Source organism: Solanum lycopersicum, chromosome 7 (assembly GCF_036512215.1).
Source record: "Solanum lycopersicum chromosome 7, SLM_r2.1".
NCBI lineage: Eukaryota > Viridiplantae > Streptophyta > Magnoliopsida > Solanales > Solanaceae > Solanum > Solanum lycopersicum.
The window spans coordinates 4,396,219-4,458,634 of record NC_090806.1 but is presented as its reverse complement, the minus strand read 5'-3'; the positions used below and the strand labels follow the sequence as shown (position 1 = coordinate 4,458,634).

Below are 62,416 nucleotides of genomic sequence, written 5' to 3'. Positions count from 1 at the left end.
ATCACACACACGCAAGCAAAAAATTCTAATTAATAGTTTTTGTTTTTACTTTTTATCCTTAGTGGACATTTTATTAATTAAGGGTTCAAATACGTCATCAAACTATTAAAATAACTTATTTACACCATTTGTTAAAAAAATTGACTCGTTTATGTCACTGTCATTCGTGACACATTTCGAGCCAATTTTTTCTATTATTAATAATATTAAAATCTAAAAAGAATAAGTACTTACTTTCTCTGATCTATTTTTTTAACCCCTGACATCCACGTAGATCCGTCCCTATATGTGAGCCACTTCTTTAATAAGGAATATATCGATTCTAAATCATAAAGTCGAAGGTATATTTATCCTTTTTTTTCCGTTATATTAATTGTTTGACTTTGTGATTTTTTTTTTATTACTTATGTCATTTTTTAATATGTACACTTCTAAAATTTTATGCAGAGTTCAATTTCAATAGTGGAGTACACACAGCAACTAGGGTAAATAAAAATGCATTTGATAGTTGCAATGCTGCAAATCCAATAGATAATGAAACAAATGGTCCAGCAAAATTCACACTTAGTACTACTGGAGATTATTATTTCATTTGTACTATCCATTGCAACCAAGGCCAAAAATTAACGGTCAACGTCACGTTGACCGGATCCCCGTCCGGGAGCCCTACTCCCGGTTCATCTCCGACATCACCCGGTGGTGAGACATCGTCTCCTCCGTCTCCATCGGGATCCGCGTCGACTAGGGTTGTTGCTTCATGTGTCATGTTAGTGCCCATTGTATTAGCACTAACACTTTTGGCTTAGTGTTTTGATATTGGAAATGACTTTTTTTTTTTTTTTTTAAGTATGTTTGAAGTTAGTTTTATAAATAAACAGTTATGTGCCTGGATTGAAGTGTTGAATCTGATAATAAACGATTGATGTGTTTGATGAACATATATTTATACAGTTATACCACTATTATCAACATTTCACATCGGTTCACTTTTCAAAAAAAAAATATTGGTTTTAAACCTCTTCTTATATCCACTATCGTCCACTTCTTACACCTTATTTTTTATAATAATTAATTTAACAATAAAGCTTGACAAAACAAACTATTAACCGGTCATAAAATCTAACAACATGGAGCGTATATATATAATTATTTTTTTGGATTGTCAATAATGATGTTCACTATATAACAAAAATGATCATCAACGGCAATTAAGAAGTATTTTTAGCGGCAATTGATACTCTTTGTATATGTCCCTAAAGCCTTCAGCAACATTGGTTGTAATAACACTTAATTAGTGTCGGTGAAGACTTTAGCACTCTTTATTAGTATCAATATTTAAAGCCGTTAAAAATTATTTTTATTATAGTGGTTCTTGTAATAAAAAAAAATAAAATAAAAATCGAAACATCTATTTTGGACTAACTTTGTCCGATTGGGTGGGTTGTTGATATTATTATAATTATATTTTAGAAAGAAAAAGAATATGCTGTTATTTAAATACAATAAATTCAGCTTTATTAGTAAAAAGGATACAACGATACAAAAAAAATAAAACAGAAAAAAGAATCATTACAAAAACTATAAAATTAAATACTATAGTATTACTCTCTAATTCAACAACCTAACTAAGGCAAATGACAAGAAAGTGAGTGGCAAAGTTGCAAGAACCAAAGATGGAGCTGAGGCACTTGGTGCTGGTGGTGAATTGACCGGCGAATCGCTCGATGGCACGGTGGGGCTGGATGGTGTAGCCGCGGTGGAAGGCGTGGGGGCGGTCACGTCCGAACCGGTGACATTGATGGCTAGTTTTTGACCTAATGAACAATGTCTAGGGAATGTACACATATAGTAATGTTCACCAGAATTTGTGAGTCTAATTCTGGCTGGACCATTGCTAATTGTGTTTATTGGAGAAGTTGTGTTACATGAGTCATAAGATGCCTTGCTAACCATTGCAACATTATGTGTCCCATTCACAAAATTGAAAACTACATTTCAAAAAAAATAAATAGAATTATAAATCGAGCAATCATGTATCACGATGAGTCAATTTCTATCATAATTGATAACCTGATAAAAACCGTAAACCAAAATAATAGAGTTGAGTTTTAGTACTTACCAAGAGTATCTCCAACTTTGAATGATTTGTTATTAGCCCATCTTTGATAAGAATTTGGGCCACTAGTAGGAACACTCCAGCCCAAGTTATCTCCAATAATATAAGTTTGGGCTACACTAGCCGGTGAAGGTGCCGTTGCCGGAGCGACCGACACGGATGGGGCTGGAGCCATCACCGGGGTGGCGGTGGGTGGAGTGGCGGGGGATGGCTGAGGAGCGGGAGAGGCGGAGCCGGAGACGTTGATAGCCAATTTCTGGCCCAATGTACAATGGCTTGGAAAAGTACAAAGATAGTAATGTGATCCAATAGAGCTCAATGTAATATTTGTTGGGCCATTTGTTGAAATTGAAATTGGGCTTGAAGTATTGCATGAATCAAAAGCCCCTTTTGATACTTCAGCCACACTATGTGATCCACTTCTAAAGTTAAATACTACATTAAAAAAAATTGTTACATTAAAAAAACCGCAAAAATTATTGATTTTTATTTTTTAATATATATATTTATTCTAAATTTACCGACTCTAGATCGCAAATTTGGCATGATTGTTAGGTGGTATGGACTAGTATTATTTAACTATATACATAAAAGTTGAATGGAATGTAGTGTGTCTAAATATATATATATATATATATATATATATATATATATATATATATATATATATATATATATATATATATATATATATATATATATATGTGTGTGTGTGTGTGTGTGTGTGTGTCATAAATTACATATAAAATAATAAATGCTACTATTAATTAAATAAAAAAATACAAGTGGGAAGGAATCTAGGTGATAATAAAAAAGCAAAAGGTGTTATAACTTTTTAAGATGGGAGAATTTGTAATGTTGAATATAAATCAGGGTAAGATGACCAATTAAAATATAGTAACTAACATGATATCATATATTAAAATTCATTTAATAATATTTTCTCTGTTCTAATTTATATGACTCATTTTCTTTTTTGTCTGTTCTAAAAAGAATAACATCTTTTAATATTTAGTATAAAATGATTTATAGTTATACAATTTAGAAGTGCTTTTATTTTTTAAATTCAGTGTCAAGTCAAACTACATCAGATAAATTGAGAGAAACTAAGTAGAATACGAACCTAGAATGTCACCAACGACAAAGGTTTTCCCGGCGGCCCATGTGGAATAAGAGGCGGCGCTACCATTAGGAATGGTCCAAGCCAAAGTATCACCAACAACATGAGTTTGTTGTGCCATTGTAACATGTTGTAATAAAGCAAATAAAATTGCACCAAAAACAACAAAAATAGTCAATTTTCTTGCCATTTTGCACTATATGTGTTCTTTAAGATCAATTCACCCCTATCTTTTATTTTTTATTTGTGTTTCTCTCTTTGATAGAGTAGAAAAAGAGTTGAGTTGTGTTGATGTATTGTGGTGGCAATGAAGTTTCTATTTTATAGAGGCACAAGAAATTCTTTTCCCTTTTCCTTTTTTTTTTTTTTTTTGATTTGGTAAGGGGGTGACTTGTTCAAACTTAGGATAAAATTGATTAAATGAGGAGAACAATAATATACTAAAGTAAATTAATTAATGTTGCTGATGAAAAATGTTTAAGTTTGAATCAGTGTTTTCAAAAACATTTTGTGGGGCGAGTTTTGAGACGGAGCATATCAAAAACGTTTTAAGGCACAAATTGAAGACATAGATTCACAGAGCATAAAAACTATAATTTAGGGCCTAAGCTCCAAGCGTAAAAACGTACTCTCTCAGAGTTAATTTTTGGTTTTTTGAACCTTGTTTGCTTTAAATTATAATTTTTATTATTGGCGTATTCATATTTCTCAAATAGGAATTGTAATATTTTTTTTCTTTATTATTGGTTATTAATACCTTTCTCATATTAAAATTATAATATTTTTTTTCTATATATTACAAGTTATTTACTGAAATTTATCAGTAAAATAATTGAAAGTTTTACTTTAAATTATTTTTTAGTAAAGAAATTATAAAATTGAATATACACAAGTCTGCGCCTGTAGATCCATATATAAGACTAAAATTTACGCTTTGTGTCTCAAAATTTACGTCTTGTCCATACTGCATAAAACGTCTCACTTCACGCAACACCTTTTTAAAACATTGGTTAAAACTCATATGTGCTAGGTGCAAGAGAATGGTTGTTAGCTAGTGAAGTTGCTGATATATAATAGAGCAACTTCATTAGGCACTATATGCAAGTAAACTTCTATAACTTAAAACATTATCTCAAGTGACATTTAATTAATTTGGAGCCACCCATTCTCTCACACTTGTTATAACACAAATTTAAAAATTGCTTTTTTTTTAAAAAAAAAATATGTTTTCACGAAGAATAAGTGAATCTCTTATTTATTTTTTAGTGTTCAATAAGTAAGCAGAGAAATATTATCTCAAGAGCATTTATATGTTATCTAGTAAAACACTATGCAGACAAATAGAAATGAGGAGTGGAGGTTCGTGAGTGGTTGGGGATGAGATGGTTAAGGGGTGAGGGTTGGGTGAGTGAAGAGGAGACCATTCGTTTTCGTTTTCCCTATTACTGTTAAGAAAGTTATTTTTCTCATTTTTAAGCAGCTTGTTTTACTAGAGAAATATTTTCCAAATATTTCGATCAAACAAACAAACGAAAATTAAAAAAATATTTTCTAAAAAAAATAAATACTTTTCTTTCGTACCAAGCACACCCTATAAAGGTACAACTACTCCAACTTCCCTAAGTATGGTGCATTCTTTGAACTCAACAAACATGAAAACGTTAATTGAATATGTTATTTTCGAACTCTTTATCTCTCAATTTATCTATCGTAATTCTCAAAATACGAAATAAAACACTTTAATTAAAGGTGGGAGATACCTAATTAGCCCACCGGCCATACCTTTTGAAGGCATGACATATGTGATGTTGTTTGTGTATTTGGTATATCTGAACATGCAAGTTTAACAAGCATTATTAGAATTTGGAAGTGTGCGCGTATCTGTTATTTCTCATCAGTACAAGTAATCAAGTAATTTAATTTATTAAAATTTTAGATAAATAAAAAGATATTTAATAATTTTATTTTAATTGGAATTTAGTTTTTAGAAATTTGATGATTTTTAACCTATTTTTAATACCATTAAATAATACACTTGATGTTGATTGCCGATGCAGGTCTTTTTTATCTCTCTCTCAATCTCCAGTTTTGCATAGGCCAAAAACATAGAGTCCGAAGTCCAAAGGGTATAAAATATTAACAAAAATTTCAAAACGGTATATAAATTTTATATTATTCAAAACGACAAAATCGCTGGAACGACAGCGATTTCCTCCGTCGGGAAAAGCAAAATCGCTGCGTAGCAAAAAGTGATTTATTTTTTTTTGAAAATTGCTGCCTAAGCAGCGATTTTCATTTTCTTTTTTTAAAAAAATGAAAATCTAGGTAGCGAATGCGGCAGAAGAAATCGTTGTTGTTCCAGCGATTTTGCCATTTTGATTAGTATAAAATTTTACATATCGTCTTAAAATTTTTATTAATATTTTATACACTTTAGACTCCGAACTCCAAAAGACATGTATATCCGATGTTTTTACTCTTCTCGCTCTCAGATGTAAAATTTCACAAACTTAATTAGAATGAAAAATAAAATTGTTTACCGTTTGAATAACCTCTTCTTATCTATAGATTATTCGATACGTTTAATTGACACGACCCTCAAAAAATACAAAACAATAGGAAAAATCCAAATTTTTTTTATAAAAAAATAATGAGTATAGTCAATAATTGGTGCAAAAAAAGTCCAAAAGGGGGTGGGTGAAGTTGTAGGGCGTAACGCGGCAGCCCAAAAAGGGCTAATGGTTCATTTAATTTTCTAGAACACACGCCCATTTCACATCTAATAGGTCAACTTCATGACCAAAAATAATTTTTAAATTATTCACCTATATGTTTCATATTTGTTATACTCTAATTGGTTAATAGTTAGTCAAAGTCACATATTAATACTGTGATTTGCAAGAAATTGAAATTGTAATCTAGTGTTTTAACAATTCACACCAACAATTCTTTCATAATTCAAATACTCGATTGTTTTTTGTCATGTTTTTGCTTTGCGACAGTCAATTTTTTTGTAATTTTAAAATATAATTTACTACCAAATTGACATCTATGTACACTTCAGTATCCTCTTCAGACAGTACTTTGTGAGATTTTCCCGAGTATGTTATGTTGTTGACATGAATTTTTTTTAAAAAAACTTGTACTACTTATTGAATATTCAAATTTTTAATGTAATATATTGAGTTGATCTAATTTAATATGACAACTAATTTGGATTGAAATAGATTTTTGTGAAAATATTAACTGAACTGAATCAAACATACTTATAGTTAGTGTTTGATCATAAATTTTTATATATTACAGTTAAATCAGAAATAGGTGGTACTTGAATTAAAGTTTCAAACATGTGTATGCTCATGGCTTTTAGAAAACATATTTTTTTTTCTTAAAGTAAAATAAAATTAAAAAAACTAAATTCCAATCCCAATCAATTTCAAAATTCAACTTAGTATAACTCGGTTTACTATATAGTATATTATTATCCTCATCATTTAATCAATTTAATCCTAAGTTTGAACAAGTCACCCTTACCCCATCAAAAAAAGGAAAAAGAAAAAGAAAAATAGAACTCTTTATTGTTTCTCTATAAATAGAAACTTCATTGCCAACACAATACATCAACTCTTTTTCTACTCTATCAAAGAGAGAAAAACACACAAAAAAATATAGGGGTGACCTTGATCTTGAAGAACATATAGTGCAAAATGGCTAGAAAGTTGAGTTCTTTAGTTGTTTTTGGCTCAATTTTATTTGCTTTATTACAACATGTTGCTATGGCACAACAAACTCATGTTGTTGGTGATACTTTGGGTTGGACCGTTCCTAATGGTGGCGCCGCCTCTTATTCCACATGGGCCGCCGGGAAATCCTTTGTCGTTGGTGACATTCTAGGTTCGTATTCTACTCTGTTTCTCTCAATTTATCTGTAGTTTGACTTGACACTGAATTTAAGAAATAAAGGCACTTCTATTCCACATGGGCCACCAGGAAATCCTTTGTCATCGGTGATATTCTTGGTTAGTATATATAAACATCGACAATATAGAGATTATATATATTACTTCTTCTATCTCGATTTAATCTGTTGTAATTTGATTTGTTAAAGAGTTTTAAGAAAAGGAAAAAAAAACTTTTGGAACTTGTCTAAAATAATTTGCAAATGTTTTTGTAGCTAAAATAGACGTTTTAAAATTAAATTGTTGGTAAATATAAAAATGCATCGTTCTTTCTTGAAGAAACTAAAAAAAAAGTGAATTATAAATTGAGATCAAAGCGTACTAAATAGTGAATTTTAATTTGTGATATCATGTAAGTCACTAGATTCACGGGATACTTGAATCTATTACGAATTTAACTTATATACATCATCAATGAAAAAAATATAATCTTATTATTAGGTCATTTTTACCCTAATTCATGTTCAAGAATTTTTTTTTTTACATCTTATAAAAAGACCTATTAAATGATCTGATTGTGTAGATACTTTTGCCATCACTTTTAAAATTTAAACTAAACTAAATTTCCACTTTGTATTACTTTTTGTTAATTATGTTTAGTTTACTCTAATAAAGTGTTAATGGTAATGGGTGATAACACCTTTTTCTTTTTTTTATTATCACCTAGATCCCTTCCCACTTGTATTGTTTTTATTCAATTAATAGTAGCATATATTATGTTATATTATATGTAGTGCCAAATACTTACAAAGTTATGACAGCTATATATATTTTTTAGACACACTACATTCCATTCAACTTTTATGTATATAGTTAAATAATACTAGTCCATACCACCTAACAATCATGCCAAATTCGCGATCTAGAGTCGGTGAATTTAGAATAAATATATATATTAAAAAATAAAAATCAATATTTTTTGCGGTTTTTTTAATGTAACAATTTTTTTAATGTAGTATTTAACTTTAGAAGTGGATCACATAGTGTGGCTGAAGTATCAAAAGGAGCTTTTGATTCATGCAATACTTCAAGCCCAATTTCAATTTCAACAAATGGCCCAACAAATATTACATTGAGCTCTATTGGATCACATTACTATCTTTGTACTTTTCCAAGCCATTGTACATTGGGCCAGAAATTGGCTATCAACGTCTCCGGCTCCGCCTCTCCCGCTCCTCAGCCAGCCCCCGCCACTCCACCCACCGCCACCCCGGTGATGGCTCCAGCCCCATCCGTGTCGGTCGCTCCGGCAACGGCACCTTCACCGGCTAGTGTAGCCCAAACTTATATTGTTGGAGATAATTTGGGCTGGAGTGTTCCTACTAGTGGCCCAAATTCTTATCAAAGATGGGCTAATAACAAATCATTCAAAGTTGGAGATACTCTTGGTAAGTACTAAAACTCGAACTCTATTATTTTCGTTTACGATTTTTATCAGGTTATCAATTATGATAGAAATCGACTCATCGTGATACATGATTGCTCGATTTATAATTCTATTTATTTTTTTTTGAAATGTAGTTTTCAATTTTGTGAATGGGACACATAATGTTGCAATGGTTAGCAAGGCATCTTATGACTCATGTAACACAACTTCTCCAATAAACACAATTAGCAATGGTCCAGCCAGAATTAGACTCACAAATTCTGGTGAACATTACTATATGTGTACATTCCCTAGACATTGTTCATTAGGTCAAAAACTAGCCATCAATGTCACCGGTTCGGACGTGACCGCCCCCACGCCTTCCACCGCGGCTACACCATCCAGCCCCACCGTGCCATCGAGCGATTCGCCGGTCAATTCACCACCAGCACCAAGTGCCTCAGCTCCTTCTTTGGTTCTTGCAACTTTGCCACTCACTTTCTTGTCATTTGCCTTAGTTAGGTTGTTGAATTAGAGAGTAATACTATAATGTTTGATTTTAAGACTTATGTACCAATAAAGTTGATTTTTTTTTATTTTTTTTTGTGAAGTCTAGCTCGATATTTTATTTTATTTTTGGTGTTGATTTTTGTTGTAATCATGATATTTTTCAAATTTTTCAATATTCTTCTAGCCTTGTTTATTTGAAATTTTGTGACAAAACATCAAATTTTGTTTTACTAGTGTGTATTTGTCATGCATGACTACTTTCGTATGTCATCAGAATTATTTTAATAGGGAAAAGTTTGAAATTGGCTATGAATAACTTTTGTCCATAAAAGATAAAAAAAATTTAAATTCATAATTTCTTATAACTACGGATTACTGATGAAATTAATACAAATAAATTTATATTAGTCTGTAGTATGAACTATGTAACGATGGATTAGTGTTTTAGCAATAAATTTCTTAACGTAATTCTTCTTCTTTTTTATTGTTGTTGTATCATGTACGAAGAATTCTTTTCCATCGATTGAACTAGGCATAATACATAAATTTGCTTTTTAACTTGACTTTAACTAATATTTATGTCTTCCAATTTTATGAATAAGTAGACACATGTGGCCTACGTAGCATAATACACGTGTGATGCCATATAAAACACAAAATTTCCATGTAGGACGAATGTATCTATTTGTTCGATCCAAGTTTAAGTATTTACCTGTGCACACCGAAAGTTCATAGTTGTCCACTGAAACCAAGTTAGGGGTCATGTTTATGTATTATGTCATTGAACTATTAAGTATCTTGACGTGTCATTCTTACATATTTTTTATTTCTAAAGTGAAAATTCATTTTAAATATTTTGAATTGTCAATTATTCTGACTTGTAATATTTTTTTATGTAGTTTACAAATATACAAATTTCATTTAAAGTTTTTTAAGATTTGATATGCAAATATTCGATTAAATTTAAATCATTTGACTTTAAAAAATAAAACATGCCATGTAAATTGAGACAAAAATAATAATATTTTCTAGAATCAAGTTTGACTATTTTTTCCATCTTTAAGTGGATTAACTAAATTTAATATTTTAACATTTATATTTAAAAAACATATAATAATAATAATAATAATAATAATATAAGTTGCAATTCTTTTGTATTAATATGTAATTTAAGGTTGAGATTTTGGGACCTTAAATTTGCAAACTAAACTAGTCGTGATTAGCTCAATTATTTGCAGGTAGGTAAACAAATATTTTTTTCGGTTTATTTAATTCTCAATGTCATAGTTTGTTACATGTCTATTTCTTTTTGTCTATGGAATATTTTTTAAAAAAAATAAAATAAAAGAATCTACAATTATTCAAACATAATTTCTTTCAAGACTTACTGTTTAAATCTTTCAAAAATAAAATCCAGAAGGATAATCAATTCTAGGGGTGTGTATTCGGTAATTCAATTCGGTTTCAATTTTTTTTTTTCGATTTTCTATTCTTGTACAACGTGAACGGACCATCGAACCAAAATAATTCGGTTCGATTCGGTTTTTATTATTTCGGTTCGGTTTATATTATTTTGGTTCGGTTTTGTTATTTCGATTTTTTTAATGAGCCTGCTTAGTTGGGCTTTTTAAAATTTAAAAATTTACAAATTTTTTTGTTTGATTTTTCAGCTTAATGGACTAAACATAGTTACTTCAAAAAGTGTCTTTTACTTTTAAATTTTTTATTTTAAATTATAATATTTATTATTTAACATTAATAATTAATATAATATAAATATATATTATAATATAATATATTTCGATAAATCGAAATACCGAATAACACAAAATTATATACCGAAAACCAAATCGAAATACCAAAAAATATAAAAACATATACCGGATACCGAACCGAAAACCAAAAAAACAAAACCGAAATATCAAAAAAATTCAGTGCGATACGGTATTTTGATTTTCCAGTGTTTATGCCCGGCCCTAATCAATTCTTTTTAATTAATTTAGAATATATGTGACACTTACTATTTAACTTTGACTTATATTACCCTCCATTAATTGATAATTGTATATTAGACTTATTATTTAACGAGTTAACTAATATTTCTTTTAATTATTACAATATTGCTTTATGTGTTTTACTTCTTCCATATAAGTTACGGGTTATTATATTGAAGTAAAATTTATCTTTACGTATCTAAAGAATAGCAATTTTGTGTTGCCTGATAATTAAAAAATGAAAAATCACTAGGGGACAAACATTTAATATGAAGGTATTAATTTTTTTAGACTAATTAAAGTATAAAAAGGTCTTTGTTGGGTAATTAAATAAAATTAAATTACCTAACACGTCAAAGAGAGGCATAATATAATAGATTAATTAGTCTTAAATTATTAATCAGGAAAAAATCATGTCATTAGGTCAAGGTCAATGATCATAATCTTGTGATTATGGTTTGGTGTAGGTTGTGGTCAAGATACTTGTTCCAATTAATTAAAGAATAGACCAATTCCTTAATTCTAATCTTATATTCACTAATTTTTATTTTTTTAATTAAAAAAAAAGGTTGTTAGAAATAGTAATAAAACATAAATAATTGATAATATGATATTAAGAATATTTATAGCAATATTTTTGTATATCAAAGTCTTCCCTAGAAAAAGAAAAAAAAACATTCTTAAGTGATGTGCCTAAATAAAACTCCGATTAAAGTTATAATATAAAATTTATTGCACTAATATCATATACTTTTGAGTTTACAACATTATATCTACTTTAAGGAAGAAATTTGTTTTGACAAGGGTATTATAATTTGATAAATGACTATGTAAAAAATATAATGTATATGTAAATATTTTTTTTATCTTAAAAACTAGAGAGTTATTTTCGATAGACATCACAGACAAAAAGTTGATAGCTATTGTGTATCATCAAGCATGTACTACTCTAAAAATGTAAAATAAATGTTGGGTCCGTGCTCAGCATGAGCTATGCCCCTGTAGTATATATATATATTTGTGAGTAGACTTTTCATATACACTTCATATTCATTTTTCAAATAATATATATACAGACTATAGACATATTTATCTGTACATGTAGACTTTAGATACACGTATTATGTACATTTTTATCGAAACAAAATTGTACTATATAACCATATATCAACGTTAATATATACTAAATTTTTAGGGCTATATCGTAGGGAAATTATGTATAATAGCAAATTATTAATTCAAATTAAATGTTATAACCACAGTTTGATTTAATTTTAATCCGTAGAAAACTGTTGACATTTGCCTCTCCCCTGAAATTCCCGATCGTCATTCTCCCTTGGCCAGTCTCTCCCTTGCCTCTCTCACTTTATACAAACTCAAATGTATAACTGTATTTCAGTTTTGTATAAAGTGAGAGAAAATTGTATATACACCGGGAAATACATATATCTTCGTCCTATACACTTATAATTATACAATACAAATCTTTCCCTTCCCATTTCTCTTTTTTCTTTCTCTCTTTCTCTCTTTATACAAACACAAATTATACAAAATGCAATGTATAATTTGTGTTTGTATAAAGCGAGAGAGAGATCTGATATACAAACGTTTTGTTTCGATTCAATTGTATACAGGTTCAGAATTTATGTAGATATACAAACATATAAAATAGAATTGAGAGGATATACAAATATATAAAATAGAATTGCGAGTTGCCAGAGATTTATACAAACAAGAGGCTGCATTTGATGCCCCTAGCGATTTATATAATCTGATGTTCCAAATCAAACGTTTGCTATGAAATACAATTATACAAACTATATAGCTTTAACATATAAATATCATTTTTATGTTTGCTAAATGTAAAAGTTATTCTATCCTATCTATAAAATGGGCCTAAAGTATATTTTTGATCCACTAGTCCAAAGCTAGGTTGTTAATATTTTAGAAAGTGATACCATATCATTTTCCCATATATCATATACAAGATATACACAAGTATACCCAAAAGTGTCTTAGACCGCAAATTATTTCAAAAACCTTTTTATTCATTTTAATTTGTTTTTTGTCAAGTCACATAGTGTTACATAAATTGATACGAATGAAGTACTTCATCCATTCATGTTTATTTGTCGTGTTGCCCTTTTCGAAAGTTTATTTGACTAATTTTTAAAGTTAAATTAGATTACATTTATTTTAATATTTTAAACAAAAAATTAAGATATTTAAAAACAATGTGAAAAACACTATATATTGAAATTTTTTGTGTATCAATATTATGAATTAAAATACATCGTAAAATATTAGCCAATGTTTTTATAATTTAACTCTAAAAAGGACACTATGACAATTAAAAGTTGACGGAAATTAGGGGTGTACATGACCGGGTTGGTTCAGATTTTTCAAATATCAAACCAAACCATTTGTCGGGTTTTTGAATTTATAAACCAAACCAAACCAATAAAATTCGGGTTTTTTCAACTTCGAGTTTTTTTGGGTTTCTTTGAATTTTTTGGATTTTCGGGTTTTTTCGATAAAGTATTCATACAAACATATAATGTACTTGTACTTCAAATATTTCTTTAGTCCTACCAAAATGGAACTATCTAAGTTATTTCTCAAGAAAATAACAAAAAATATATGATATAATTAATGACACTAAAATATCCAAATAATAATAATAATAATAATAATAATAATAATAATAATAATAATAAAATCGCGTAAAAACAAATATTGCAAATTAATAAGACATAATGAAATTGATCATAATTTAAAGTATTAAATCATGTTAAAATAAGTTTAGTAAGTATTAGTTACATGACTAAATATTAAAAGAAAGTAAAATTAGATCATGTATTTTAATTATCTAAATCCATTTAAAATTAAAAACCAAATATTTAATAGAGTCATTCTTAGTGTTGAATTGATTTTCTTTTGCATTAATATTAATTTAATTTTTATTTAAATTTTATTATAATTACCAACATGTATAACTATAATCTTATTAGATTATTAAGAATTCTAACTTCCAAACATGAAATAATTATATTAAAAGATAAAAACTATTAAAAAGTATAAGAGATGTTTAAAAATTATATCAAAATAAGTATTTTTACATATAAAATAAAATTTTAAAATTATATATATAATGTCGGGTTGGTTTGGTCTCGGGTTGGTTTTTCTTAGTTGAAACCAACCCAACCCAAATATAGTCGAGTTTTTTTTCCAACACCAAATTAAGTCAAACCAAAGCCACTAGTTGAAATTTTTTTCGATTTGACTCGATTTGCGGTTTGATTCGATTTTCGGTTCGATTTTGTACACCCCTAACGAAAATAATGTATTAATAAAAGAAACGTATTTTATTTTGCACTATCTACACATAGGGTGCCATTTCCTAGCTAACTAGAGCTCACGCTATTCCTTAATTAGTAAATAGATATTGGCCATACCTAATAATTAAATTAATGTCAATCAATAATCAACTTTTCAATATGAGTAATTAGTGTTAATTAGCATCTAATTTCAATAATCCTAAGGATTAGGAATTTCCTAAATTTCCACTTTGCTATATATCTCATTTAATATACTTGATTAGACATGTAATTTTAAATGTTTTGGTTTATTATATCAAACAATCAAATATTTATAATCTATTTGGTCAAATTTTTAGAAAGGCTAAACATGTTTATTTTCTTAAACAAACTACTTATTTTAGATAATTGAGGTATTTGATTCTAAAAAAATTTGTGTTTATTTAAAGAATTTAATCTCACACACACTTGTTCAAGGTTTGGATTAATTCCTTTTAGGATAAAATGGAACATTAATTATTTTGCAATACTGAAGTACATTATTTTTGTGAAAGCTGAAGTCGAGCGAGCGACGATGACGATGGCACGAGGGAGTTTCTCTTCAATTTAAAAGTTAGAAGAAATGTTTTTATTTGAAAGCACGAAAAATATTCTCTTCACCAATGAACTTTATTTTACCTCCAACTTATTCATCTCCATTTCTCAAATTACATTACACCTTATCTTTAAAACTTAACCTATAAAGAAACTCAACACTTACGTTATTTCATGATCTTAAATCAAACGTTTATTAAAAATAACTTAGTTTTTCTTGCTTTTTTACTGTAACTTTTTTATTATTATTATTTAATGATAAAATAACAATATTTTTATTGTTTTGTATTTCTTGGGAGCACATACACATGAAAATTTAATTTTTTTTATTATTGCAAACTTTGAACAAGCGACATGAGCCTAATTACCTAAATATACATTATGTACACGTTTTTATCATTAATTTAAAGCTTTGAAAACGTGATTAACATGTTAAATCTTTAAATTGCAACAATTTGTGATGAATGAAAAACTTCATTATTCCATAGGCTAATTAATGCATTATGGGAGATAATGATCTAATTATTTAGAAGTAAATTGGGAGTTCCATTTACATACTCTCCAAATTTAGGTGATCCTTTTTTTAAATAATATTTTTTAAATTTTTTTTTATATATTTCAATAATTAGTAGTAAAAATTTGATTTTAATATACTAATTTTATCTTCGATAAGATAATTTTAACTAAAGATTTTTAATTAGTTTATTTTAAATCATAAAGTTTTAAATAGTCTTTTTTTACTTAAACTTTGTGTTCAATTAAATAGCCTTACATAATTATTTATTGCGATTCTCTTTTATACAACCTTTAAGAAAATAATTAGGTATTTTTTTTTTAAAAAAAAAACCTATTTTACTTCTTGAAAAATATGTGTTATTTTACCTTTTTTACCATTTTACCCTTTTATAACAAACACACACTATACCTTCCATTTGGGCATGGTTTTTTTTTCTAAAAAAAAATTGATTATTTTTTTTATCATGAAATTTGATAAGATTTTGAAAAAAGTAACTTGGCACAAACCTTGGATGAAATTTCACTTGCACTCACAAACATTCAAAAAAAATTTAAAAGAGTAAAATACATATCCAAATAAAATTTCGAGTCTAAAACATATTTTTAACATATGCTTCAAAAATTCCTCTCATGTTTTCTTAAGTTTCTACTTACCCTATTTGGATTAGCTCTTAGCTTTTGAGTTATAAGTCAAAAATCTTGTAAACAAACGGCTTATAATCACTTTTTAATTTACACAAAACACTCAAATTTACACGATTACTCAAAAAAACAAAACACTTAAACTAAGTCAATCCAAACAGACTCGATCCTAATATTAGCCAAATCTCTAACTTCAATAATGCAATCCAAAACCAAAAAAAGGTGCAATCCAACAAGGGGGTGAATTACTATATATATCTACAAAAAGTGAAAAAAAACTTTATGTCTTGTTTGTCCAAAGAAAGTTAAAAGTACATACATTTAAGGTAATCAAGAAGCTAATTATTTAACCAAATGGTCAAACTTACCACTTCTTTTCACCAAAAAGGCAAAAATTCTTTTTTGATGTACAAACTTAACTACTTTTTTCATATTTCAGCAACAGAAGCCTCTTTTTTTTTTTTTTTTTTGGCTCTCATCAAAAAGCTTCAATTTCTCTGTTCAGCAAAAAGGACATTTAGGAATATAGACATAGCATTAAATATTTGACAAATCATCACAATTTAGGACTTGAAAGAGACATGACATTCAGGTAGCTTTAAATGATAGACTTTGTATATCATTATGAGTTATTAAGATATATGATCTAATAAAGCCATTTTAAAAGGCAACTAATCATTGATTAGAAGATGATTTAGTCAAGATGCCTAAAAGTGTATAGCAATTTGATTTTGTTTGGAAGCAGCTTCAGTATTACCATATCCCTAAAACTTTACATTACATTAAATAGACGTTAGCCATAACTCAAACCCCGAAAACTAGTTCATGAGGTGAGACACGTTCAAAGTTCTATATAAGAAATCCTTGAGGGCTAGTGACTACTATTCTCCACTTAAACTCGTAATGTGATAATAACCTTCGAGCATCACTCTTACAACTTGACTAAAGCCCTAGAGGCGTAAGACTACGCAAGAATTTACTATCAAGTTTCTACTTCGGAACTTCTTCTTCATAATCGGAGTATTTAGGCCAGTTTTGCACACCTCGACTAATTCCAAAGAGTTACTTACTACTACCTGCCACTAACTCAAGTACTGGATAACTTTGTACAATAAATGCTTGGACAGGAAATTTGAGAAATAACTTACCTTTTCTTTCCATTTTTCTATCAGTAAAATACAATTTGAGAAACATTTTTACCTTCTTTCTTCACAGAAATCAAAGAGGCTAAAACTTTGATCAGCACCAAGGCTCTTCAGGACAAACCAACATTTTTGGATGTATTTGGCAGTTCCTATGGAACAAAGCTTCCACCTTTATCATATACAGCAGCAGAGGCCTTTTCTGTAAGCAGTGCATATCCAAGGAAATAGCTACCAAAAACTTAGTTTTCCTGTTCAACAAAAATGCTTGAGAAAACAAGCAGCAACATCATTGATGGTAATTGTCACAATTCACAAGATATGCACTTATTATCTATGTTGCACAGACTCATGTTGATGGATATGCGTCGGAACCTCCAAAAGCAACAAGTGCAATAACATTTTTGAAGAGTCCGAGCAAACACAACTTATAATAGGACCTTTTGACTTGAAATGCATTCATATAGCTTCATATAAAAATTTACAAATCATCATCAGCTTAGTTCATCGAAGAAGATGCTTATAAGGCATCTAATCATGATCAACAAATGATTGAACCTACAGAAGCCGAATTCTTCAAACTGCATAACATTTTGGATCTGAAGTTTGATAAATAAGGAACGAGATATCCAAAAATTAGTACGCAGTTCATAACCTATGGTGTGTTCATAGTGGCGCAATTTAGACAACACACAACATGATATGTTTTTTAATTACTTGGCAAAAACAGCTGCTTAAAAGAAATGTTTCCCCGACTCTCTTACTAGTCAAGCTTATGCTCTTCACAAATTTTGTATATTTTTCACAGTAACGTTACTCCAAGCCTGTGAACAGGTTTTAGGGGAAAACATTCAAGGCTAGTCAAAGATGTTCAATAATAATCTGAGTCGAACTAAACTTTAACAGATCATATAAAACTAACATTAATATCACCTTTCAACTGTGGCAATCAGCCAATTCCAATTAGACTTAAGAATCAGAAATTGCATTACCAGTTTGTTAATAGAAAACACATCTGCATTATATTACTGTCAATATAACTTGAAGTGTAGTTGGAAATCATGTAATACGAGATGGATATGATTCCATTTTTGTAATGACTAAAATTGATTAATTGATGAAATGAAAAACTTGCCTGGCATCAAGCGCTCCCCAGCACTGAATATATATCAAGTGCAGGCAAAATATTGGCAATGCGGTCCAGATCTCTTTCCACAGGTGCAATGCGAATACAAGGCAAAATGAAGCACAAAAGATCGATTCTTAGAACATATAGGCAATACCTTACACAAAAGATAATGTCTGGTCTGTATGTGGAACAAACCAGGGAATGAAATTGATCAACAAACGTGAGGCCAAAATTAAGTGCACACTCAAGCGCATACGTTCACAGATACATATCACTAATATGGAGATAGTACAAAGCAGCCTCTCTAGAATAAAACATGCTACTCCTCATAGTCATAATTAACATGCCATGTTAGTTAACACTTGCAATTTCCAGGGAACAAAGAAGCAATTCAAAAGGAAATTGTGACAGCTGCTTCAATATGAGCAGATTTAATGAAAAGCAGGTTCGCAAACTACTTCAACGAGCATTCATGTTAAGGAAATGGTAGGAGGGACTATGGCACTTTTTTCTTTTCCCACGAAGATGGTTTCCGATACACATCATCATCCACCAACCTACTGTTTTGACAATTTCGGATCCAAGCCCATTCCGCTTCACTCACTATGATACTTTCGTAAAAAAGAAATTTTGAAATAAAGAGAATAAATTAGTAAAATTTGCACGACAGTAACAGTGGCAAATAAGTTCAAAGCATGATGGCCAAGTCAAATAATGGTGGATAAACAAACCCACAGTGTTTATGCCTAACCTTAGACCAGGCAATCCAAGGTCTTAGCATATACTGTTCCATGATATCACCAAACTTCATTTACATACTCAACCAACTGAGCAAATGCTTGAAGCTTATAGGGCAGTTAGTGTACCAATATACCACTTTTGAGAATATTGTATATTGAGCCATTCATCCCAGCTAATTGCTGGACTTTTTGTTAGTTTTAAATTCCTCTTTTATACATTTTTATGTGCTATTTCAACAATGAAAAGGATCATATTTAAGCAATAAGTGGACGATAAAATGCAAAGGAGGCATCCTAAACTTCTCTTTTCTCAAAATTTTATCATACAACAAAATGGACCTGTCTACAAACTACAAACCTGGCCTTTTCATTTGACCAGGAAAACGGTTCAAAGTTCGCTCATCTTGCCACAAAAATTGTCCAAGTTCCATATTGTTATGGACTGGCATCTTACGTTTCCTAAGTAGTGTTGCTGCAGTCTGGTCTTCACCCTCTAAATTCGCCCGACCTGCTTGCAACCCGGAGTGACTGTTGGCAGACTCCGCAAAAAAGAAAGGGTACTCCTTGTCTTTGCTGGTAGACACAGCCTCGAAGCCATATCTTTCCTGAAAACCATCACTTGGCCTAACGGGCATCTTATGCTTCATAAATAGTGTTTCCGTATTGAGACCATAACCCTCCAAATTTCCATGAGCTCTGTGCAATCGTGATGGCAACCCTGATGGACTATTGGCAGACTCTGCAGGAAAGAAAGTAAACTCTTTCCCTTTACTGGTTGACAAAAGCTTGAACTGGTCCCCTTCATTCGAATTGCCACTTGGCCTAAAATCACCAATGCAACTAATTTGACCCTGTTGCAACTGCAAGCCAGAGTTTGCAGAGAGTCCTAACCTTAAGGACAAATCACAATCCAATTCAGGCATCCTTCTTGTCTTGTCCCTAAAATCTGCTTGACAAGATTTTTCTTGAACATCATCTCTCCTGCTAGGAAACAAGCTTGGGAAGCAGCTGATTTTAGCAGGCTCAACAATGGATGGATATATAGGTTTACCAACAATTACATTATGCTGAGGTTCTCGGAGGACCAGCGGAGAAACTTCAGGCTGAAGATCAGTACCATAGAACAGGGGATATACTGAACCCACATCCAATGAACTACTACTTTCCGGAATAACAATGGCTTTTGCACTTGAGGAAGCACCTAGATTGTTGATGCAAGGCATTACAGGCCTGTCAAATTCTGAAGCTAATCTGGATGTATTGACATTTGTAGGTCTCAAGAACAGTGGTTGGTTTGTAGAGCGAATAGGTAACGATGAGTTAGAGTTCAGCTCATTGGCACTTCTACTAAAAACTTTAGGAGGTATACAATGAGGTTCCTGAGTTCTTGGGCTGAGGTAACTCCTTGGATTGCTGTTCCGCTGGCTCCTAGACGCTCTCTCCGGTATACATCCCAGATTAAGAGCAGCTGAGGACCAAAGTTTCATGTTAAACAAGACATAATCAGTTTGAAATCTATTTGTATCATGAGATAGCTCTTTCTGAGTAATTGAACTAAAACAAATGGAGCAGTACAAATGAGCAGCAAGGTAAAAGAAAGTTTTAAACTTTAGTACCTTCAACACAAGGAGGCAAGAGTTGTCCAATCTCTGTTGTCTCATCTCTCCTAATGATGGTATCAATGGCATCATTTACCCTATCCCAAAGTGTTTCAGGATCCATATATTCAGCCTAATATACAAAAGGGACCCAAAAAAAAAAATCTTGAAATTATTTTTCTTCCATATAATCCAAATTCAACATACCCCAAGTTAAAGAAAAAAAGCAAAATACCTCAGAATTAGCTTTGGAGTACATAATTTCCTCAGCTTTCAAGACAACAACAGGAAGCTTCTGTTGCCATTCTCTGTTCTTTTTTGTAACAACACTATGCCTTTCTCTTACAACCCTGATCAAACAGATGGTGAGCACTTTACAGATAACAAAATTCAATAAAACACAAAGTATACAAATTGCCCCCAAAAAGTACCTGAAAATTTGTTGTATGATAGAACCTCTCATGGGTTGGTGCCTATCACTATGCCAAGCTCTTCTAACACACTCATAAGGTCTGGGTCCTGGTCTAGGCATCTTCTTTCCTTTTACCCACAAATAAAAATATCAACTTAAACACTGTACTTTAAGCAAAATGCAAGATTGGTTAGACAGAGTGACAGAAATATCAAGAAAGATTGAAACTTCAAAGAGAAAAAAGCAATTCTTTTTTTCTTTACATGAGTGTTTTGGAGGGGGGGTATGAAGTGAAAATCAAGAATTAGCTCTCTCTTAGCTTTAGGTATTTGTTTAGGCTTCTCTCAACTTCTCCAACTCCCACCCCACCCCCCACCCCCCCTTCAAGTTTTCTTAACTTTTTTTGGGGGAGAAAAGGGGGGAGAGATGCTTGTTTTTGTATTTTCCTTTTTTTTTTTTTTTGTTTGGGTTTCGCTTGCAATAAGGGCCCGTTTGGATGGGCTTAATAAAAGCAGCTTTAAAAAAGTACTTATAAAAGTGCTGAAACTTATTTTTAAAATAAGCAGTTATGCGTTTGGATAAAAGTGCTGAAGTTGTTATGTCAAACGTGAAAAGGAAAAAATGGAAGAAAGAAATGTTAGGGTTATATGGGTAATTTGGAGATTGTACAAAAATATTAAGCACAAAAAGATAAAAATGTGGTCAACTTAAAACAGCTTTAGCTAAAAAAAAAAAAGCAACCCTACCCCAGCTTTTAACTTTTGGCTTAAAATAAGTTTTTTTTTAACTTAAAATAACTGTTTTGAGTATTGCCAAACAGCTAAATAAGTCAAAAACCAGCTTTTAAGTCAGTTTGACCAGCTTTTAAGCTGAGCCAAACAGGCTCTAATATGTTTAAGATTACGAGATTAAAATATATTATTTTTTTTAAACTTGTGTATCAAATCTAAATTAGATACTTAATTACTTGTCTACTTGTTTTTTTTCTTAGTTGTCTCTAATTACTGATTCATTTTAACAAATCAAGAAAGGATAAAAAAAAATACTTATTGTACCCTCGTTAATTATTTTGAAAAATGTAGAACTTTTAAAAAATCTTAAATTTTTAATTCAACTATTTTACAGTTTAATACGGCTAAATGGTAAAGGGAAAAAGGACAAATACACACCCATGAACTACCGTATATGATATGTTGATACCTCCGTCATACTTTTGGAACATTGGTGCTTCTGCCATCCAAAAACTAAAGTGTATATGCACTGCATTCCAAACAAAAGACGAAATAGGAACACGTGGAGCAATTTTATTCATCGATCCGAAGTTCGGATCAGTGGATAAGATTATGACACATGTATGTTCGTTAGTATAAAGGGCATATATACTCTAGTTTTTTTGGACAGTAGGGACACCAATGTCCCAAAAGTATGACGAAGGGTATCTGCATACCATTTATAATAATTCAAAAATATATCATTCATTTTTTCTAATGATAGATTCACTATATCAATCATTATTTTCTTTATCATAGATTTTGAATCTATTAGATTTTTTTAAAAAAATAGATATATAGATAGGGTACATATAACATGTGTTTGCATTTATACTTAGATAAGTTGGGAGATTTCAATTTTTAGTCTTAGACTTTTTTGGAGTACTTGGGGAGAAAAAAGCTTGGGTTTAGAGGGAGGGGGTGGAGTGGGGATTTGGTAATTGGTATTTTATTCTAAAATTTTATAATTGTATAATTGTTATCTCGAAAGTGAAAGAAAATAATACCATGATTATGATTTAATTAATTCTAAAATATTAATTTTAGAATTAAAAAACAATAATTAAAATACAGATAGATAAATTATTATTATTACTATATTCCATAAATCATATAATCCTTACTAATTTGAATCGATAAAATGTCTCGATATAAAAAAAATATAATATTTAAAGAGGAGAAATAGTGTTTGAAAAAAGTTGGAAACTTGAATGAACTTTTATTCATGTTATATTGTAAAATTTGAAACAAGTAGTTTTTTACTTTCAAAGTACATGGCATTTGATAACTAATTTTAGGACTTTATAACATATGATTCAAAATATTATTTCAGATACATGTAAATTGAATCGAACGCAAATATTATTTAAGAAAAAAGTAATGACTTTATTATTAGCTATGGGGAGAATGAAATATCATGTCGTGTCACCTCGAAATTACACAAAAAGAGCCCCACAAACCTCTCTACAAAATGCAAAAAAACCCCACCCTCACAACTGTCTATACAAAATGGCTCATCTTTGCTTGTAATTTTGGGACCACCATAGGGAACTAATTTAATGGGATTTTCCCTCAATTTCCTAGTCTTTCGTTCGATATTTATATTAAGATTCGAAATTATTTTAGTTTTGAATTAACGTTTGTTGAAAATGATCAAATCTGTAATAATAACAGTTGTGTAGATTATCTCTTTTTTAGATTATACTTTGTGAGATTATATCAGATATGTTATTGCTCCAAATAAGACTTGTTAAAGAGAAATCGCTTCTTTGCTTGCTTGATTTTTTTTATATTGAAGTGTCGATGAATTTAGATTTGCTCAGCATTAGGTATATCAAGTTGCGTATTAGGATATTTTACATTGAGATATCGATTAATTTGATTCTCTATTAATTTTTTTCATATTCAAAACTCAAAACCTCTTGATGAGAAATGAAGGGATCTTATATGTGATATGTCCTACCATGACCCTTGATGGTTCATACTGCTCATGTTTTTCTGGTTGGTGATTCAGTTTTTGATATTCACGTCAAGCATTTTTTACTGATTCGAATTCACTTCATATGAGGTTTATTAAAGAAAAAAAATATTCTCTAATAAGATTTTTTACGATGAAGTCTTGAATAGTTCGAATTCATGTAAGGCTTAACAAAGGAAAAAAGTTTCCTACCTAAATTTCTTACATTGAAATTTCGACTAATTAAAATTTGCTCCACATAAGACTCAATAAGAGGAAGAGTTCACTCAGAGGCGGAGTTAAAATTAGAAATTTGAGTGGTCTAAAATTTACGATGAAAGAGAAAAATTTGCAAAACATGCTTTCTTTAAAAAGGAAAAAAAAAATTGTTGATAGTGGATCAGTTTGAACTTATAACACCACTCTTCCTTATCACTTAGCTGTCAACCAATTTTATTAAGAATTAACAAGTTAATATATATATATATTTTTACAAGTTTCTAACACAAATACAAGTTTTGCGAAAAAATTATTGAGTTCGTCCGAACACACAAAACTTTGCCCCTAAGTTCACTGTCAATAAAAACTTAAACTCGAAATATCTAAATAAAAATAAAAAAAATCTTATCCGTCTTACCACAGCCCCGATTGTTCCTATTCCTCTCATACCTCATGTTATTGCATTTTTTGTTGTGGGGTTCTAGAAAGAAAAATAATAATAATAAGGTAGCTATCAACAGAGTTTAATAGATTCAATTTGGGTAGACAAATTATTTAAGGACAATGTGTCGTGTTCTTCCATCTTTTGCAAGGATGGGGTTTCTTGGTTTTGACAATTTATATTTTATTTTATTTTATTTTATTTTTGTTTAAATAAAGTATATATTTGTGGCTAACCCTTTTTGTGGAAATGACTAGCTGTTTGTGTTCATAAATTTTATGATACAAATACTATTATATTTCACATCAAGATAACCCCCATAGGACCCCAACACTAATGTTGTGTAAAAGAAATTATAGAACCAAATTTATGGAGTTTGAATTGGAGTTGAACGTAGAGTTGTATTTCGTCATACTTATCGTAAAGATTACGGTAGAATAATGTTCATGCTTCAATGTATCTTCAAAATTAAAAAGAAAGTTGAAAATATTGTAGACATTGAAAATTTATGCGACTCTGCAATAGGTGTTCATCGCTACAATGTTCATTCGATTTCCGTTAGAATTCTTGGAGGCTATTCTATCGTAAACACTAGTTCATGCTTATAGCAAAGCAATATATTATTTTGAAAAGACATCTCAAATATTTCGTAAATTCATGGAATATTCACAAAGACACCAAGATATAGCCTCCTATGTTCGAGAAATATATACGTCACTAACAGTCGTTGACTCACGAAAAATTCATAAAGAAGAATCAATGAGAGAAACAAAATTATACCATCACTATTAGTAAAATATTCTTCTTTTCTTCATATTTTATTTGTGATTCCACTGTATTTTATTACCACTTTTAAATTTGTCGCATGCAAACAAACATGTTATAAGTTATTTTCCAAATTGGAAATACAACTTCAAACTAAATTTTGAAATTTCCAAAACACTAATTTCATTTTTATGTGTAAAGAGATCTAAATATATAATAATAATAATAATAATAAGATCTTTAGCATTTCCTTGCAAAGGATAATTTCACAAGAACAACTCTTTAGGTGGACCCAAAAATATGAGGGGAAAGAATTACTTTATAAAATACATGTCATTTTCATAGAAAAAATTTAAAAAAAAAGTAAATAGACACCCTTGTAATGTTGCAATCAAAGTCTCAAAGGGGAAAAAAAGGGGCATGTTGTATGTTTTTAGGGTATGGGAATCTCTTGCCCTTTCACAAAAATTAACTCTTAAGAAACTATAATAAGATTTTTTTTAATTTCTAATGAAAAAAATTTAATTTCTATTTTAATCATGTGTCAAGATCAATTAGAATGATTCAAATTTATTATGGATTACCTAATATACTATTTAAGGTAAAGTTTTGATGTTATGAAAATGCACTAGAATTGATTTTTTAAAAAAAATCTTATTCTGTTTATAGCAAAATTACTGAGATTCATAAGTTAAATGGGATTCTAATTTAATTATTTTTTGGTTAAGTGTGTCACATGGTGGAACCATTGAGGATCCACTTGAGATTTGGACATATTATAAGAAAGTAATAAATAGCAATTTGGGTCCCTTTTGAGTGACCATAAATACAATTTGATCCTTCATGTGTTGTTTTGTTTGATATATTCACATGGTAATTTGATGGTTTGGAGGGTAGTTAAGAGACAACTCTTTGTCTTTAAGTTTAGAGACTAAAATTGAAGATCAAGTTTGCAATTCACTTTAAGAGTGAACTATTAAAGATATTGGACTTTAGTGTAATTTTAATTTACAAAACCATTTTTCTAATACTTCAAATATATCAATCTAGGTTTGATTTTTTTTTTGAGCTTTTTGTACTGGTCAGCCAGTCCGCTAGTGACATTGTTCGCTTTGGACCTAGATTCACACAACTTTAAAACGTGTCACAAGTTGGTAAGAAATTGCTTATATACCCAATATTTTTCATGTGTTTTGATGATGTGGGACTTCTTATCTTAAGCTAGAGTGTCACATATACTCCATATATGCACTCAACGCCCTTATTTAGGTTTGCACCATTACATGAGATTTGCCTAAATTCAGCTCTGAGATTTGCCACATCTTATTAGTATTTGTCTAAACTCATGAATTCTGACTCACATTTATAAGGCTGACATATGAGTGAGTCGCAGAGACGAATTCACCTTATTCAGTGAGGGTGCACATATATCCGACAACTTTTATATATATATATATATATATATATATATATATATATATATATATATATATATATAGTCTATGAAACGATAGTATATTTAATGGTGCACCCGTATTATCAAAAGCCCTCTAGGTGCACTAGTCAAAGTCTCTGCTTTGAACCGCAACAATGTGGGTTTGAATCTCGTGATATGTACCTTTTTTTCCGTTTAAAATTAATATTTTCTTAACAATTAACCTTTCTAAAAACGGACTTTATTAACTACTCATTTTTGCCACCTCATTTGGCAACCCCTAACCTCACCTTTCAGTCATTCTTAGTGGTGCCCCTCTATCTTCAATTCCGGGTTCTGACTCTATAAATGACTAGTGATATTATCCGCATCGAACATAAACTTGGACGACTTTAAAACAAGTCATTAGTTGATTATATCTACTTACTTATATATCCACACTTTCACGTGTTTTATCGATACCATATTCCTCATCTTAAGTTAGAATGTCAAACTTTTCAACAATTTCTTAACGGCATAATACATAAATATGCCCTTTAACTTGGCTTCAAATCACATTTACGCCCTTCAACTTTGAGTATGCACAAGTAAACACTTAAATTTGTATAAAGTTGAATAAATAGACACGCATGTCCTACATGTCATTTTTTGTATAACGTGGTGTCATACGTGTATTGTGTCATGTAGGACTCATGTGTTTATTTATTTAAAAGTTGGATAATTAAAGTGCTTGTTTGTGCGTTATGAAAGTTGGAGATCAAAGTTAAAATTTAAAGCCAAATTTAAGGTCTAATATATGTATTATGCCATTTTTTAACTGTCGTTTTTCTTTATTTTATCCGCTGTGTCAAACCTCTCTTATGTAGTAAAGTACCTCACACTTTGAGGTCTAAAGAAAGATCATTAGCATGATTTACTACTTCCAAGTAAAGCTTCATATAAAGATCATTTTGAACAACTATTTTGAAAGCATATTTGATTGAATAATCATGTAATTTCATTATTAGGTAGTATAGTGCATCATTCTTTTATATCCAATATTTATATTTATATTTTATACTTGTTATAATAACTCTATTGCGACTAATCAAATTAAATGTGACACATCTCCTTACTTTTTATATGAATATTAAAATTGACGAACGACAAAATTGTGTTACAACTCATTATAACAAAAACAAATTTTAGCAACATTAAATATTGACACTAATAAAGAGTGCTAAAGTCTTTACCGACATTAGTTAAGTGTCATTAGAATCAATGTCGCTAAAGGCTTTAGGGACATATACAAAAAGTGACAGTTGTTGCTAAACTATATATTTAACGGAAATTAAGAATTAATATCGTTAATAGTCATTTTTATTGTAATGACTCCACTTGTTTGAAAACATTAATTATCAACTATTCAATTTAATGTAATTTCTACTTAGCAATAATTCTCAATCATATAATATTACCCAACACTTAGGTTCATATATAAAAATAATTTTTATTTATGAACTTGAGCTACATTTTTGTCCCTTTTTTATTCATTGAATGATGAAAACAAATGTTGTCAGTTAAATAAGATTTTTCTGTTGATGCAATTTCTGATAGCTCCAAATATTTAAGGACTTTAATCTTTTTCATAATAATTTTGTCCCACAACAGTACAATATATATTTTTGTTTCCCAATATCCCTCAACCCACCCACTTACCCACATCATGTACAATATTGTCAATTCCATTTTTATTTTTATTTTATTTGGAGTTAGGGGAAGAAATGCGGGACGAGATTACAAGATGAGAAAACGAATACTCATTAATAAGGTAAAAATTTAACATTAAAGAGAAGATATGTGTATGTATGTATGTATGTATGTATATTCTTTTTGTTCCTTTTTCGTTGTCACATTGAGCTTTCTGAGAGTCAATTTAAAGCTAATATATTATACTAATGTCATATCAATATGATGAAAACATATATTTTAAATATTAGTCAAAGTTTATATTTTTCGACGCTTTAAAAAAAATCGTGACAAATAAAAGGAACGATCACTCCGTCAAAAATGATCTTTTATCGACAGTTAATTAAAGTCAATAGCTTAATTGCTGCTAAATATATATTTTTAACGATAATCAATACTCTTTGTAAATGTTCCTAAAGCCTATAACGATATTGAATCTAATGATAATTAACTTATGTCAATAAAAATTTTAATAATTTTCGTTAACGTATATATTTATTGTCACCAAAAAATATATATGTGGTAGTGAATGGAAATAATTGTCAAGTAGTGATCTATTACATCTATATAAACTAAACATTAAAATCAAAGATGAGTTTTTACATGAAAGTAGACTAGCAATATCACTCTTTGGGGTAGTAACGAATTACTCTCTCCGTCTGAAATTGTTTATCATAATTTTTATTTTTAGAGTCAAACTATTAAAATTTTGACTAACATTTTAAAATGTATTTTTTTCATCATATTAATATGCAAAAAATTGCATTGAATAGTACTTTTGATATAGTTTTAAAATATATATTTTTTTGTTTAAAATATCGAATTAATATGATCTAATTTAACTTTAAAAATTAGTCAAATTAACTTTCGAAAAATGCAACATGACAAATAATTTTGATCGGAGGAAGTAACATATAGACCAAGTAATAAATACAATTCAATGAGTAACTTTACAAAAGATGGATAAAATCAAGAAAACTACCCATCTTCCTAAATTTATACCTAACATCAACTACCAATTTTACTCATTTGAGGTAAGAAAACATTAGTCAAGAAAATGAAGACACTTCAATTTAATTACTTTTTATGAATATGGCATTCAAATAGGACTTCACGACATTGATGAAACCAAGAAGATCAATCTTCCTCTCTGACATGTTAGGTAATTTCTGACTTAAGTTTCACCTATGGTCACTGAATAAAATTTACTTATATATATTTTAATTTATTTTTTTTTGGTTTAGATTTAATAAGGAGGGTAAGAAAAAAATAAATAATAACTTGTATCTTGTGATTTTAAATTAAAGTATACAAAATTAACATATCTTTTAATAATTTTGTGATTTAAACATGTCATGTACCTTATGTCCATTTGCTTGATGCGCATGTCTTAAAACTTGAACTCACATTCTTATAACTGAAAATGTGAGATATTTACTATCAAAACAACTCGCTCTTGTCCTGTTAGGCCAAAAACTCATAAATGTTATATTTTGAAATTAGCCAATATCAACACTCTTTATAAAGTGATGTCTCTCAACTTGATCAAGGACAAGCACTAAAGCCATGATGAATGCCCCCATCAATGCCAGCCTTAAGGCACAACAAGAAAACATCCTTGCCCAATACAACATTTGTGTCAGGGTCCATTCCCCTTTTGACCTCAGCTACAATACTATTCACTCAGAGATCGTTTGATACGTAAGATAAAAATAATAATTTTGAGATGGAATTTGAATGCAACTTTATCTCTTTGGTTATGGATTTTTCTTCTAGGATCATTATTGTACAAGATTGTGCAACATCTTTGCAAGTATGACCCCTCAATATTTGAATTCTGTAAGTGGAGAGGATCAGTAATCATGTGGACTTGTCCTACTATTGATGGCTTGTGAATGGTGAAGATTGGTGCTTGGCCTTTTTTCTCTCTTACAAATCTTTTCAGCTCTGTTAGGTCAGGTCTTAAGCCTAACTCACTATTTCATCACCCTTTCTTTATTCGAGACCTCTGTTAGGTTAGGTCTTAGGCCTAACTCACTAATTCATCACCCTTTCTTTATTCGAGGTCTCAGTATTGTTTAGTTTGGAGTGTGCCATTTATGGATTGGGGTATATTTCCACGCCATGATTGTTCGATTTTCTACGGCCCACACCGAATTTGACTCTATTACAATATAATGAAAGGAAAATCACGCAGAATAGCAAACATTTAACCTATATTAGTTGTTATAGCTGCAGTTTAAGAAAATTATAATTTACGGCTATAATTTTTTTAATTCTCGTTATGCACCTAATATGTATAAATCACCTAATCTGCACAATCAACATGATTTGTATAACCCAAGAATTTATATAATTCGGTTTTTGATTGTATAAATTTAAAATTTTGTATATGCTTGTCTTAGCTATTTGTATATAATTTATGAAAAAATCATAATAAATTACTTTGTTTGTATATTGGCAAGCGAAATATACAAACAGAGTTCTGAAAAATTCCTAAATGTATAAATACAAAATTTGTATATAGTTGCCTAATTTGTATATTCGCAAGTGAAATATACAAATGGATAGAAATAGACAAACTGCAACTTCTATAACAACAACTATAGTTATAGAATGTAATTACTGAAACTATAGCTATAGAACCTTATTATGTCTATTGTATTTGCTATTTCGATAGTTTTCTCTATAATGAAATGGATCTTGGGCCTAACTCAACCCCCCAAAACTAGTTGCTTATGAGAAGAAAATTGTCCAAATTCATATATGAAAACCACTCATCTTATTAATCATCGATGATGGATCCCTAAATTGAATTGTCCAACCCTGAGTGTGAGATGGGGTGTTGAAAAATGAAAAAAAGTCTCATATTGATGATTAATGATTAATGAGATGAATAATTTTCTTATATGAACTTAAACTATAATTCTCTCATAAGTTAGCTTTGAGGATTGAGTTAGCCCCAAAATTCATTCATTCTTAATCAAAAGTCTTGAATTTAAATTCTGAATATAAAGTCACCTTTGATAGAAAACGCTAAAAATAATCAAAATATGACTTTTTTATGCAAATTCAAATTATCCGACCCATAAAACGACGGACAGTGAGTGATAAATCAAAAGAGAAAAAACGAAGAACTCAACAAATCTTTGAGATTGTTTTTTTCCCAATAAGCATTGCTTATATTTCTTTATATTATTTAAACCAATAACCAGTTTATGAATATACTGGTGTAATAAAAATCAATAATTGTAACTCTTAAAAAAGATTTGAGCTCCTTAAACGTTTAATCATGTTAATTAATTAGTCGATCCTATTCTTTGGTTACTTTTGAAAAGAAAAAAAGAATTATACTATAATCTTTGTCATTTTACAAAATGAAGAGAAGTATTTAATTTTTGGGAAAATTGCCTAATTAGAAGTAAATTTTCTGAATAGTTTTGGGAAATTGCTTATTAAATATTTTGTTTCTTCTGAAATTACAATATCATTTAATTATTCTTATTATTCTTTTAAGAAAACACTTATGTAATTAAAGACTTATGTAATTAAAGCTTCCTATTCTCCTGGTTGAATGCCATGTCATATTAAACTTTTATTTTTTTTTAAATACGTATATTTATCAATCATTTTAACAGATACATAGATGATATTAAGTATATGCATCTTTGATATCAGATATATTTATTTTATTATATGGGATATATAAAATGAAATTATTATCATATATATATATATGCATTGAATGAAATTGTTTTTGGATACACATATACATGAAATTTGTACTAGATATATAAATAAATAAAATTTTGTAAAATTCGAACACATTTTACCATATAAATACATAGAGAGAGCGACAAGTGAGATAGAAAAGAGGTAAGCGAGAGAAACAGTGTATCGTAGAGAAATGTGAATCATGAAAGAATACAATACATCTAAAACAAAAATTACACCTAAATTAACCCACATATATTCGAGATACATATACATAAGTCCGTTAAATGCATATATCTATCTAACAAAAAATGATATGAGTCGTAAATGGATAAATTATTGTGTCTAAACATAATTACGACTTAAACTAGCAAAAAGTAATATGAATGGTAATTTAACAAATTATTGTGTCCGAACATAATTACGAGCTAAACTAGCAAAAATTGTATAGTTTGAACTTAATTTTTTCGAGTTCGGAGTCTAAAGGGTATAAAATATTACAAAAATTTCAAAACGGTATATAAAATTTTATATTAACCAAAACGACAAAATCGCTGGAATAACAACGATTTACTCCACCGAAAAAAAAATGGCTACTACTGCAGCCATTTTGCAATGTGATTTTTTTTTTACAAAAAATCAAATCACTACCTTACAGCGATTTTCATTTTTTTAGGCAGCAATTTTCATTTTTTTTAAAAAAAAAATTGTTTGAAAAATTGAAATCTGCCTAGGCAGCGATTTTCAAATTTTTTTTTTAAACAAAATTGAAAATCGCTGTCTAGGTAGCGATTTGACCTTTTTTTTAAAAAAAAAAAATCACATTTTGCAAAATCGCTGTAGTAGCAGCGATTTTATTTTTTCCGGTGGAGTAAATCGCCGTTGTTTCAGCGATTTGCCATTTTGGTTAATATAAAATTTTATATACCATTTTAAATTTTTTGTTAATATTTTATACTCTTTAAGCTTCGGACTCTAATTTTTTCTCTTCCACACCCTTAAGTTAGCACTATCATTATACTTTCACTTTATCAGCCATGACTTGGAAGTTGAAATTAGAGTAATAATATTTTTTATTTTAATAATATTTTAACAAAGAGAACAAATATCTTAGTAGAAGGAAAAGTACTTTTTAAAATTCCTTTTCATTAGTCAAATACTTAAACAAGTAAAACACAAATGAATTGACAAGTATCAGAAAGGTCACTTGAAATTATACACTTTTGTTAGGTCATGATTTGAGTAATTAGGCAATTCTTAATCCTATATAGGGAAGTTGAGTTATTTATAAGTTAAAACTTTGTATTACTTCTATTATTTAGGGTCTTATTTAGCATGTATTTATTATTTTGCTCTACTTTGGTCTTACATAATATTTATGAGAAAGTATCTCATTACTTCAAGAAAATCCCAAAAATAAGTTGAGGGAAAAGTTATCGTCTAACGATAATAACATATATACTCAAAATAATTCTACAAGTAAAGTTCAAAAAGGACGATGTATAAACATACCTTCGTGAGATAGAAAAAAAATATTTATGCTAAATATTTGATTCAAGAAAATTATTTCGAAATAATTTTTAAAAAATGATGAGGGGAAACTAATAGTAATACTTTTGAAGGATTTTCACATTCTTTTAAATTTAAAACTTGCATACAAATTTTATTTTAATTTTTTAAAAGAACTTCTTTGGTTATAAATTGTAAATTAAAGTTCACTTCAATTTTAAGTTAATCTTTCAAGTTTGAAAAAGGATTATTGTATATGTTCAATCATGGTTATCTACTTTTTAATATTTTAGTGGTATTTTTAATTTTCATTTTTTAGAATAACTGATCGTTTTTATAATATTTTTCACAATTTCTGTCTTTAGAGTGAGCGTTTTGTGCATCAGGTAGACCTCCATTTTTTATTTTGTATCTATCATTTGACTAAACACAAAAAAGAAAAGGAAGAAGACTTATACGACACATAATAATTAATCTCATTCACTCACAAACTCTTAACTTTCAAGTTAGCTTTATCATTTACCTATTCTATAGATGTGCTTATGTTTACAATAACAAGTGTTTTCATTTTTAATTACCCATCCAACATTTTTCTATTTTATATTTGGAATTTAACATATTTGTATTTTAATTGTCCGATATTTTATCGTGTTTGCACTATTAAAAGTTGAGTTGAAATTAATGAATTGAAACAATTTTTTAAGGAAAATCAACACCAAATTGGTAGATTGTCTATTTCGCTAGGGTCCAATCCATGAAATCAATAGACATGATTGATTTAACTTGAGGGACAATCGATTCGGTCCATTAATTTTAATAAATAAAAAATCAATATAAAATATATATACATATAATTATAATTTTTTTTTTAAAATCAACATATCGGGTCGTTTCATTAATATACATAAAAATATAACTGCTTGAAACCGAACCCAAATATCTATTTTGACATTGGCCAATTTTATAACTCTAGAACACATGCTCTTTGATGAAATATTACCATAATTTCTAGTCAAACTTTTCAACTGCAATTTCGCACTTCAAGAATCGGTATAGTCTTTCAATTTTTGGGTTAAAAATAATAAAAAATTGAAGAATCGTATCAATTATCTAAAAAAAGAGACATTCTTGAGCTAAAAACAAATACTTTTATGGGCTAGTTCAAATATATACAATAAAGTAAAATAACTCATGACGAACACTAATCGATTTAAAACTTGACATCTAACTTTTAATACCTTCGAAATACAAGTCAAAGATTGTGTATGTAATTGTTGTACATTCAAATACACCAAAAAATTGTTTACCATTTCATCTTTTTTTTCTACATATGTGTGAATAATTTTAATTATGTCATCAAAATGTATACTTACTTTATACATGTTTACATACAATTGTTGTTGTCATTTCTCCATATTTTTCTCTTTTGTTGATATAATTTTGTCGAGAGAACTCAAAATTGAAATAAACTATTTGAGTCATTTTACGTGTCAATTTTTACTTCGTTATTATTTTTCGTTTCTATAAAAAAATATAACATTACAATTTAAGATTGAGATTATCTCAAATATTTTATTAAGAATAACTCTACTTTGATATGATCACAATCACTTTTGATTGTTGCTTCAAGGTGATTAAATTTGAAAAGTTAATAAAATTTCGAACCGTTAAAGATATAAATTATAAAAATGTTTAGATTAATTTAAGATTTTTATCATAAAACATAGCTACAAATTCCAAATATTATTAAAATCAATTATCAAAAACTTTATAGTATATACAATAAATAATAATAAAAAAGAGTAACTATGAAGACTCTTCAACGTGCTACAATGTCCCCGGCCATCTTCTTCGGTCTCGACTGAATTTTCCGTTCAAATTCCAAAATCTCAGCTCCGATCGGAATTTCCCAAATATAGCATTTTCCGGCCATGTCGATACAAATTCAAAAGCCACCAAATGAGTCATGGGACTGTATGTTACCTGGTCCACCTTCCCGGAACAACGGTGGATCCGCTGATATTTCTCCCGCCGGCCTATTCGCTTACGCCTCCGGTAGCTCTGTATCCGTCGTTGAAACTCATTCTATGCAACTTGTTACTACTATCCCTCTTCCACCACCGTCCTCTTCTACTACCTCATTGTCCCCTTTCATCACTTCCGTCAAGTGGTCCCCACAGAATCTTCCGCATTTAATCGACGTTCCTCAACATCATCTTCTTCTCGCTGTCGGTGATCGTCAAGGACGAATTTGTTTACTTGATTTCCGGTCTAAATCTCCGACGATTTTCTTTGATACTGGTTCAGGTTCTAAACTTGGGATTCAGGATCTATGTTGGGTACAAACTGGACCGGATTCATGGATCTTAGCTGCTTTATGTGGACCTTCGTTGCTTTCTCTGTTTAATACTTCCACGGGTCGGTGTTTCTTCAAATATGATGCTGCGCCGGAGTATTTCTCGTGTCTACGTCGTGATCCGTTTGATTCGCGGCATTTTTGTGCCCTAGGACTTAAAGGATTTTTGCTTTCAGTGACTGCATTGGGAGATACAGAGAATGATGTGGTGCTTAAGGAACTTCAAATTCGTACGGATACTACTGAATTGCAGAAACTAGAGAGGGATTCATCTACTGGAGGTAATGGAGCTCCGGCATCAGCTACATTTCCGACGTACATTTCGAAATTTGCATTTTCACCACACTGGATGCATTTGATCTTCGTGGCGTTTCCGAGGGAATTGGTAGTGTTTGATCTGCAGTATGAGACAGCACTGTTCTCGTCTGGGCTGCCCCGGGGATGTGGGAAGTTTCTGGAGGTGTTACCTGACTCGAATATTGAAGTTCTGTACTGTACTCATCTTGATGGAAAGCTCAGTACTTGGCGGCGGAAAGAGTAAGTACTTAGAAAACTAGAGTATTTCGCATGAAATTCAATTATTTAGTCACTGATTGCTGAAACTTTACGTGATTGACCTGTGATCTTTTACTTGTTGTGGTATATTGTACTATGCTTATCGTAACTCAGGAACATTTAACCGAGAAGTATGAGTTGCTTTCACTCTTCGATTTTTGTTTTAGGATCACTTAGTGATATGCCAATGATTGACTATATAGTCCACTACATTGACTTTTGTATTCGTCCGTTGCGGTGAACCCAATGTTTCCTGTCACAAACTTAGAAGGGTTACTAGTAGTTTTTCTATGGGAGGCAAAACAAAATGTACAAATACTTCAATTCCCAAAGCTTCTCCTAACCTGCAGCTGTGTAGATGTTTAGGCTATTGATTCTCATGCACAAACATTTATTTTCTTTCCCTGTTGTTTCATGAAGTTAAATTAGAATTATTTGGTGTTTAAGTTGTACTTCCCAAAAAACAAAAACAAATGAACATAATTTACTAGCACCTGACAGAGTACCACACAATAGATAAAATGAGAGGACATACCTGATACCTGTATGGTTTAAACATGTCTCCAACTGCACCGAGTCCATTAGTTCAGTACTATGATGATTAAAGATGATTTAAAAGGGATGAGGGGGAACTAAAATCACATCGAGGGAAATTGTCCCAAAGACCCAGTCTCTTGGAATCACTATGACTTTGCAAAGAATAAAAAATAATGCAAATAAAGGATATGGGAGACAAGACAACTTTGTCATTGTTGTTATACTTACATTGAGTTCACTGTTTGCTAGGTGTTACCGAGAAATTATTTTAATCTAGTTAGAAAATTGTAACTCATTGTTTAGAGGTGTGAGATTTGGAGAACCTTTAAGCTAGCGTTTGGCCATAGATTTTCAAATACTCTTGGCAAATGTTATTTTGGTGAAAATTGACCATGTGCTTGGCCATAGTATTTGGAAAGTATATTTCATCTTTTAGAAAAATATGATTTATATCCATAAGTTTTAAAAACTATCAAAACTAAAATCATAAATTTGTATTAAAGTCAACTGGATCTTCGTTGCAACAAATAACATGTAGTGCCCATGACAAGAGCAATGTGATAGTTTGGAGTGAGTGCAACAAGCACCATTCCGTACATCATGAAGTAGACAAAGCACATGACTTTGTTACTCTGAGCCGATTGTTCATCAATTTTATCAATAGCCATATCATCACTTTCATATTCACTGAATATTTCATCACTATTTTGGTGTTCAGCTAAAAAACTATGTAATACAACGCAAATAACTACTATAGAGGGTGTTTTTGTAAAAGATAAAACTTTGGTGTAAAATTTCAATTTTAAAAGATCCCAAATAATGAGATTTGACCCAAATACTAGAAAAAACTAGTATTTGGGACATTTGCCAAATAATGGCAAGTTGTATGGACAAACACTATTTGCCTAAATTTTCTCCAAATATTATTTGGGAAATCTAGGGCCAAACTGGCCTTAACATTGGAGAACAATTAATTTTTCTTAAAGAACATTTTTGCATCTCAAATCAAGGAATTATGAATACAACCATGATGGGCTAACTCATACCCCAAAAGCTAGAAGGAGGATTGCCCAAGTATTACAAGGATTTTACCCATCTTGTAACCACCAATGTGAGACTTTTGTCATTCTTCAACACCTCACCTCACGTCTAGTACTTAACATCTTGTGCGTGAACAATTATGATTTTGGGGGCCCCAACATTAGGTAAGATGGACCCTGCTCTGATATCGGTGAAATTAGGTCCTGAGCCTAACTCACACCACAAAAACTAGCTCAAAGAGAGGAGGATTGTTCAAGCCTTATAATGAGTTTATCCATCTCATTAAACAGCAGTGTGAGACTTTTGTTGTTCTTTAACATCCCACCTCTCGATTAGTGGTTAGCATCTGGAGGTGAGCAATTTTGATTTTGGGGCCCTAACATTGGATGAGATCACCCACTTAAACCTAGTATCAGAGCGGGCAGAGGTCCTAGGTCGAATCTAACCGCTACCTAAAATAAAAAGAACCTCCAGGTACTTGGCCCATGAAAAAGAATCAAGCCACTTGACTGTATGGAGAGGGGCAAGCCAAAACCTACTCCTAAGAAGTTGTTGGATCGAAGTAGTACATTATACATCTGCCCACCTGCAACATTGGTGTGAGGTGTACCGCACTTTGGGTACAAGGTCGGAAATTCCATTCTTTTTTTTTACCACCTAAAATCGAAGAAAAGAAAGAAGCGCGAGGTAAACAAATAAAGAGCTAACTTTCTTTATTATTATGTAAGATTAGAAGGTGCAATATGAATCGGCACAGGAGTTGCTACAATTGCTTTAGCGGGAGCCACTACCGGTATTGGAAATGTTTTCAATTCCTTAGTTCTGTTGCGAGAAATCATTCATTGGCAAAACAATTATTTGGTTATGCCAGGCTACCCTCAGATCTTCCCTCCAGATATTAATGAGGTGGACGGGAAGGATAGAGCCCAACTTATTATATACGGAGACGAATATTCCTTGTCATTCTAATTTTGATATAGTTCCAACAGGCCTATTTTTTGACTCCCCTATAGTGTATAGTATATTCTTTCCATCTTCCTACTAGGATAGATATTCTAACAACAAACTACCTAACATAGCTAGAGCCTGCACGTGAGGGAGCATGTTGAGAATGTAATTAAATAATTAAAAAGTGTGCTTTCTCTAGCAACTTAAGCTTCTAAATAAGATGGTTACACACTTCAACATGGTATCAAAACAATTAAATAACTAAAAAGTGTGCTTTGTCTAGCAGCTTAAGCTTCTAAATAAGATGGTTACACACTTCAACATGGTATCAAAGCAGGCATAGGTCATGCGACTGAATCTCACCGCCACCTAAATTAAAAAGAATTTCCACATGCTTGGCCCTGTAAAAGAATTAGGCCTGCACGAGATAGTCACACACTTCAACATGCTTGAACTAAAACTTTGCAAGCTGATTAAGTCTGGGTTCAATCAGTTCATAGCAGGATTGATTTGTAGGTTGATTGATTTTGGTTTCAATCAGTTCATAGCTGGATTGATTTGTAGCTATCGTGGCATCGTATGAAGTACGCATTGTGGTGTTTCCTGGTGACATCCATGACTTAACTCAGTAGTTATTTGTTTTCTGGTAGCCGGATAAGTTGCTTTTAACTGAATTCACCAACTCATGTGAGCAATCATCTGCAATGCTCTTTTTCATTAGTCTAATGGTTCGTTTTTCGTTACCTTGTAAAACATTTTCTTTGTCCTTGTTTCTGCATGATCGTGAGTTGAAACTCTAATATTCCCATTTTCATAACCTTGCACATATCAAATTTTTGTATTTATGGGAGTTCAAAGGGATAATAATCTGCATGTTGTCACAGCGGAGAGCAAGTGCACACAATGTGTGCGATGGAAGAATTGATGCCCTCAATAGGGACAACCATTCCTTCCCCCTCAATTCTTGCAGCTGTTATCTCCCATTCAGATGCCGCCTTTCAAACTATTGGCAAGCTTTATTCCGATGCACATCATTCAGCTGATGTGGATTTTGATAATCCATTTGATTTTTGTGATGAATCCCTTGTTTTATCTAAGACGCGTTTAATCACCATTTCTGATGATGGGAAAGTATGGAAATGGCTCCTGACTGCTGAAGGATCCGTAGATATTCAGAAGGACATGACAAATCTAGATATTGTTGCAGAAGCCAGTAAGTCTGTACCTTCAGAGATTCCCATGGGTCACAACTCTGAGACTAGCACAGTTCCACTGTCAACTGATGCAAATAGAAGCAGGACCTGTCTGTCAAAATCCACTACAAGCCTAGATGAAGTGTCCTTTAAGGTTGGTTAAACTTGCGTAGCTTTGGTCATTAAACAATGTTGCATATCAAGTTGGATTATACTGGTACAGTACAAAACAATTTATGAACAAAACTTTGGTATATAATATATATTGTTGCATTATTGCTTTTAGCCCCCCCCCCCCCCCCCCCCCCAATTGAACACACACAGAGATTAAATATTGATAATAACATAAAAGGGGCGTAGTTTTACTCTCTCTGTTTTTACCTTACAACACTCTCTTGTTACTAGTTATTATATAGATTAGGCAGAATATCGCTAAAGGTTGTAGTTGGATGTCCTCCAATTTTTTTTAATGAATTGGTGCGGTGAACATAAGGGTAAATACATTGGACTTATTGGTTGCATACTAGGATTTAAATGAAGCGACCTATTCAGCCTATTTATAGTTATGCACAAAAATTAATATACAAGTCAAGACTTGCTGTCCTCACTCCTCAGTTAGTTGAGTTGTGTGAGATTTTTCTATTGGGCTTCTGTGCCCAACAAAAAGAGTTAGTTCTATTCCTTGTTCTTTTATAGTTAGTGATAGTTTTGCAAGGTATGCCTTTTTGAGATATACCTGCATTAATAGTGGAGAAAATATTCATTCTGGTCATCATTACTGGCATGGAGGGCCTCCAATCATTGGCTGACAGGAAAAAAATGGAAGCGTATCATCATGGGCTTTTAAATAAATGATCACTAATAAAATAATGTCTTCTTTTGTCTTAGAATTTTAAGATTTTCCCCCCATCACTGAAGGTTATTTTATTGATTGTAGATTAGTCTAGTTGGGCAGCTTCATCTTCTTTCTTCAGCGGTGACTATGTTGGCTGTACCTTCCCCTTCTTTGACTTCTACTTTGGGACGTAAGTGTATTTGTTGACTGCTACTTTTTTTGTATTATACAAAATTTATCAAGATTTTGGATGAGGCAGTGCTGGTTTTGCCACTAAATAGCTTACAATCATGAAGGTGGAGGAAACTCTCCAGCTGTCGCTGTTCCGCTTGTTGCTGTGGGAACTCAAAGTGGTACAATAGACGTGATTGATGTCTCTGCCAACGCTGTCAGTGTTAGCTTTGCAGTCCATAACAGTGTTGTCAGGGGATTAAGGTGGCTTGGAAATTCCCGGCTGGTTTCTTTCTCGTACTCACAGGTGACAAATATAAACAGCAAGAAGTTTATTTCCAAGGAGAAACATAATGTTCACATCTTCTCAACCTGTTGAGTGTCTCTTTAGATTTCTATCACCGAGGAATCTTCCACTGTATATTTTTTTCCCTTGCATATAGACTATCATCACAAGTAATATCTATATCTATAATATATATAATCATAGTCTATAGAGAGGCATTACGGCACCTCCTAAGATATGATTCTATTTATTTATTTTTCTCAGATTTTCCCCCATTTCCCCTTCTCATTTAATAGTCAGGTGATATGACATCTCTCTGCAGCTAAGATTCTTATAAATCTACTCTTCCAGATTATGCCTTTCTTTTTCTTTCAATTATGTCTTTTCGTTCCTCTTCTCCTATTTATTTTTGATAATCATGGTGTTCTAGCCAGCTTGTGTGCACCTCGACTAGTTCCATGAGGCACCTGCTGCCTTCCACCAACTCATGATCTAGGTGACTATCCACCAAGGCTTAGACAAATGAGAAGAAATCACCTAGTGTTTTTGCTTTTGCAGGGAAATGAATCTGAGACCTCATGATTTTCAACCCACTTCCTTGACCACTAGGCCATACCCTTGGGGTTTCCTTTTTCCTATTTGTGGCCCTAAGTCCTTACTTTAGGTAACGAAATTAAATTTTGTATATGTGTACTGGTGTGAAAAGTTATTATGCATAAGAATCAAATGTAGGGATTTTGTTGAAATTTTCGAGACAAGAAAATATTTTTCTTCTGAGGAAAGAAAAGAAAATATTTACTGATTTGTTTGAGAGATAATTGGGGAAGAAATATAGAAAATAACTTAAAATGGGTGGAGACAATGTCTTTGCAGAAGAAAGGCGAAAAATGTGTAGGGAAGATGAAGTAACAAAGAAAGAAAGAAAGAGAAAAAGAAAAGCCAAAAGTAAAATTTAAAAAAGAAAAAGAAAAAGGAGAAGAGGGATACAAATTAGTAATCAACTAGTTTGAATTTGGCAACTGAAGATCTTAAAAAATAACTACTTGAACACTTCAAATGTATACAATTGAGAAGGGAATAAAAGGGCAACAATTATGCATCCACACTTGTTTCAAAAGTGCTTCTAAGAAACTGTATAGGTTGCACCCAAAGGTGTGGCCTAGTGGTCAATGAAGTAATTGAGAGCCATGAGGTCTTAGGATCAAATCTCAACGGAGACAAAAGCACTAGGTGGTTCTTCCCATTTGTCCTAGCCTTAGTGGACAGAGTTAACTCGTAGTTGCTGGTGAGAGGTGGCAGGGTATCCGGTGGAATTAATCGAGGTGCATGAGAGCTGGTCCGGACAACACGATTATAAAAAGCAACAATTTTATAGGTTAATTTTATTTTCTAAATATCAAATGCTGAGTGCTGACGGAAGAGTTTCTTTTCTGATACCAAGAAATCTCCGAGGGCTAGTTGTGTACAGTTTAAGACTTGGTAGATAATGATTCCACCGTCTACCTTTCTTAATTAAATACCGGTTTTGTGGGTTGTATTGTAGGGTTCGAACCCAAGACGTACGTCACCCACACATCATGCATTGTGCTCTTACCACTAGACCCGAGTCCTAGAGCTGACCTAAGAGTCTTTTTTGCCTTTTAAATTGTTTAAATTTTGCTGTATTAAAATGTGAAGAATGCTCTTTTAAATTTGTCAAGTTGGTCCTTAGATTTTCTTGAAAGGAATATTTCCAAGGCAAATGTTAAACACAAGAATTTACAATGCCTATTTTTTGGTTGAAATTAAGGTTGATATTGATATCCACTAATTAAAATTGCTAAAATTTTGCAGTGTAATATTTTATGGGCTAATTTTCTTTGTAGTTCAATTGTTGTGAAAACCTTTTCTCTTTGAATGCAAGAGCTGTTTCAAACTTTTGCTTTTGGATTTTGTTTGCTGTGATGTTGTGGCTACTTAAATTTATTTTCACTTAAGGTTATGTTTTAACTTGACTTTTTGGTTAAGTATTTCAAAGTTTAAGTTATGCAAATTGCTGTTGTGTTTAAGTTTTAAACTTGTATGTTTAGATTGTCTTTCGAAGAAAAATTAAAATTATTTTTATTTTCGGAAAAACCTTGTTTTTTTTTTAGTTAGATTAGGACTTGAGAATTTTAAAGGATCATTTCATTAATTAAAGAAATCTTTTGTAACCATGTGAAGTATAGGCATATTCACTAGTTTCAATATAAAAAAGACTGGTCTCATACAGAATCTTCATTTTGGACTTCAGGGTACAGAAAAAGCAGGTGGCTACATCAATAGGCTCGTTGTGACATGTCTCCGAAGCGGACTCAATCGACCATTTCGTGTTCTGCAGAAACCAGAGCGAGCACCTATTAGAGCTTTAAGGGCTTCATCTTCCGGCAGGTGCATTTGTGAACCTGTCAATATTGTGTGCAATAAAAGATGAAATGCTTTTGTTTTTCTCGATTCAATAATGTTAGCGAGATCTTTACTCTATATTACCAGGAGTAGTTAAGCTTTGCTGAAGGATTTTAGTATTGTACTAATTTCATTATAAGAGACATGTATGTGCTAGGGAATGGGATTTAGTATATCCAGGTATCCCTGCCAGCCCATGTATTTAAAGACATTACTGTTATTGACTTGTGAAACATGGAAATAAGTTTTTCTAAATTTATAAATAAAAAGCATTTTCTGAAAAAAGAAATGTCGAGAGACAAATAAGTCAGTCTCTTCCTCCTGTTCTCCATTAATGATGCACTTCAAATTGTTTTAATACAAGCTCATTCTTTTTTTGTGTTTTTGGAACTTCGAGATGAATTACAGCTTTGTGGCCATGTATTACTCCTCTACATTGTTTTTTCTATTGGTAACGTTTGCATTGTTTATAAAGAAAAATATTGGAGTGGGGAATTCGGGAGGTTGTTTTCCAGGCTTGCACCATGACTGACCCTCTTCTTCCATTCCTAAACCCATTTAGATCATTGAGAACACATGTAATCTTTTAAGCGCAGCATAATTGCTTGGGAAAGGGAATTCTAAGGAAACTCTTTGGGACTTATTTAGATTATATACTGAATGGGTATTGATTTTCTCTTTGCTTCCTACATAACTGTGATATAAGTGATTGCTTCTAGCTAATGATTTGTTCCAACAAATGTAGATTTACTCACCATGTGTGTTCTCTTTATTCCGCATCTTATCCTGTGTCCTTTTTATCATTTCTCATTGATCTGATAAAAGTCTTTGATGTTGCCTAAGCTTTTAAGCCTAAAAATGGTCTCTGTCATGTAGGTACCTATTGATTTTGTTTCGTGATGCACCAGTAGAAGTTTGGGCTATGACTAAGACACCAATCATGGTAAATATGTTCTTTCTCTTATTCTCACCATGATTCATCTCAAGTAAAATATAATTCCCGCTTGTTTCAATTAATGTTTGGATCTTGAGATAGCATTTTTGAAATTAATGAAAGTATTGTGGATCCATTTCGAAAAATGAAGGTATCGTGGATTGTAAGTTGACCAAACTAATGAGATTAAGGCGTAATATTTTATCAAACTGTGGATTCTAAGTGCTCTGAAGTTGCTCATAGCGAACACAGTTACTTCCCTACCCTTTTCTTTTATAACAATGGTATCCGGTTAGTAAAAGTGCACCTCAGATATTCATTCAAGTACTTTTTACCAACCCACAACACACATGTATGTATGCTGCCACAAGGCCTAGGCAGATAGATCACTTGGTCTTTTTTTTTTTTTTTGGTCTTTTATCTTTTGTCTATTGTCTTTGCTGGGAGTTGAACTGTTCTCCAAGGTTTTCCCTAATTTCATTGACAGCTAAGCCACAACTTTGGATGAAAGGTACTTCCCCACCCTTAACGGAAAAAGGAAAAGAAAAATTGTTTGTTTTACATCCTCTTTTCTATGAGAACTCTGGAGTACTTGCATGTCAAAACTTTACTTGTAGCTCAAAGAACGTCTTTTTAGATTAAGATAAGAGTTGTTTTTCGAAGATTCTATCAATAAAGAATCTTTTAGGATCTTGGTTGATTTTAGGATGTAGGATTTCATGGGTGATTGTATAATCTTCTAACCAATTCTATCAGAATGATCAACCATCTTATATTTTGGTATAGTCGTTGAGAATATAATTAAGAATATAAAGTGCGCTCTGCCTCTCAATAAAAGCTTAAGCTTTTAGATGAGATGACACATTTCAACATGGTATCAAAGCCATGTCCACCCAAGTCTTATTTCACCCGATGGTGGCCTCATCTTATATTATCTACGCTCCAAATTTCCAATTATGGGCGTGTGGAGGGGGTGTTGAGTCCCACAATGGAGTATTGTGAAGAGGTGATTAGATAGGATTACAAAGGATATGACTCTAGATTGGAAGATATGAACGACAAAGATTAGGGTAGAAAGTTTATATGTATTCGATTGTTGTTTAGTTTTTCTTATCAATATTATTATTATTACTCTCCTACTATCCTATTCTTCGATTTTATTATTACTTGTTGTTTCCCTTGCTTCGGTTATCTTATTATTGATATTTGCTATTGTTCTTCTCCCCATTAGTTTTAGCATGACTTCTTCACTACTGTATTTTCTTTCATACCCAATTTTTATTTCAACTGAGGGTCTATTGGAAACAAACTCTCTACCTTCACAAGGTAGGGGGGTAAGATTGTGTACACACCACCCTCCCCTGACCCCACTTGTAGGATTGCAATGGTCATGTTGTAGTTCTCTCCAAATTTTCAATAAATTAGTGAGTAGTGACAAAGAAAAGCTTTAGGAATGAGTAATTCCGAGAATTATAGCCAACAGTGATAGAATTGTAGAAGAAAGAGAGAAGAGCATGATATTATTCATGAACGAATAGCAATGTACATCAAGTACTGTATTTATACAATTGGGAATTTCATCTACACAGATGATAGTTCCTTACCAGCTTTGTGACACATTAACAGTGTTAACTGTTTTCCTGAAAGTGCTAACTGCCTAACCGATTTTGTGACACATCAGCTCCTAACTGAATTGACTTCTAATTAACTTCTAATTCCCTATCTTAAGCCTCCAACCTTGTATAAATACCCCCTGTTTGAAGACCATGGTCATCAAAAAGAAGAAGGAAAAGAAAAGCTTTAGGAATCTAATATCCAGATTAGTTATGAAAAGATCAGCTTCTCTCACTTCATGCTGCAAACCCTCTTCACACTTAGGCAGTTGGGCTTTTGAAAAGATGCTCCCATGGAAAAAACACAGCGTTTTTATCAGGTTTTGAAACGTGGAATTTGAACTCCTTGCCATTTAGGATTTGGTTACCATGCAATTCAGTGTCAGTCCCTTGTTCAGTCATGTGCTGTTTCTGTATCTAACACGTCAAATTACTTATGAAAACTTATTCAACATATTGAATTGGATCTAACTGGGTTCTGAACTTACCTTGTGGAAATGATGACCATATGCTTGTAGCCACCCTAGTGTCACCAGTACTCCTGAAAAAGCCGGCTAAGTTAATCCCGCTTGCGTGATGGTTCCTTGTTTATTTTAGGATGTTCTTTCACAAGTATAATTGAAGTATAGTTAGAAAATAACATCTTTTTGTCTGCCTGGTTGGCGTTAATCTGCCATTGCATTATTTATTCTTTACTTTCCAACTTTTATTGTATTATATTTTTCAATGCAGCTTAGATCACTAGCTCTCCCGTTCACTGTGCTAGAATGGACTCTTCCAACAGTACCGCGGCCATTGCCTAAAGATCGTCCTGCCGTAGTGTCAACAGAGACATCCTCCCCAACAAAAGAAGCAGTTGCAGCAGCAGATGCTAGTGAGCTCAGTTTACTTGATTTTTCACGCATTACTTAAGTACATATTTCCTTATCTAACTTACAAAATGATGTCTTCTATGACTGTTGTTTTTTGTGAATGTTGATACTTACTTATGGAGTAAAATTTGACTGCAGAAGGAGCTGGGACAGATGGATCTCAAGATGAATTTTCAGAAAGTTTCTCTTTTGCACTAGTCAATGGTGCACTTGGAGTTTTTGAGGTTCATGGTCGAAGGATCCGTGACTTTAGGTATTTTCTTCTAATGTTTATAAAACAATGATAGTCAATTAGTTAGCATTTGGTGGGCTAACTGTCTAAGTTGATATTTTTACTATGGTCTTGTAGAATAAGTTACAAATATTTCCCTTCTGATTTGATTTTACCAAGTAATATTATATCCAATCAAAATTTTGGGGGTGGTAGGGAGTGTTTGAATGCATGGTCAAAGCAATGGAAGAGCAATTGACTTTTTATTGTTATAGCCTGGTAGATAATGTGAAGATATAATGATCCTTTATCAAAAGTGAATATTTTGAATTAACGATTGAATCAGTATTATGAAGCAATATGGATTTGGCAAAGGGCTAACCTTAAGATCAGTTTCCTCTGTCCTTTCTCTCTCTCTCTGTATGTGTGCAATATTTGTCTTTCAAGTTGGACAGAAACTAATTATATCTTTTTATATTTCAATTTTTAAATACTGCAAAGGTTTTTTTGTGAATCAAAGAATGCTGGGTCTTTGTAATCTGCTTAAGCTACACCTAAAAGCAGTCAGCTGCTAAATGGACACTTCTGATCCTTGCCTATATGCTGGGAACAAGCTGATTATATAATAAGAATTTAAATGTGCATCCCTGTGGCCTACTAGAAATCAATGTAATTGATTAAATACTTTTCGTGAACCTTTGCTTTTCCTTGAGTTCTGAGCTCCAGTTTGTAGCTTTATTTATGACTTGCTAACAAAAATAAGGACTTCATAATGTTTGTTCAATTGTATAGCAAATTTCTGTTCTTTTGTTATGAGGTATGTGTTGCAGAGAGTGCAAGGTATCAGATTATCGGTGGTCTCTTTTATGTGTCATTGTGTATCATCTAGCAAGAAAGTTTATTAATAAGTAAAGAAAATTTCTGTATTATCGATTTTTGTTAGGTTCAAAGGTAATTAAAGATGCCAAGTTTCTGGAACAATCTAAAATAGAAGTGTAGGTCGTTTTTGAGGAATATACAAAGTTACCAGTTTTAAAAAAGAAGTGTAGGTCACGTCTTTTTTTCACCTTCTTTAAAGTGTAGCCTAGGTGAGAGCGAAAATCAGATTACCTTACCTTTGAATCTGCTTACCTCCTTCAATGTCTTTGTTCTGCTATTAGCTGTACAATTGTACCTCACATAACGTTGTCATTTTTCTAGACCAAAGTGGCCTTCATCTTCATTTGTTTCATCTGAGGGATTGGTGACGGCAATGGCCTATCGTCTGCCTCATGTGGTATGCCGTGTGTTCTTTTTACATCGAAGTGTCATTTGCTGTCTGATTGCTTATCTGTTAACAAGGTTGGCAGTGATGCATCCGTTCTGTAGGTTATGGGCGACAGGTCAGGAAACATTCGCTGGTGGGATGTTACTACTGGACAGTCGTCCTCATTTAACACCCATAGGGAAGGCATCCGTAGAATCAAGTTCTCACCAGTTGTTCCTGGAGATCGTAGTCGTGGGCGTATTGCCGTTCTGTTTTATGATAATACATTTTCGGTATTTGATCTGGTAAGCGAGAAATTCTCCTTGTTGATTTCTTTGCATCTGCCTCAATATTCTGAGTGCATTTGTTTCCTCCTCTATGGAAGTCGACATACCTGATTTTTTTTTTTTAGTTTTCCCCATCTTAGAAATACAGATTATTGATAGTTTTGCTGTTGATTAAGAGAATATATTTCCAGCTCTTTACCTTTGTCAAAAAAAAAAAAAAGAGAATATATTTCCAGTAGTATCAGAATCCCATTACTGCTTCATTTCGTATAGTGATTCCTTATCTGTACAACAACATACCCAATGTAATTCCATAGGTGGGGTCTAAGGAGGGTGTGTGTGTATGCAGCCTTACGCCCTTACCCTACCTAGTGAAAGTAGAGAGGCTGTTTCTGTCTTTCTGATAGATCCTTGGCTCAAGTAAAGCATGATAAAATCAAGTATGAAAAGGGAGATTCAAAAGTGCAACAGACATGCTGAACATAACGGAGAAGAGAACAATAGAAACGACACATAATACGATAACTAAAGCAAAGGGTGATTCCTTATTTGTAGTCTTATCTTATTTAGATCCATAATACTTTAATAACTGAACTTCCTATTACCCTTCCCTCAAGTTCTTTGCATGGGTTCCGCCTGAAGTCTCAATGATTAGCTGTTCAAAGGTTATCTAAAAGTCTGGCACATAGTTCTAATTGCTTCTAAACTATATTACATTTCTCATTTGCAGGACTCACCTGATCCATTAGCCAATTCACTTTTACAACCTCAATTTCCTGGAACTCTTGTATTGGAGCTTGATTGGTTGCCTTTGCGATCAGATAAGAATGATCCACTGGTGCTATGCATTGCTGGAGCTGATAGCAGCTTTCGCCTTGTTGAAGTCAATATGTATGTTCCAACAAGCTTACTATTCTGTTTCATTATCTGTTTTATCTGTTCTCCTAGGTTGTAAAATAAAAATTCAGTAACAATTGAAATGTACAAATCTGATGGGGTAGGAAGCAGCTTGTGTGCTCTAGACTCTGGAATAATTGCTCTGTAGGTTAATGAAATTTCTTGTCCTGTTTCTAGATGCGAAGTTACAGATAAAGTAATACTTCTCTGGAGCCTTCATAAAAAGAAAGAAAGTAAATGCTTGTCTGAATAATTGCTCTGTAGGTTAATCAAATTTCTTGTCCTGCTCCTGGATGCGTAGTTTCAGATGAAGTAATACTTACCTGGAGCCTTCATAAAAAGAAAGAAAGTAAATGCTTGTCTGGAGTTGCCAGAAGAGTCCTTTATCTTGGTTTCTGCTTCTTTTTCCATAAGTTTGCATTCGTGCTTAGGAGTTAGGACGAGTTTATCATGATTTGATTGGTTATTTTGCTATGTGATGCTGTTTCAATTTGTTTTATTGCTGGTCCTTTTCAAGAAGCTTGATTTTAATTATTTGGTATTCTGATTGTCTCTCTTTCACACACTTTTTTGAGGGAAATTGGCTTTAATTTGACTTTCCTATTATTGCCTGCTACATTTAAAAGAATCCTGACACTGTAATAAGTTACCAGAAATTGTTAAAGTTCCCCACATTAGCCTTGAAAACTAAGGAATGCTAGTCCCCATATAACACATATGGAGAACAAATTAAGTGACTCTGCGGTTGTGTCTGATATTGAGCACTTTATACTCTTGGAGGCAGAAATATGATGTTTGCAGTAGAAATTTGAAATACTTTAACTTGATGCAATTTCTTTTACTTTCTCCAATAACCCAAAAATAATTATCTCACTTGTTATAATTTAACCTTTTGTCTACTCTAGATGGATTAATTTTTCCGAGTTCCTGGTTTCTGACTTGCATATATTTATAAAACTGTTTTTTTTTGCTTATGCAGGAGTGACAATAAAATGATCCATGGTTCCCAAGCTCGGCCAGTCAAAGAAAGGTTTCGACCAGTGCCTTTGTGTTCTCCCATATTACTACCCACGCCACATGCCCTGGTAACTTTGCTTTTCCTTTTCTCCACAAAGCATTCTAAACTAACATAGATTGGATGCTTTATTGAGAAGAATATTTAAATTTGTTAAGTGTCTCAAATTAGTCGATGGAATCCGTTGTTGCCTCCTTCCTTAGATGGTCTTGGAGATTTCTGACCTCATAGATAGCTTGTGAAGTCAAGTTAGGACAAAGGTCTATTTATCTTATCAATTTATCATAGCCAGACTGATCCTACTGTTGTGTTATCTAATGTTGGACTATGTTATATTATTCACGTTTTGGAACTCTAGTCTTTGTGTGCTCCGGTTAATGGTTTCCTATACTAATTGAGGGAATGAGCAGTTTTTTACTTGTATGGGACTATGGTCTAGGAGAACCCTCACTTGGAAAGCAACCTTTTAGGGTGTCAGGCTTAAAGTCCAATCAAAATTCACTATTTGGTTTGAGGTTATTAAATTATTACAATTGTCAGTTCTTTCGTTGGCATGCAACACATCCTTTGGCTTTATTTTTGGTAAACAATTTTCATATCGAAGTTGGAAATAAATATTTTGTTACCTCTTCGTTATTTTCTTCTGGCTATTGCAGGCATTACGTACAATCTTACAATTAGGTGTGAAGCCATCATGGTTTAATACATGGAGTACAACCACAGATGACGCGAACCACCAAGTTCCTGGAACTCCGACATCTGGAGATCTTCGTAACCACATGATTGAATCACCCCGCATTGGTGATAGTGTAGTGCCTGAGATGCTTCTCAAAGTACTGGAGCCTTATCGCAGAGAGGGTAATATTTTTGTGTAATATCATATTATGTTATTGAATATATTATCTAGCAGCATTTACACTTAAACTTTGCATAAAAGACTGTACACTTGGTGAAGTATTTAACATGTTTCTACGTCTGTTACTCAAGGGTGCATACTTAATGATGAGATGGTTAGACTCTATGCTGGTCTAGTGGATAAAGGTTCTGCAGTAAGGTTTGCCTTTGCTGCTGCTATATTTGGGGAACCCATGGAAGCTCTTTTCTGGCTGCAATTACCGCGAGCTCTAAACTACTGGATGAAAAGATTGACTAACAAGTCTCCAGCAAGAGTCCCTCAATCAGCTTCCACGTCAGAACTTGATGAAGTATCTATGTTAAATAGGATATCATCAAAGGGAAAGTCGGGGACCGAAACGGGGAAAAATAATTCTTTGGTTAGTTTTATCAAATAAATTCTGCTGAATGTTCATGAAACAGATAATCTGCTCATAGAGTCATACTTTGACCTCTTAACTGTGTGTCTTCTCTCCAATCTCTCAGGAATGGTTTTTCACCTTCTAAGTTAAGTGCCTTCAGTGGCTTGTTAAAAGAAAAAAAATAGAAGAAGAAGAAAGGAATTAGGTGCCTTCAATTCTATTTCCAGGATATATGTGAATCTTATGACTTCTCTCCGGCAGGGAAATGGTCAACTTCAGCTGATGGCCTTTGAACAAGAAGAGTTGTGGGGGCGTGCTAATGAGCAGATTCCTTGGCATGAAAAGCTGGAAGGAGAAGAAGCAATTCAAAACCGTGTACATGAGTGAGTGTCCTCTATATAACTGGTCTATTTATATCTTCTTATGCCAACACACCAACATTGTTGGTCAATGAGGTTGACAGGGTTGGCCTAGTTTAGTTAGAAACTTGTATATCCTCCAATCTGTAAGTAGTAAACATGAGAATATTTAACTTTGTTAATTGTCAAGGCAGGAAATAAATTTAAACTCAACATTCAAGAAACTACACCAAAATCAGAAAGAAAAAAGAGAAGCAAGAACTAGAGGCCAAGAAATGGTTGACCACTGCAAAGAGATAAGTGAAACTTAAGGCAAAACAAGAAGTACTCTGGACCTTATAGTAATCTGAAACTAGGCAGAAAAGCAGAGAACAAGAAGAAAGAAGAAACTAGAAAGATGGATCAACAAGATAGGTTTCAGAAACAATAACCAGAACATCAAAGAAAGAGAATGAGAGAGATAGAACCTGGTCATTAGCATTACCATCCAAGTGATGAAGTCCAGAATACTACTGATGCATACTGTCATAAGCTTCAACATATTAGTGATTGAATGATAAATCCCATCTTGCTTTTATTTGCTCTTCTGAAATATTTGCATTGTTGAATGTCTACATGGAGGAGCTCAGATTGCTAAAATGAGAAGGGGTGTGTGTGATATCTCTTAATGTATCCCTAGTGGTTGGACTGAATGCAGATGCTTTTGAAATGATAGAGAGTTACATTTCTTAAAGAAGAAACAGAATCACGAGTCTGTTATTGCAAATATTCCTGGAAATCTCACCAGTCCCTGAAACTAGTGACGTAACAGAACCAGTGTCATTTATTACTCTCTTTAGGAACAACAGAACATATAAATGAATCATTTTTCTTAAAAAAAGAACAGATAAAGGAATCAAGAATTAGGGATTTCATCATATGAAAATTAATATCTGTCCTTCACATGCATTTCATTAGGTGACTGCCATTTGACCTTGAATCGTTGAATAAAATAGTTTTGTTTCCGATTACCAGATTAGTATCGATTGGAAACCTAGAAGCTGCAGTTAGCTTACTGCTCTCCACGCCTCCAGAGAGCTCATATTTCTCTGCAAATGCATTGCGTGCTGTTGCCCTTTCTTCAGCTGTATCAACGTCTTTACTTGAGCTGGCTGTAAAGGTGCTTCTTCCTTTCAATGTTTCATTGTACGTTTTCCAGATAAATTCCTTCTCTTCCATTGTGTTGGTGTCTTTCTTAACTCACTTGTTGTGGTGCTTGTGTAGGTTGTTGCTGCCAATATGGTGAGAACAGACCGGTCCTTGTCTGGAACACATCTTCTTTGTGCTGTTGGCAGGCATCAAGAAGCTTGTTCTCAGGTAATGTTCTCCATACGTTTTCTCTTGTTAATGATCTTGATCGATTGATGCAAAAGTTATATGCCTTCATTGTATTAAACTTTAATGGGCTAGATTATCGACTATCTGCAGTGTACTTGTTGCAGATTGAGCTTGATGCATGATTAAATCTTATAGCATCTTGATTTATTCACTTATCTTTCCTACTTGGTGGAACTATTCACTGTCTTGTCTGGCTCTATGTTCTTTCAGGCTGATTCTGCATGTTGAAAATTGCGACTAGCTTAATAAATGATATATGTATGATCTATACACAAATATTGTATATATGTATGTATGTATGTATAGGTTGGGGCTTCTTTTTCCACCATGTTAAATCATTATTGATCTTCTAAAGGAGTGAAAAAGTATGTGATGTGTATAAATTGTGCTTGGTATGGTGGACTTCTTTTTTCAGAAAATCATTTTCCAGTGGGAAAGGAGGACACTAGTAAGGTTTTTCCTGAGTTATTGTAGTATTAGTACTTCTGTCCCTATGTTATTAAACTAGGCACCTTGAACCTTTAATTAAACTAAAGGTTAAATTTTGGTCCTTAAACTGACGGAAGTCAACTGACAGTAATCCGTATCAATGAAAAATGCTTGTTTTATTGCGCTACTTCAAGGTCAAATATGGTATTTTACCATCTGATAGACTGGAGAAATGTTTCTAACCCCGTTCTTATCTAGTGATTAAAAATTTCCCAAATCCTACAATTGAATTATGAGCAAAATGTTTGCTGCCCTGAAGGGTGCTCGTAGTAATTGTGATAAGAGGAGAAAGATGAGTTGTTGTATAAGAAGTAAGAACCAAGATTTACAATGTCAATTGTACAATTGCACATTATCTGAAGTAAGCTGAAGCATGGCCTTGAATGAGATTTTGCCCATTGGAGATTTTACTAGTATGAAATTTCGAATTCCTTTTGATCATAGTGAGTGTGTTGAATTAATTAGCTCCTTTGTGAGGATATTTGACGAGGAGACATTGTTAAAGTCCTTGCAGTCTTCTGTCAACTATTGGAAGGCGCTGGCTATGAAGTTTTGGGTGGAATGTGACAGGGGTGATGAATAGCATAATTAATTTAAAACTCATTTTGACTCCACAAGACAATCACTTGTTGAGTTACTCCTGTGGATAGGAAGGGAGACGATATTTATTGATAAGAGTGGAAGTGCAGTTCTCAATTTTGTTGCTAGCATCCACTTTCCATCATGGTGAAATTGGAGACAGTAACTGCAGCATGCCTGGAAATTACTGGTTGTATGTATATGCTGCTTGGACTCTTCAAAAATACCGCCGGTTTTGTGTTTGACTCCAAAACTATCTATTTTTGGAGGATCTTACACAGGTGTGGCAGCATTTTTGGAGGGTCTAATAACATAGTTCAAATCGAGGTCAAATGCACTTAGTCCAATAATATGGAGAATTTTTTTTAGAATAAGGCAGCAACTTATGGGCCAAAACTGCTTTTTCCTTGTGGGTATTTTTTTTAAAGAAATGTTGTTTCCACCAAAATCGGGACAATGACTTCCCATTGCTTGGGAAACATCATTCTCTTTTGCAAATATCCCAACCTTTACTTATTATCACTTGCTTTGATCAACTTTTGGACCTTTTTGTTAATTTTCATTTGAATACATTATTATCAATCTGTAGAATCAAAGATATCACCAAATCACTATCAGCAAATTCTTACACTTCAACGTTTAGGATGTGACAGTTACACCTATACCTTACCAAACACCAGAAAATTATCCAGGAAGTGTTTTACTTTTCCAGGGTAAGACATTTTTCACTGAATATTTTCATTTGTACCAAAGGCACCCATAGCTGTGTCGTGTTTTCATCTTTGTAGTCCTCTAACTAGGACATCTTCTATAGTTGCTAATGTGCTACAATCTATTTTTCTGAGAATTCTTCCTTTCATTAGCCATTATAAATGGACTTGCACAGATTTTGCAACTCCAATAACATGGCACATTTCATATTTCTCTACTTGTTGGTTAATTTCATGTTGTATCTATTTGGCAGTTACAAGATGCTGGATGCTGGACTGATGCTGCAACATTAGCTGCAACACATCTTAAAGGAACTGATTATGCAAGGTTAGTACCTATCTCTGATAGCAAAGAACATGGAAGTTCTTTAACCACTATGATTTGCTTTGTATTATACTTGTCGAAAATGGGGAACTTAAAATTTCGGTCCTGCAGGGTTTTGCTGAGGTGGGCTCAGCATGTTCTTCATTCTGAACACAACATTTGGAGGTATCATCTTTTCTTCATATCTTATTTTCCGGAAAACAGATGGTTCCCTTAATTAGTAATAACTCAATGCAGGGCGCTGATCTTGTATGTTGCTGCTGGTGCACTGCCAGAGGCGTTAGCTTCTCTTCGTGGGGCACAACAACCAGACACAGCAGCCATGTTTATACTGGCTTGCCAGGAAATCCATAGTGAATATCTATCTAGCTTGGATGATGAATTAAGATCTTCAGATAAGTTGGTTAACTTGCCGGGACTGAACCCAGAAAGTGAAGATGTCCATGCAGTTGGTGAATACTACGGACAATACCAGAGAAAACTGGTCCATCTTTGCATGGACTCCCAACCTTTCTCCGACTGAGAAAACTTTGCTGGTATTCCTTTTACAACGTGTCTTAAGATCTCGAGTCATCAGAACAAGCTTCCCATCTTTAACCATACATTTGAGCTAAAAACTCTAGACATTTAAGCGATTGTCACAAAATGCCAAGACCCTAGCCCAAACTACAGTTTTGCTTCAGCTCAGATTGAAAAGACTTGGCCTGTCGAATTAAAGAGAAGTAATTGCAGTTCTTTGGTGGTCAACCATTGCAGAATTGACGATGCTTTCAACCTGGTTGCAGTTGTTCTTGACATGTATACGACTCACAATTTCATACAACTGAGACGCGTTTTGTGCCATAATACATCGTCCTTTGGAAGCTAGCCACATTGCAAGATCAATTCTTTTGTATTAGAATGGAACAGCTGTAAATTTATTGATTGATTGAATATGTAACAGTATTGAGTTATTCAGTTCATACGTTCCTTGTATGGTTCCTAATTTCCTTATTGAAACATTAAATTCCTCTATTATGAGATTCATATTTCTCTGTTTGAGACTTCTATAAATTATAGTCTATAATGAGCTAAATTAATCATTTCAATGTGTCTAGAAGTACAAGCTAAGAGTGTGCCTGTTAAAACCACTCCTCCTTCCATTTTAAGTTGTTTGATTTTAACTTTGTATAAAATTTAAGAAAGGAGAAAAAACTTTTGAATTTAGTTGTTTTCAAATTAAAAATAGTTTGTAATCTAGTGGTTTTCAGCATATCAATATTGAAAACTAATGTTAAAGAACTGCTGAAAAATAGAAGTTCCATTCTTAACTATAAAGAAAAGGAAAGAGAAACAACTTGAGATGGAGGATGCACTAAAACTTTAACATACATTTGAACCAATAACATAAAAATATAATAGTTTTAGAGAAAAGAAGTTCAAAGGCTTAACTCATTAATTATTCTGATTAGCAATTTATATTCAGCATAAAGAATACTATAATATTTGGTAACCAAATATGCATATCCTTAAATTGCTTTAAATAAAAATTCAATTGTTATTATGAATCACTAAATTATAAGAAAATAATGACTTGCATTACAGGAATGATATATTATGTGTAGTGTAACAACTAAAAATACAAAATAATCATAAGTCTATGTACACAAAAGCATGAGCGACTTAAAGGGTGAGTGTCACACGGGCATATTACTTTACCTAAATTTCGTGTAAGAGGCTAGCCTAATGTGAGGCAGTCAAGTCCCACTTAACTCAACCCTTTTCGCAACCTATTCTGCCAAACGTTCTAAGATGTTTTTCTGTTTTTACCTTAGATTATTTTTTAGACTTTCAACAAGGAAATCAACACATAAACATACGGGCAAACCCAACCTTTATATTAATAATCAAAACCAATACAAAGGACTCACTCGTTGGAACAACAATTCTATCCAACTTCGACTTCGACTTCAACTTAAGGCACAATCACAAGTCGATTGCTACCTTTGACACCTTTTTAAAACCCTCACGTTTTTTCTAAGTGTCTTGGTGAAATTCCAAACTTAATGTTCCCTCTTTCACCCTTAGATCACAAGTCTATCCTCTTGTTTTTCTCTCAAAACGTCCTAACACACAAGGCTGTCCATTTATAGAATATGTGGCAGCCTTGTGTTTTACATTGCATAGTGTTGTGACACATGTCTAACCCTTGTCAAGCAATTAGCCCACTAAATTAAACTTCAGTTGAATCCCCAAATGATAAGGCATTTCAAATTTTGAATTTTAAAAGCTATTACAAGATATAAATGAATCTGGACACAAGCGTACAGAAAAGGTAACCGTCGCATGTGCTTGGCATGTGACTTTGCCTGACTGGTCGACCATCTGCTTCTTTTCCCTCCATATTTTTGGCTCAAATACAATCTCTAAACATTGTATAGTCATTATCTCATCAAAGTCCACCCGCATCCATCTGCCCGTTTTCCATGTCTGCGCGCCACCGACGCCTTGTTGCTGCCTGTCGCTGCCTTGCGTTGGTCATATTATCTTTTTATTCACTCGTTTTATTCATTGTTTTCTTGTTGCATTTCATTCACATTTGACTATACTTTATTTTAGCTCAGGTCATTTTTTTCGTATTTGACCAGACCATGTATTTTTCGCATCCAAACTTCGCCCACAATCAATGCCGGTTAGCATCCATGACATCTCATGGCCTGTTGCTTTGCCAACATCCATTTCATGTCATGAAACTTTTTTCCAGCATTTTTTTGTGTTGTAGCACAATATTTTTTGGTGATTCAGACTCCGACGTCCGAAAATGTAAAATTTTTTGTGGACGTCCGTCAATACCTATGCTATGTAGACGGTTGGCCTTCACGGCCAATCCGACCTATTTTCTAGGTCAAACGATACCCGAAGCACGCATACCCCCCATTTTGATAAGTTTCGTGTGCTATAGCACACCATAATTTGGTGATCCGGATTCTAACGTTAAAAATGCCGAGATTTTTTGTGAACGTACGTCAAGACCTTGGCTATGCATCCGTTTGACCCTCATGACCAGTCCGACCCATTTTCAAGGTTAAACGAGCCCCGAAGTGAGCATACCCTCTATTCTGATGATTTTTGTGTGCTATAGAACACCATTTTTTTTGGCGATTCAGATTCTGATTCAGATTCTGACGTCAAAAATATCAAATTTTTTTGTGGACGTCCATCAAGACATCGGTTATGTAACCGGTTGGTCCTCACGGCCAGTCCGACCAATTTTCAAGGTCAAAAGAGCCCCAAAGCGCGCATATCCCCATTTTGACGATTTTCGTGTGCTATATATAGCACACCATTTTTTGGTGATCTGGATTCCCAAGTAAAAAATGTTGAAATTTTTTGTGGATGTCCGTCAAGACCTTGTCTATGTAGACGGTTTGTCCTCACGGCCAGTATGACCCATTTTCAAGGTCAAACGAGCCCCGAAGCACTCATACCGCTCATTTCGTAGATTTTTGTGTGCTATATAGCACACCATTTGTTTGGTGAAACGAATTCCATCGTCAAAAATGCTGAAAATTTTGTTGAGTCCGTAAAAACCTTGGCTATGCAGACGGTTGGTCCTCACGGCCACTCATACCCATTTTCAAAGTTAGACGAGCCTCGAAGCGCGCATACCCTCTATTTTGATAATTTTCGTGTGCTATAGCACATTATTTTTTTGGTGATCCAGATTCCGACGTCAAAAATGTCAAATTTTTTTGTAGACATCCGTGAAGACCTTGGCATACAGCCGGATGACCCTCACGGCCAGTTCGACCCATTTTCAAGGTCAAACGAGCCCCGAAACACGCATATCTCTAAGTTCGACAATTTTTGTATGCTATAGTACACCAGTGTTTTGATGATTTGAATTTCGATGTCCGAAATGTCGAAATTTTTTTGTGGACGTCCGTCAAAACCTTGGCTATGCAATCGGTTGACCCTCATGGCCAGTCCGACCCATTTTCAAGGTCAAATGAGCCCCGAAGCACGTATACCCCCCATTTCGATGATTTTCACTTGCTATAGCACACCATATTTTTAGTGATTCGAATATTGATGTCAAAAAATACAAATATTTTTTGGTGATCCGGATTTCGACGTAAAAAATACTAAATTTTTTTATGGACGTCCGTAAATACCTTGTCTATATAGTCGGTTGGTCCTCATGTCCAGTCCGACCCATTTTCAAGGTTGAACGAGCCCCGTAGCGTGCATACCCCCCATTTCGACGATTATTGTGTGCTATAGCACACCAGTTTTTTGGTGATCCGAATTTCGATGTCAAAAATACAAAATTTTTTTGTAGACGTCCGTAAAGACCTCTGCTAAGCAGTTGGATGACCCTCATGGCCATTCCGACCCCTTTTTAAGGTCAAATAGTACACGAAGCGCGCATACCCTCCATTGGGACAATTTTGGTGTGCTATAACACACCATTTTTTTGGTGATCCGAATTCCATCATCAAAAATGCCGACAGTTTTTGTAGATGTCAGTCAAGACCTTGGCTATGCAGTCTGTTGGTCCTCACGGCCAGTCCGACCCATTTTCAAGGTCAAACGAGCCCCAAAGCGCGCATACCTCCCATTTGGACGATTTTCGTGTACTATAAAATACCATTTTTGGTGATCCGGATTCCAACGTCAAAAATGCCAAAAGTTTTTGTGGACGTCACCAAGATCTTGGCTTTGCAGTCGGTTAGCCCTCATGGCCAGTCCGACCCATTTTCAATGTCAAAGAAGCCCCGAAGCGCCCATACCCTCCATTTCGACGATTTTCTTGTGTTATAGCACACCATTGTTTTGGTGATCCGCACATCGACGTCAAAAATGCTAAAAAAAATTATTGACGTTCGTGAAGACCTTGGCTATGCAGCCGATTGGCCCTCACGGTCAGTTAGACCCATATTAAAGGTTAAAGAAGCCCCAAAGCGCCCATATCCCCCATTTCGATGATTTTCGTGTGTTATAGCACACCATTGTTTTGGTGATCCGCACATCGACGTCAAAAATGTTGAAATTTTTTATGGATGTTCGTGAAGACCTTGGCTATACATCCGATTGTCTCTCACGGCCAGTACGACCCATTTTCAAGGTCAAACGAGCCTCGAAGCGTGCATAACCATATTTCGATGATTTTCGCGTGCTATAGGGCACTATTATTTAGTGATTCAGATTCCAATGTCAAAAATGCTGAAATTTTTTGTGGACGTCCGTCAAGACCTTGGATAAGCAGCCGGTTTAATCTCACTGCCAGTCCAGCCCATTTTCAAGGTCAAAGAAGCCCCGAAGCATGCATATCCCCTATTTTGATGATTTTCGTGTGCTATACAACACACCATTTTTTAGTGATCCGGATTCCAACATCAAAAATGCAAAAAATTTATGGACATCCGTCAAGACTTTGGATATGCAGTCGGTTGACCCTCACTGCCAGTCCGACCCATTTTCAAGGTCAATGAAACCCTGAAACGCGCATATCTCCCATTTTGACGATTTTCGTGTGCTATAGCACACCATTTTTTTTATGATTTGGATTTCGATATCAAAAATGTCAAAAAAATTTGTGGACGTCTATTAAGACCTTGTCTTTGCAATCGGATGGTCCTCACGGCCACTCTTACCCATTTTCAAGGTCAAACGAGCTCGAAGCATACATACCCCCATTTCGATGATTTTCGTGTGCTATAGCATATCATTTTTTTAGTGATCCAGATTCCGATGTCAAAAATGCCGAAATTTTTTATGGACGTCCATCAAGACCTTTGATATGTAGCCGGTTGGTCCTCACAGCCATTTCGACCCATTCAAGTTCAAATGAGCCCCGAAGCGCGCATACCCTCCATTTCGACAATTTTGGTGTGCTATAACACACCATTTTTTTGGTGATCCGGATTCCATCATCAAAAATGCCGACAGTTTTTGTAGACGTCAGTCAAGCCTTGACTATGCAGTCGGTTGGTCCTCATGGCCAGTCCGACCCATTTTCAAGGTCAAACGAGCCCCGAAGCGCGCATACCCCCCATTTGGACGATTTTCGTGTATTATAAAATACCATTTTTTTGGTGATCCAGATTCGAACGTCAAAAATGTCGAAAGTTTTTGTGGACGTCACCAAGAACTTGTCTATGCATTCGGTTATCCCTCATGGCCAGTCCGACCCATTTTCAAGGTCAAAGAAGGTGCTTTCCACA

General features: G+C 32.8%; 4 protein-coding genes, 1 long non-coding RNA gene and 1 other non-coding gene across 10 annotated transcripts in view; 4 read left to right on the top strand and 2 right to left on the bottom strand.

Annotated features, from left to right (window-relative positions):
* LOC101245963 (uncharacterized) overlaps positions 1–936 on the top strand; it is a 2,211-nt gene extending 1,275 nt beyond the window's left edge. The window contains exon 2 of the transcript XR_011210535.1: positions 448–936. This is a non-coding gene — a transcript (uncharacterized protein). The remainder of the gene's footprint in view (positions 1–447) is intronic.
* A 553-nt stretch (positions 937–1,489) lies between these two features.
* LOC104648249 (early nodulin-like protein 9) lies at positions 1,490–3,536 on the bottom strand. The gene is made up of 3 exons (XM_069286674.1): positions 3,240–3,536; positions 2,120–2,551; positions 1,490–1,988 (listed from the first exon to the last, which is right to left on the bottom strand). The coding sequence occupies exons 1-3, from the start codon at positions 3,424–3,426 to the stop codon at positions 1,609–1,611; spliced, it is 999 nt and encodes a 332-aa protein (XP_069142775.1). The 5' UTR covers positions 3,427–3,536; the 3' UTR covers positions 1,490–1,608.
* Positions 3,537–6,885: 3,349 nt separating this feature from the next.
* LOC543645 (dicyanin) lies at positions 6,886–9,271 on the top strand. The gene is given in 3 exon segments (NM_001247500.1): positions 6,886–7,130; positions 8,152–8,583; positions 8,717–9,271. Coding segments are annotated over 3 exon segments (999 nt in total). The 5' UTR covers positions 6,886–6,943; the 3' UTR covers positions 9,097–9,271.
* A 10,141-nt stretch (positions 9,272–19,412) lies between these two features.
* Positions 19,413–21,617, bottom strand: LOC101245669 (uncharacterized). The gene is made up of 4 exons (XM_004242725.5): positions 21,175–21,617; positions 20,979–21,093; positions 20,762–20,876; positions 19,413–20,613 (listed from the first exon to the last, which is right to left on the bottom strand). Exons 1-4 carry the CDS (start codon positions 21,273–21,275, stop codon positions 19,496–19,498), a joined length of 1,449 nt encoding a protein of 482 aa, XP_004242773.2. The 5' UTR covers positions 21,276–21,617; the 3' UTR covers positions 19,413–19,495.
* Positions 21,618–29,511: 7,894 nt separating this feature from the next.
* Positions 29,512–30,392, top strand: LOC138337116 (uncharacterized). Its single transcript, XR_011210534.1, has 2 exons — positions 29,512–29,633; positions 30,248–30,392. It is a non-coding gene; the product is annotated as an uncharacterized lncRNA (long non-coding RNA).
* A 4,986-nt stretch (positions 30,393–35,378) lies between these two features.
* LOC101245374 (uncharacterized) lies at positions 35,379–57,292 on the top strand. 5 transcript variants are annotated; one of them, XM_010324995.4, is made up of 20 exons: positions 35,379–36,587; positions 40,016–40,478; positions 41,262–41,349; positions 41,456–41,637; positions 43,889–44,025; positions 44,917–44,983; positions 47,320–47,461; positions 47,598–47,712; positions 48,871–48,946; positions 49,039–49,221; positions 49,934–50,094; positions 51,080–51,185; positions 51,772–51,973; positions 52,103–52,389; positions 52,633–52,754; positions 53,745–53,889; positions 53,994–54,086; positions 56,140–56,213; positions 56,322–56,375; positions 56,448–57,292. In XM_010324995.4, exons 1-20 carry the CDS (start codon positions 35,626–35,628, stop codon positions 56,731–56,733), a joined length of 3,945 nt encoding a protein of 1,314 aa, XP_010323297.2. In that variant the 5' UTR covers positions 35,379–35,625; the 3' UTR covers positions 56,734–57,292. The 5 variants fall into 5 exon arrangements, 2 of the variants coding, with proteins under 2 accessions (XP_010323297.2, XP_069142774.1); XR_011210531.1 differs by having other exon boundaries at positions 35,486–36,587; positions 53,745–53,915; XR_011210532.1 differs by having other exon boundaries at positions 35,486–36,587; positions 52,925–53,889.
* Positions 57,293–62,416: the final 5,124 nt, after the last annotated feature.

Excerpts from the sequence above, each read along its gene's own strand:
- LOC104648249 (XM_069286674.1), bottom strand. The coding sequence starts at position 3,426 with ATGGCAAGAAAATTGACTATTTTTGTTGTTTTTGGTGCAATTTTATTT. Across the intron at positions 2,552-3,239 it reads TGTCGTTGGTGACATTCTAG|TATTTAACTTTAGAAGTGGA; the intron begins GTTCGTATTCTA and ends TTTTTAATGTAG. Across the intron at positions 1,989-2,119 it reads CAAAGTTGGAGATACTCTTG|TTTTCAATTTTGTGAATGGG; the intron begins GTAAGTACTAAA and ends TTTGAAATGTAG.
- LOC101245669 (XM_004242725.5), bottom strand. The coding sequence starts at position 21,275 with ATGCCTAGACCAGGACCCAGACCTTATGAGTGTGTTAGAAGAGCTTGG. Across the intron at positions 21,094-21,174 it reads ATCATACAACAAATTTTCAG|GGTTGTAAGAGAAAGGCATA; the intron begins GTACTTTTTGGG and ends CTGTTTGATCAG. Across the intron at positions 20,877-20,978 it reads ACTCCAAAGCTAATTCTGAG|GCTGAATATATGGATCCTGA; the intron begins GTATTTTGCTTT and ends TTTGTATATTAG.
- LOC101245374 (XM_010324995.4), top strand. The coding sequence starts at position 35,626 with ATGTCGATACAAATTCAAAAGCCACCAAATGAGTCATGGGACTGTATG. Across the intron at positions 51,186-51,771 it reads TACCCACGCCACATGCCCTG|GCATTACGTACAATCTTACA; the intron begins GTAACTTTGCTT and ends TGGCTATTGCAG. Across the intron at positions 52,390-52,632 it reads CGGGGAAAAATAATTCTTTG|GGAAATGGTCAACTTCAGCT; the intron begins GTTAGTTTTATC and ends TCTCTCCGGCAG.